Source organism: Narcine bancroftii, chromosome 8 (assembly GCF_036971445.1).
Source record: "Narcine bancroftii isolate sNarBan1 chromosome 8, sNarBan1.hap1, whole genome shotgun sequence".
Taxonomy (NCBI): domain Eukaryota; kingdom Metazoa; phylum Chordata; class Chondrichthyes; order Torpediniformes; family Narcinidae; genus Narcine; species Narcine bancroftii.
The window spans coordinates 177,476,942-177,549,030 of record NC_091476.1 but is presented as its reverse complement, the minus strand read 5'-3'; the positions used below and the strand labels follow the sequence as shown (position 1 = coordinate 177,549,030).

At 42.0% G+C, this 72,089-nt stretch overlaps 2 long non-coding RNA genes and 1 pseudogene across 2 annotated transcripts in view; all 3 read right to left on the bottom strand.

The window, feature by feature from the left end:
• The window catches only part of LOC138741958 (uncharacterized), an 8,178-nt gene extending 4,798 nt beyond the window's left edge, over positions 1-3,380 (bottom strand). Inside the window, exon 1 of the long non-coding RNA XR_011343924.1 lies at positions 3,248-3,380. This is a non-coding gene — a long non-coding RNA (uncharacterized lncRNA). The remainder of the gene's footprint in view (positions 1-3,247) is intronic.
• A 9,632-nt stretch (positions 3,381-13,012) lies between these two features.
• On the bottom strand, positions 13,013-51,855 carry LOC138741957 (uncharacterized). Its single transcript, XR_011343923.1, has 3 exons — positions 51,679-51,855; positions 30,277-30,358; positions 13,013-13,141 (listed from the first exon to the last, which is right to left on the bottom strand). It is a non-coding gene; the product is annotated as an uncharacterized lncRNA (long non-coding RNA).
• Positions 51,856-63,039: 11,184 nt separating this feature from the next.
• LOC138742145 (uncharacterized) lies at positions 63,040-67,989 on the bottom strand (annotated as a pseudogene).
• Between the last annotated feature and the right edge of the window lie 4,100 nt (positions 67,990-72,089).

Below are 72,089 nucleotides of genomic sequence, written 5' to 3'. Positions count from 1 at the left end.
TCTAGACAACTCTGCTTGGGGAACAAGATCTGACTATCTATGCCACTCATAATGTGAGCCCACATCCTCCCAGGTTCCCGTGAGAACAGGCACAATCTATTCAGTCTCTCCTTTTAACCGCTGCCCTCCAACCCGCAGCATCCTGATGAATCTCATCTTCACGCCCTCTGTTGCTTCCATGTCCTTCTTGGAGTGTGGTGGTTGAATCCACACCATTGCAGTTAGGTATTTGCATACCTGAATGACTGCAGCAAGCAAGATTTTGCATGCCTCGATACATTGAACTTGTGCTGTGTCAATGATGTTAATGAATGGAAGCAGTTCAAGGAAAGTTTATTTGATATGAAACAGGGATGACACCTGATGAAGGGGTTTGGCCTGAAATGTTGACTGTCTATTCCCTTCCATAGATGCTGCCTGACCCTTTGAGTTCCTCTTACACTTTATTTGTGGCTCCAGTTTTTCAGCATCTGGGGTTTCCTTTTTGCCTCCTTTTCTTCTAAGGTCTGGTTCTCAGCCTTAATTTAAATGCTCAGTGTTGGAGGTTATAGCAATGGCTTGCATCTTCCCACGTAGATGTGACAGTGAAGCAGCTTTCAAAGTTTAAGGAAGCCACATCATGTACCAAACATGTATCTGTGACCAGGCTGATCCAGGAGAGTATGCCAGGGCCGACAGATAGCAGTCTTGTTGACTTGCACCATTGGTCTGCGGCTGGTCCATGGTGCTGGGACTGCATGTGAAGTTTCCAATCTACACTCCTCCTCCACAGCCAATTTTGCAGTTGATTTTACCATTGCTGCAGAATTCCACACCCTCCTCTGCTAATAGGCCTCGTGTGAACCTTGGCTCAAACTCACCAGTGGCTTGGACCACTGCTCATCCCTCTCTCTCCAAGTGGTCATCTTCCATCTTGTACACAGGTGTCAATTATTCTTTGCCACATGAATGTTGGGATACTTAGTATCTTTGCTTCTAATAATCAGGACGCAGAATAGAACAGTGCAGACAGAAATAGCCCCTTCAGCCCATTGTGTCTATGCCAACCATGATACCCAATTAAACTCCTCCTGCATGAACCATATCCTGCCATTCCCCGTTTCTTCGTGTGTTTATCTAAATAAATATTACTCACATCTGCTTCCACCTGGCAACAGGCTCCAGATGTGTGCGTGAGAGAGAGAGACTGTGTGCCTGTGTGTGTGCGACTGCGTGTTCATGAGAAGGAGCGATTGGGAGTGTCTACATTATAGGGATGGAAATATCCAGGTGTTGAGGTAAATATCAGTGTTGGGAATCCTCAGCCACTTGCTCTCCAGAGAAAATAATTTGAGTTTGTCCCACCTCTCCTTATAGCTACTGCTCTCCAGTCCAGTCTCATTCTGGGAATCTCTTCTTCCACTTGTCCAAAGTTTCCACATCTTTTCTATAATGTGGCCAAACTAAAGTTTTGTATAGCTCCAACATGACTTTCCGAATTTTATACTCAACACCCCATATATTGAAGGCAAGCACCTGATGTGTTCTTTACCAACTTAGTTGTATGGACTCTTTTGGAAAGCTATGAACTTGCCTGAGATCTTTTAGTACATTGTTGCCTTGAGTATATTTGCAGCAAACAATGAGGATGGAAATTATTAAGGTTGTTTCTTTGGCTCTATTGTCCACGTGTCACTGTCATATAACGTTGCGCTTCAAAATCAAGCTCTAACCCTGAGGGGGTTTGCTGTTCCTTCCTGTATGTTTTGTTAATTAGCCAAAAGGTGGCAGGTGACTTTTCTATGCATACATTGAATTCTTCTGTCTGACAAGTGGATCCACAATCACAACGGAAGGTAACACTATGCCAGGTAGCAGAGAGTTTATATGGAACAATCTCGAGTGGCCAATCAGACATACAAAGAGTCTTCCTGTTACTGGTGCTCCAAGCAGGGCTGATTTAGTTGAAGGAGAATTTGAATGCAATCACAAAGAAGGCTCGCCAGCAGGTGTCTGAGGAGATTTATTATCTCACCAAAGACTCTCATAAACTTCTACAGGTGTAGCGTGGAGAGCATCCTGGCTGATGGCATCACTGCCTGGTACAGAGGCACCAACTCTCAGGACAAGAATAAAACCCAAGGTTTGTTAACTCGGCCTGCGACATCACAGGGACCAGACTTCACACCATCAAGGAGATAGTGTCTTTAAAAAGCAGCCTCTATTCTCAAAGTCCCCCACCATCCAGGCCATGTCCTCTTCACTCTGCTACCATCGGGAAGGAGGTCCAGGAGCCTAAAGATGTGCGCTCAGCGGCATAAGGACAGCTTTTTCCCCGCTGCCATCAGATTCCTGAATAACCAATGAATCAGACAATGCCTTACTCTTTGTGCAAGATTATTGTTATTTTTTATAGTAATGTCGTAAGATGGTTAGAATATAAATGTTTGCCCTGTAACGCTGCTGCAAAACATCAAATTTCATGACTTGTTCATGACAATAAATCCTGATTCTGATTCTGAATTGTATCATGGTCCTTCCTCACTTGGGGATAAAAAAAAACTGAGTGATGATTAATGGAGATCTTTAAAGTTAAATTCTACAAAAACTAATTACCAAAGAACATACCAGTCTGAAAAGCAAGACAATTGTTAACAAAATACATTCAAAACCAAATACTCAAGGATGTTCCATAGTTTAGGATATTGTCCGTTGGATTCATTGGTTCATACAGTCTTCTGGGTCCACACTAATCTTCTCTAACCCCGTCAGGCCACAATAAGTCTGTATTCTTCCACCCATTGGCTTGCCAAATGTCTGCTGATGCAGCTTTTAAAAAATTTATATCGGATTCCACCACCTCCTCTGGCTGTGAGTTCCAGGTATCAATGTCTCTGAATAATAAATAAATTAAAACTTTCCTATGAATTTGCTATAAAACTCCTCCATCTTTGCTTAAAACTATCCCTCCTGAGGGAATGTTTCTGACAACCTACCCCTCTGTGCCTTTTACAACTTGATGCACCTTTACCTCAGCCTCTTTCACTCCAGTGAAAACAAGCCCAGCCTGTCTAACATCCAATCCAGGCAACATCTCGGTGAACCTCCTCTTCACTGTCTCCAGCACAGCTTCCACTTCCTTCCAAGAGTGTGATGACTAGCCCTTATATACAAAACAATGCACAAATGTGCTGGAGAAACAAGCAGTGTCAAATTACTTTCTTATTTAAGTACATAAAAAACTCATTTTGTCAAGTTGTAAGATCACCTGTCAACTCTTGTATTTGATGTCCCGACCTATGAAGGGAAGTATGCTGTTCACTTCTATCACTGCCCTATCAGCTGGTTGCCTCTTTTGAGGAATTCCATAATTGAACTCTTTGAACTCTCTCTTCATCAGTTTTCCTTTGTGCCACACCATTTACTGCATGTTCCGCACCTATATGACTTCACAAAAGGCATTACCTCACACATGTTGGGATTCAATTCCACATGCCTTCGCTCCACCAATTTTCTAACTGATCTATATCCTACTCTAGCCTTAGGCAATCTTTCTCAATATCTACATTACCAATTTTGGCACCAAAGAACATAGAATATAGAACACTACAGCACAGTAATGTAACTTCAGCCCTTGATGTTGGGCTGACCTATATATACCTACTATAAAAAAACGAAGCCCTTCTCACCTCATAACCCTCTATTTTTCTTTCATCCATGTGCCTGACTAAGAGTCTTTTAAATGTTCCTAATGTATCAGCCTCGACCACCACCCCCAGCAGTGCATTCCAGGCACCTACAATTCTGTGTAAAAAAGCTTAGCCCTGATGTCTCCCCTAAACTTCCCTCCCTTCGCTTTGTATAGATGTCCTCTGGTGTTTGCTGATCCTGCCCTAGCTGTCTACTTTAGCTATACCTTTCAGAGCATGGGTGCCACCATCTTGGGACGTGGGATCACAGGCCACCCCACATTCTAACTTGACTACACTGCCACTGGCAAGCACCTGAAGGTGCTATTTCTGCGGCCAGCAGAAGCACCCCAGGAAGCAATGACCAGTGAAGGACGTGGTCTGTTCTGGCTGCAGGAAGAAGGGACACTATGTGAAGGTACGCAAATCCAAGCAACCCTCTAACCCAAGCAGTGCCACGTGTGGGCAGTGGGTGCTGGATGATTTCACTTTCGATGAACAACAACAGCACCATATGTGCACCATGGGGGCTGCCATCTTGGACACCACCATCTTACTGACCACGAGCCAGTACAGTGGGTCAGACAGTGAGGCAACTCTGGCTTCAGTCACGCTTGACCAAAGCAGCTATCATCAGTTCGCCAGGTGGATGAATCACATGGAGGTAAATGAGCGCAAGATGAGCTGCCTGTTAGATAGCGGGAGCTCGGAGAGCTTCATCCATCCAACATGGTGCAGCGTTACTCCCTGTCAGTGAAGCCAGTGAGTTATGGAGTATCCATGGCCTCTAAGTCCCACTCAGCAGAGATCCGCAACAGCTGCGTGGTGACACTGACTGTGAGTGGCGCAGAGTAAAAAATTTTAAACTGCTTGTGATGCTACAGCTCTGTGTGCCCGACCTACTGGGGTTGGACTTTCAGTGCCACCTTAAGACTGCCACCATAGAATGTGACAGGCCCCATCCCTCCCTCACTTTCTGCAACCAACAGTTTTTAAACTACCCACCCTACCCTCTGAATGTGTCCAACCAGCAACCTGTGATCCGCCCACCACGCGCTACCTACGGGCTCTCCACACTCTGGGTTCACCCACCACCTCTGTTCACCAACCTCACCCCCGAATGTGAGCCCATCGCTACCAAGAGCCAGCGATATAGCTCTGGGGACAGGGCCTTTATCAAATCAGAGGTGAGACGGCTCCTGATCAAGGGGAACACCAAACCCAGTACCACCTCTGGAGAACTCAGATCATGGTGGTTAAGCTGGTGGGAAAATCACCAAATGGTTATCAACTACAGTCAGACCATTAACAGGTTTACATAACTGGACCTGTACCCCCACCCACATAACCGACATGGTAAACCAAATTGCCCAATATCAGGTATTTTCCACCATTGACCAAGTCGGCATACCACCAGCTACCTAACTGCCTGGGGGTCCTCCAGTACACTGCATTTGAGGAAGATGGCTGAGGGTCCCCTTCAGAGACACCAATGGAGTCTCCATCTTCCATAGGGAGATGGACCGAATGGTGGACGAGCATGGGCTGCTGGCCACAGTCCCCTACCTCAACAATGTCACTATCTGTAGCCATGACCTGCAAGTCCATGACGCCAACCTCCGGAAAGTCCTCCAGCAGCCAAAACCCTTAACCTCACCTACAACAAGGATAAATGTGTATTCCACACATCACACCTGGCTGTTCTAAGCTGCTTCGTGGAGAATGGAGTTAATGGCTCCAATCCTGACTGCATGCGCCCTCAGACCCCCACAGCCTCAAGGAATTGAAAAGGTGCCTGGGATTTTTCTCCTATTATGCCCACTGAGTCCCCAACTATGCGGATAAGTCCTCATAAAAGCCACCTCCTTTTCACCTGTTGGCAGAGGCCCGTGAGACCTTCAGCCACTTCAAAGGTGATATTGCCAAGGCCATGATGTATGCTGTGGATGAATCCACCCTGCTCTCATTGGAGAGTGATGCATTCGACTTTGTCCTTGCCGCTACACTTAATCAGGTGGGCAGACCCATAGCATTTTTCTCCGCATCTTCAAGGCCCTGAGATCCAGCACTCCTCCATCAAGAAGGAGGTCCAGGCCATCCTTGACCAGTACGGCACTGGAGGGACTATCTTGCCAGCAAATGATTTACCCTGCTGACTGACCAACATACTTTCATGTTCAATAACAAGCAGCGGGATAAGATCGAGAACGACAAGATTGTGAGGTGGAGAATTTAAATCTCCACCTACAACTATGATATCTTGTACCAGCCCAGAAAGCTCAATGAGCTTTCAGATGCCCCATCCCTAAGGACTTGAGTCAGTGCACAGAAAGACCATTTACAAGCTCTCCACAATTACCTCTGCCACCCCAGGGTCACCAGGTTCTTCCATTTTGTCAAAGCCCACAACCTCCCTGTGCTGAATGTCTGCCAAGCTGCCTGTCTCCCCTCTGGCGAGCCTTGCTGTACTAACATTGGCTGTGCATTATCTCTACTGTTAAGGACACTCCCCTTGGGTATAACTGTGTATGCATCTATTGTCTTTCATTATTGTACCATCAGTTTCTGCTAATAAAAGCCATGATTATTGTTCGACCACATCATCTTTGTCGACTTCATCAGTCCCACTTCACTCCCCTATTCAGTTGAGGACATCAGAACAATGACCACAAACTGTCAGGTCTGTGCTGAGTGCAAACCACACTTCTACCAGCCGGACAGTTCTCACTCGATTAAGGGCACCTGCCCCTTTGAGCGCCTGAGCATGGATTTCAAGGGGCCCCTGCCTCTTCGAACTGCAATGTGTACTTCCTCAAAATCATTTGATGAGTACTCACAGTTCCCGTTTGCCATTCCCTGCCTGGACATGACCACTGCCAATGTCATTAAAGCCTTGTGCAACCTCTTCACCCTATTTGGATACCCCTGCTATATTCATAGTGACCGCGGATCCTCTTTCATGAATGATGAACGATGTACCGGCAGCAGGACCACCAGCTACAACCCCCGAGGGAACGGCCAGGTGGAAAGGGAGAATGTCACGATCTGGAAGGCCATCCTTCTTGCCCTGAGATTGAAAGGATTGGCTGTTTCCCACTGGCAAGAGTTCCTCCCTGAAGCGCTTGATGCGATCAGATCCTTCCTGTGCACTGCCACCAATACCACTGCACGTGAAAGGTTGTTTCCCTTCACCAGGACGTCCATGTCGGGGACCACACTGCCATCCTGGTTGATGTCCCCAGGGCCAGTACTTCTCTGGAAGCATGTGAGTGCAACCCACTGGTTAAGAGGGTCCACCTCCTCCACATCAACCCCTACACGTGGTGTACCCGGATGGGTGCGAGGACACTGTGTCCATCTGGTACCTGTTGCGTGTGTAAGACTCCACTACATCCACTATATCCACCCCCCATGATCATCCACTTCATACCATGTCACTCTACCCCAGTCCCCGCCACAACTGTTTCAGTTCAGTCGCCAGACACCTCACCCATCGACAACAATCAGACCATCCAGGAGTCAACAGATGAGCCACAGCCGGTGTGATGACAGTCACAAGAGTGGACTAGACCACTGGACAGACAGAACCTGTGATGGACATTCACCCTCCTTACCCCGCCGGACTTCTTTTAAAAGAGGGGGTGAATGTGGGGGAACCACTGTTAATACTGTCTGCATGTGTATGGCTGGCTCGCCCCTTGCTAATTGCACCTGTGGCTCCTCCCCCTTGATTCTCCTAATAGAAGTGGTAATAACATAACCCCTCCCCAATAACAAGTTGGGATCTCAGTAACATGAGATGTGCCATCAGTTTATGATAATAAAAGCCTCTCAGACAGGTAACTTCTAGTCTTTGGAGTTATTGATAGCGCATCACCTATTAAATCTTGTTTCCAAGATATTGAACATCTTCAAGTTCATGAACCAAGATAAATGACCAGAGTGCTGCAGTAGTGTGTGTGCATGTGAATTTAAGATGTTAGTTGCTTTTCCAAGGCAGCAGGAGGTATAGATGGAGGTGATAGAGGGAAGGGAGTGTCTGTTATGGCTTGTACAATGCTCACAACTCTGCAGTTTATTTTGGACTTGGATGGAGTAGTTCTGATCCCTCGCAGTGACGTACTCTGACAGGATGCTTTCAATGGCACCCTGTAGAAGTTGTTAAGGGATGCTGGTGGAATGTCAAAGTTCAATTTTCTTATCATCTGACTGTACACATGCAACCTGAAGAAACAGTGTTTCTCCCGACCACAGTGCATACACACAATTCAATTCTCACACATCACATAGTCCAAGGGGGGCCAACCTTGCTTAATGTGAGAGGCACAGACAATAAACTTCAGATGTTTGAGAGCAGACACATTTGCCTACACATTTTTATGCTAATATGCACATTTTGTTACAAAATTTTCAGAACATGAAGAAATCCACGTTACTCAACTTCCTTTGAGCAAACATTCGCAATATTATTGTGTATCACTAACAAATCTAGAATGAGCAATGATTCATTTTGTTCTGTTACCACATGTCTCATTTCGAACCCTACTTGCATGTTAATTTGAAATAAAATGCTGCATTTTACATTTATTTGTCGATGGCCCCACCACTGTCAAATCGGTTTATTTTTATATAATTGCATATTACCGTCAACAGCCTTTTGCAAAAGGAAAAGTGGATTAAATAAACAATATTTTCGGAAGCAACCTTCTGAAATATTTGATCTGGTGTTGCCTCAGTTATGTGCAATTGAAAGTGCTTTGCATTATCCAATTCTGTACATTACCTCACTGCTGTCTACTTGCAAGCATGATTTATTTACAGCTGAAGAACCTTAAAATGGTGAATAAAATATGGGTCTAATCTCTAATTTTCTTTACCTTGATACCCAAACCGGGGAAGACAAGTAACAGGTTGAGTCTGTTTTACCCGGCATATAATATGGAATATTTGATGAGCGTCTCGACAATTGTGTGGAGTCAGTTCTCAGTACTTAATTTCAAGACAGAGTCTCCCATCTTGACTGCGAAGTGAACCCCTCCCCTTCTCTTAGGCTCCAGTAATCTGTTAATTAAGCCATGGACCAGCCCTGCTTGCAACAAGGCTAAGGTTGAGAAGTGAAGCCCCATCAATGTTTTGTTTTACTGGTCCTGCATGGCAAACCACTGGCAAACAGTCTTTCATTGAATCTTACATTAAAACTACGAGCGATTGAATGCCCACCACTGCCCCAGCTTGGTTTCTATTTGTTTTCTGGTCTGCTGGTCTGTTTCAGATTTTTTTTCACTCTCCGCTAGTTTGGTTTTCAATTGAGGAAACATGGATGAAATAAATGTTTATGCAATTAATGCTGCAGTTTATAACCAAGGTCATTTATTAAACTGAATAAACACATTTTTGTGTTTGAGCAGTAAATAATTTTGGAGAGCTGTAATAGCATGTGCCAAGCCATGTTTGGTTAGCAACGACACGTTTCACTGTACCATTGCAGTGGAAAGATGTAATTTTGCCTTGCACATTTTTAATGTTTACTCGTGTTATAAGGTAACAACACTTTTTAGAAAGTCACTGTATAAAAGTGGAGTAGTCCTGGCAGTTAATTTCAGTAGGCAGTTTACCAAAACTGAATTTAACATTGCGAAGCAAGACATTTTTTAAATACACATGGTAAATATCAGTAACAAAACTGCATTTAAAACTATCCTTGATTTGATTGAGAAGGTTGTGGTGAACAAACTTATTGAGCTACTGAAGTTCTTGAAATGATCACAAGCCACACTCTCTAAAACTACAATCTCGTACGAATCCTATCTCAGCCAACAGATTTCTGTGAGCCACACATTGTATGTCAAAGAACCGCACGTGGCTTGCGAGCCGCAGTTTGGCCAAACATGACATAATCGCATACATACATAACAAATATAAGATAAAAGAAATGTATATATATCTAATTTACTCATTTCATTCATAAGAGAATAAAGGTTGGAGGTAATCATTCATCAATTTCAAAGCCTGTGGGAAGAAGGTATTTCCCAGCCTGCAGTCCCTATTTTGATGCTCTGTACCTCCTTGCTAATGGTAGTCGGTCAAAGATACTGTGCTGGATGGAAAGGGTCCTGTGAGACCTATTTAAGCAACACTCCTGGTAAATACTTTCAACAAAGGAAAGGGAGACCCGAGTGATCTTTTCAGCCATTCTGATGACTTTCAGTCTGACAGTTTGCATCTACCATGCCAAACAATGCTGAAGCCAGAGAGGACAGTCTCAGTTGTCCAGATGGAGGGCCAGTAGCCTTGCCCTCCTAGACAACCACAGGAAGTTTGGCACTGCTGCCTCTTCCTGACTAATGAAGAGGTGTGTAAGTGGAAGTCCTGGTGTGCTTTCTTGCCATTGCATCAACATGGGTGGACCAGAAGAAGGAACTTAAAGCTGTCTGGAGGTAGACAAGAGGTTTATAGACACTGGGATGAGTACAAAGTGATGAAGAAACTCAGCAGGTCACGGAGTATCCATAGGAAGTAAAAGGTGGTCAACATTTCAGGCCTGAACCCTTCATAAGAAGTGTTGAAAATAAGGCAGATGTCTGAATAAAAAAGTTTGGGAAGGAAGGGATTGAGCATTGGCTGGAAGGTGATTGGTGGAGACAGCTGTGGGGGGAAGGGGGAAGAAGAGGAAGGAGTTGAAAGGTGATGAGGGAAGAGATCAAGAGCTGAGAAAGATGTTCTCAGAATCAGAATAAATTTCAGGTTCATTGTCATGAACGTGGGTCACAAAATTTGTTGTTTTGCAGCTGCAGTATGGTGCTGAACAGGTGTGAAAATTGCTATAACTTACATTGAGTTAAATACACTATTTTAAAATAAATAATTAATGCAAATTATGAGAAAAAAGTGAGGTCGTGTCTGTGGTTCATTGTCCTTTCAGAAATCTGGTGGCGGAGGGAAAGAAGTTAGTTTTGTATCGTTGGGTGTTCATCTTCAGACTCCTGTACCTCCTTCCCAATGGTAGCAGTGAAGAGGGCATGGCCTAGGTGGTTAGGGTCCTTGATGACAGAGGCTGCTTTCTTAAGACACTGCTTCTTAAAGGTGTCCTTAATGGAGCCCATGATGGCACTGGACAATTTTAAAACCCTCTGTAGTATTTTCCTGACATGTGCATTGGCACCTCTATACCAGAGATTGATACAACCAGTCAGAATGTTCTCCATGGTTCACCTGTAGAAACTTGCAATAGTCTTTGGTGACGTACCAACTCTTCTCAAACTCCTCACAAAATACAGCCACTGTTGAGCCTTCTTCATGATTGCATCGACATGATGGTCCCAGGATAGATCTTCAGAGATGTTGAGACCCAAGAATTTGAAGGTTTTTTTTACCCTCTCCCCTCCTGGCCCTTCGATGAGGGCTGGTTTGTGATCTCCTGGTTTTCCTGTCCTGATGTGCATAATCAGTTCTTTAATTTTCTAACATTTAATTCAAGGATGTCATTGTGACATGACTCAACTAGGTAATCTATCTCACTCAACTAGGTAATCTATCTCACTCATGGCATTTGAATTGTGCCTAACCACACAGTCATGAGTGCAGAGCAGGGGTCACCAAACCACAGCCCCCAGGCCAACTGTGACCGGTTGCTCATTTTTAAGTGGCCCATGGTGAATTTTACAAAAAAGATGGAAAATGGCCCATTAGAACATAGTCTTTAACAATAAATTGCACTGTCTGTACATTGCACTTTTTAGTTTCAACACTAAATGTCACTGCCATTATACTGGACCGACCATTGAAATGTTACTCATCGATGAAAACATTTACCTCAGTTGATAAAACCTGGCAGAAATGAAAAGACAGAAAATAGAAAGGTGTTCTGAAAATTTCAGACAAGGTGAGAAAATGAATATTTTTCCACAGAAGTCACGGAGAAGAGTGTTTGTTTGATTTTCAAGGAATCTGTTAACTTTAATAGCCTATCTACAGGTTTACACATTGCATCATAATCATTAAGGTGGACACTTGAGCCATGAACTGGAGGAATGTTGGAGACTGCCTTGTCCCTTTCTTGATCTTTTCTCCTGTTCTCATTTTGCACCCAGCTTTTTATTTTCCACTGCTTTTTGAATGAAGGTTTGAAAGAGTTTTATTGTATTCATTTAAGTGAAATGTACAAGCAGCAGATACAGAAATGTCAACGATAATATGTGAACACATCAATAAACTGCTGTAATATCAACAGTTAAACTGATCTATTGTGTCCTATAGTTATTTATATAGAAAATTAATTTTAACGACATAGGTTTCCTGAACTAATAACACTGTAACTGGTTGAAAACTGCCTGGCTAAAGATTTTTCTGTATGTGGCCCACAACTAAAAAAGCTTGGCCACCGCTGGTTTAGAGAGAAGAACAGTGGACTAAGCACTCATCCTTGAGGTGCCCTTTGTTGATTGTCAGTGAGGAGGAGATGTTGTTATCGATTCTCATTGACTGTGGTCTTCCAATGAGGATGTCAAAGATCCAGTTGCAGAGGGAGGTGTAGAGGCCTAGGTTTTGGAGCTTGCTGACCAGTACTGAGGGGATGATGGTTTTGAAAGCTGAGCTGTAATTGATGAAAAGAAACCTGATGTACGTGTTGCTGTGTTCAAGTGATCTAGGGCTTAGTGGAAAGCCAGTGAGATTACATCTGCTGTGGAATGAATGTGGTGGTAGGCAAATTGCAGTGGATCGAGGTCTTGGAGAAGGAAGGGAGGGAGTGGGGAGCTGGAGGAAGGGAAACAGAAGGGTAGGGATGAGGCCATTGACAAATGTGTCAGTATGGAAATGGTGTGTGGAATTAATACATCTGATCCCTGGGAGATCTTTGCTGTTGCAGTGGACAAAGCCAAGATTCTCAACAAAAGCATCTTCCAGTCGGCATCCAGTCTCCCAAATGTCAAGGAGGCCAGAAAGGAAGCATAGGATACCGTAAATGACCATTGCAAATTCACAGGTGAAGTGCTGCTTCCTTTTTCAAGGTTTGTTTTTATCGCCATGTAATAATATATAAAATTGTTATACTTCAACTTCATCTTTTGTTGGCTGTAAGGCAAACAAAGATTTGCCATGAGCATTGCCCAGCACCTCTGACAATAAAAGAAAGAGAAGCAAAAGAGTGCCCTTCATAGACACTGAGTGTCCTTGGATTTGCCTCCAGCCCTCCCACAGCTTCTGTGGCCACCCAGAACTTTGTTCAATCCACCGGCAACCTGACCTGGAGGTCCAAACCTCTGATACTATCAAGAAGCCTTCAGTGCCCAAGGCCCTTTGGGAGCCCTTCTTGGACTCAGCACCCTCTGTTCTAATACCTGGTTTCCAGCAGCCAGCATGAGTCCTTCGAGTGCAACTCGCCAACCGCCCGCAGCCTGTGTGGTTTCTCCAGCAGTTGAGCCCTTCGCTGGCCCACTTCTGTTGTCACCTTCACCTTCTCTTGCTCAAGGCACCTTTATGTGTGTTATGAGTAAAGAAAAACAATTTGCTTACTTTGAAGCCCAGAGGATTCAGTCAATAACATGATGGTAACATATCATTGATAGAGATTGTGAAGTGGAGGTTTATATTCAGGGGACATAGAGAAAATGTATTCAAACTAGCATTATAAAGAGCAGACATTTTACATTCCAAAAGTTAATTTATGCATTTAATGTAAAATAAACCTGTTTATATTGCTTCATTGCACTCGAATGTTTGGTGCTCATCTTCCAAAACAAAATGCATCTGTGAGGCCAAGTTGTGATCAAAATATTGCACATAATAGATTCAATTGCTACACTAGGTCACTGTAGTGTATGATTAGAGACTGGACAGTCAATCCATTTTCCTGCTAAAAGGGGAGATGTGTGCTGTTCAACAGAGGTGGCTGGAAATGCTGATGGAAGCAAAATATCCTGGCGTAGACACTACAATTTGCAATGATTGAAATGATTTATAGTTGCTGGTACAGAACTGACACTAGCAATGTTACTGCACATTGCAACCAGAGGAATTTCTATCTCTTGGGTGGCACTCTGAGAACTTGGAATATAATGGAGTGGAAAGTATCCTCCAATTGCACAGTGCTTTGGTTAGAATGAATCAGAGAGAACACATTCCGATTTCTCACAAAAAAAATATAAAGCTGCAAGGAAATACATTGATTCGCTGGAGTGATACCAGAGTTTAAGGTTAGGTGAAGGCAGATTGAAAAAGAAAGTGAGCTTGTATTCCACTGAATATACACGATTGATGAGCCATCTAATTGAGGAATTTAAAATGATCAAACCTTGAATCAAATCGGTAGGGTTAAGATATTTCCTCTCATAGTGAGTGAGAATAAAAGGATATAATTTTGAAAAAATATGGACAGTTCTTTCAGTTGTAAGATCAGATTCTGCAAAAAGAAATGCAGTGAAAATTGAAAAGCTTTACTGTGAAGATTGGGTCACTAGACATTTTCAAAACTGGTTTTGGTTACGTTGGGTGATCAAGTGTGATGGATCAGCGCTGGGTGAGTGCATTTAGAAACAGATCCATCTGACTGAACTAGATGGAGTCAGAGTCACAAGCCCTTCTGCTTCTTGATGGGCTAATGCAGGCGAGCTTCGGAAAATTGTTCAGCATATCGATGAGAGGTCAGAAGTTTGATACATAAATATGCTGGAGAAGCTCAACTATTCCACACACCATGCATACATTTCAGGCCTGAGCCCTTCCTCAGGAACAAGAAAGAAGCAGGCAGACATTTAAATAAAAAAGTGAGAGGAGGGAGGAAGGAAAGGGAAGGAAGAGAAGCACAGGTTATCAGGTAAGAGGCAATAGATGGATACAGGTGGGAGGGTAGAGAAATGAAATGAGGTGATGGAGGGAGAACAGAGAACTAAAAAGGAGCAGTTCTATGATAGATGAAGGAAGGGAGTGATGACCTGGAGGATAGGAGACAGAGGGGTAGGGAAAAAGAGAAATATGAGGAATCACTGGGAAGTTAATATTGATGCCATCTGCTTTGAGGCTGCCAGTCAGAATAAGAAGGTGTTGTTCCTTCAATATGTGGGAAGCCTCAGTTTGGTCGTGGACAGAAATATCAGGGTGGTAAGTGTGTGGAATTACAATGGTTGGATACTGGGAGGCCCTTTCTGTTGCAGCAGAGAGAGTAAAAGTGCTCAATGAAACATTCCCCCAATCTGCATCCCATGTCCAATATATAAAAGGCTGCTTTGGGAGCATCATATGTGCTAAATAATCCCTACAGATTCAGAAGTGAAGTAATGCTTCACTGGGAAGGACTGTTTGGGGCAAAAGGTAGTCAGAATGCCAACATATTGTTTAAAACAGTGCAGTGAAAGGGTTATGTGGGTGGAAAGAAAAAGTTTGAAAACCTCTCTTTTAATCATACCCAATTGACTCGTAACTTCCAAAGGAAATGGGCCAGTGACAATTTTTTTCAAGAAAAATATTTCAGTAACAAATGGGTCTAGAGCAGTGATTCTAAACCTTCCCTTCCCACTTGCATATCACCTTCAGCAATCCCTTACTAATCACAGAGCACCAATGGCATAGGGATTACTTAAAGTGGTACGTGAGTGGAAAGGAAAAAGGTTGAGAATTACTGGTGTAAACCTTCTTCAGTTCTATATTTATCACATTTAGAAGAAAGATTAGAATAGAATTTAGCCAATTGGGCTTTGGGATAGTGGGCCCAGTGAATAACCTTAAACTGTGTTAATGAGTGTTGATAACAAAGAAGATGAATACAGTCATTTCAGAATAGAATTCCATGTAGTATCAGAAATTAACTGTTGAAAATACTGTTCCCAACATTTTTTAAATTCTGACCATGAAACTGTCCCTAGAATTTAAGGCCAGATACCATCCCTTTGTAATTAGGTTGGAAATTATAAATTATCCCTATTATATTAGGTTCCAGGTCTTCAGAGAGCTTGAAAATTAGAGAATTCAAAAAGCTCCTAATCTGTAAATAACGAAAGAAGCGGAGTCTAGGTACTGTAAATTTGGTGGATAATTGTTCAAAAGAGGAAAGATTTTGGTCATTAAAAATATCTAAAAAGGATTAGATACCTAAATTTGATCAATGTTGGAAACCGATATCTAGAACCGATGGTTTAAAAAAAAGGAATTGCCTAAAATAGGACTAATTAATAAAAATCTATGGGACCCAAAATGTTTTCAAAATTGAAATCATATTCTCAATCTATGTCAAACAACAAAATTATCAGTTAATTTGGAGGCCAAAAAAGGTAAAGGTGCTCCAAGTATCGAGAGAAGAGAATTCTTTTTGGTAGATGTAATTTCTAAATTAATCCATCTTGAAGCTCCTAAATTTTCCTTGTGATGAATCCAAGAAATAATAAAACCTGAAGTTAGGTAATGCCAAGCCTCATTCTTTTTAGCATTTTGAAGGAAAACCTTTTTTAATACAAGGGCATTTGTTTTTCCATGTAAAAGAAGATATGATAGAATCCAAAGAATCAAAAAAAGATTTGGTTACAAAAACTGGATCAGCTTTAAAAATCTATAAGAATGTAGGAAGAATATTCATCTTGACAATATTGACATGTCCAATTAATGTTATCCAAAGAGGGGACCACTGTGTCAAGGACTTTTTTCTGAAAATTTTCTTTATAGTTTTACAGACTGTTAAAAGGGAACAATCCTCCCCTTTTTCAGGTCATTGTTTGCCATGTCCTCCCTTTTTCCTTCCCCACCACACCCCTTCACCACCTTCCCCCTCACTCCCACTTCAACCCAAGTAAAAGCATAAAAAGCCATATTTAAAAATAACAAATATAATTAAAAATGGTGGGGGGGGGGGTAGGCATCAGGACTTCCAAATTGTCTCCTCATTCTCAGTATTTCAGGACTTGTGTAATCCTGTTATTCCTATTGAGAAAGGCCCTGGGAAGGCTAATCACACCTGTGTTTTGACGTGTTACAGGTATGGCTGCCACACCTCAATGAATGCGTCATGTCTCCCTCTTAAGTTGTTAAGTAATTTTCTCCAGGGGAACACAGCCAAATTAAATAATAATAGACTTAAAGGATAACTCTGTCTGGTATCATGATAGAACTTAAAACATTTAGATTTAATTGAGTGAGTTAAGATTGAAGCTGTAGGAGATAAATAAAACAGCTTAATCCAATTTATGAATTGAGGACCAAAGTTAAATTTCTCTAGTTCATTGAATAAATATTCCCATTCTACTCTATCAAAAGGTTTCTTACCATCTAAGGAAGTAACACATTTAGAGGACAAAACTGTGGGAGAGTAAAGATGTTTAACTAGTGATGGACATGAAATTGTAAGTAATGTCCCTTAATAATCCCAGTTTGATCCTCAGAAAGGATTAAAGATATGATATTTTCTAATCTATGTGCTAAAATCTTAGACAGTAACTTGGTATTGATATTTAAAAGGGAAAGTAGTCAGTAGGTAGAACAGTCTAATAGGTCCTTATGCTTTTCAGGAATAAGAAAAATTAAGGCTTCATTAACTTCCCAGCAACTAAGGATTGAGTAAAAACAGAATGTAAATGGGGTATCAATAAATGGGGAAATAATTTATGAAACTCCATTGAGAAGCTGTCAGGACCAGGGACCTTACCAGACTGCAAAGAGTTAATAGCACTACCATCTCCTGGTCAGAGATAGACTGTTCCATCTTTAATATATTCTCTGAAGAAACTGAAGGAATAGTCAAACTATCCAAGAATTGTTGTAGAGTTTCGATCTTTAATCAAACCAGAAGTGTATAACTAATTTACTAATTAAGGTTGCTTAATTAAGATGAGAGCCTATGGCATTTCAGGTAGGATAATAGCATGGCTAGAGCATTAGCCAGTCAGCAAGAAACAGAAAATAGGAAAAAAGGGATCCTAATCTGGTTGGCTACCTGTTACCAGCGATGTCCCACAGGGGTCAGTGATGGTGCCGGTTCCTTTTACATTGTATATAAATTATTTGGAATGGAATAGATGGTTTTGTGTCTAAATTTGCAATGATACCAAAATAGGTGGTTGGGGAGGTGGTGCTGAGGATAACGAAAGGCTGCAGAGAGACTTGGATAGATTAGGAGAATGAGGAGATGAAATACAATGCTGGAAAGTGCTTGGTCATGAACTTTGGTAGAAGAAATAGACAGGGAAGGGGGTGCAAGTGATGCAATAGAGGGGGTTGTCGGGTTCCTCAGAGTTCTAGCATGAATCAGGGCAAAAGCGTAGAAAACAACTGGTAAAATAGTGGGAAGGTGGGGGGGAAAGTGCCTCATAGAAGAATTAGCTTCAGAAAAATGGGCAAGAAGGAGAATAAAAGTGATTTTGAAAGGTGACCCAAACGTCCAATGAATGCCAAGAGAGCTGACCTTGTGGTGAGGGAAATGACGGGAGGCAAGGGGGGAGAACCAATGGCCTACCTGGAGGACCTGTGGGGTCAGGAAGCAGCGGGACCTGATCAATGGTGGGTCCAGGCATCGATACAGATATCATGGAGGTGAAGTCAGTGCCAGTGCATCAGGTCGAAGCCTGAGGTCTGCAAAAGGAATAGGTGGAGAGTGGGAATGAAGAGAAGGCTGTACACACAACCTCTGGAGACAGCAAGGCAGTGGTGACAGCAGAGAGGGGAGCTGCATCGGCAGTGAGAGTGCCAATGGCAGAGGGGAGGTTAGCAATGACAGTGGTGGAGGCAGTGAAAGTGTGCCCTGTAAGCGGAGGCAGACACAAGTCAGGGCCTAAGGGGTTCGGGAGACCAAAGAGGAGGCAGAAGCTTTTGACCCCAGCCCTGCACTGTGAGGCGGGGGTGGGGGATCAGGCAGCACTGTGCTTTCAACTTATGGAAGGCTGTGAGGAGGTAGGGGCAACGAGGATACCAATGGTGATATGGTATCCAGTGACAATAGCAGAGGGGAAGGCATTAGAGGCAGCGGTAGAATGTTAGGAAAGAATGCACCACCATGGACAGGAGAAAAACAGAGGGAGGGGAGGATAGTAGGAGGGGACTGGGATCTCTCTCATGGACTATCAGGACAATGATGGAGGCTGAGGTGAAAGCCTCTGAGCAGAGCTGAAAAATGCTTTGGAAATTTAATTTTAAAACGTTTAGACATACAACACAGCAACGGGCCATTTCAGCCCACGAGTCTGTGCCACCCTATTTACACCCCATTAACCTACACCCCTGGTATGTTTTTGAAGGGTGGGAGGAAATCAGAGCCCCCGGGGAAAACCCATGCAGACACAGGGAGAATGTAGAAACTCCTTACATCAAACCCCGGTCCGGTCCCAATCGCTGGCGCTGTAAAGGCGTTGTGCCAATTGCTACGCAAACCGTGCTGCCCTAATGAAGGATTTGTCAGTAGAGATGGGGGAGCTTAGGAAAGCAATGGGGGAGATATCCTGAAGAGTACATGAGGTAAAGGAGAGAGTTGATAAGGTTGAGGAAATTATAGGACAGATTGGAGTGGGACTTCCTGTTCAAGTTACTGGAGAAACTTGGACTAGGATAAACATATATAAATTTGGTGAGGACACTGTATCATCAACTTCAGGCCAAAATTATTACAAATGGGCAGATGTCTCCAGTGTTCCCATTGAGTAGATCCAGTGGACAGGGCTGCCCACTGTCCCCAGCACTGTTCATACTGGCTATTGAGCTGCTGGTGGAAGCCATTAGGTGGGATCCAGACATAAAGGGGTTTAAGGTGGGCCACTTGGAACAAAAAAATCAATCTATTTGCTGATGATGTATTTGATGGACCCTGGGCGGGAGCGTCGTTGGCTGGACTGAGGTCCACACTGGAGGATTATGAGAGGACTCAGGGTATAAAATAAATTTGGACAAAAGCAAGATCATGCTTTTGATGAAAGGGGATTATAGACCATATCAGAGGGAAGCCAATTTAAGTGGCAGTTGGATGGCATTAAATAGCTGGGGATAAAAGAGGACAAAGACTTACACAATGTCTTCTTTGGCTTGGCTTCGCGGACGAAGATTTATGGAGGGGGTAAAAAGTCCACGTCAGCTGCAGGCTCGTTTGTGGCTGACCAGTCCGATGCGGGACAGGCAGACACGATTGCAGCGGTTGCAAGGGAAAATTTGTTGGTTGGGGTTGGGTGTTGGGTTTTTCCTCCTTTGCCTTTTGTCAGTGAGGTGGGCTCTGCGGTCTTCTTCAAAGGAGGCTGCTGCCCGCCAAACTGTGAGGCGCCAAGATGCACGGTTTGAGGTGTTATCAGCCCACTGGCGGTGGTCAATGTGGCAGGCACCAAGAGATTTCTTTAGGCAGTCCTTGTACCTTTTCTTTGGTGCACCTCTGTCACGGTGGCCAGTGGAGAGCTCGCCATATAATACGATCTTGGGAAGGCGATGGTCCTCCATTCTGGAGACGTGACCCATCCAGCGCAGCTGGATCTTCAGCAGCGTGGACTCGATGCTGTCGACCTCTGCCATCTCGAGTACCTCGACGTTAGGGGTGTGAGCGCTCCAATGGATGTTGAGGATGGAGCGGAGACAACGCTGGTGGAAGCGTTCTAGGAGCCGTAGGTGGTGCCGGTAGAGGACCCATGATTCGGAGCCGAACAGGAGTGTGGGTATGACAACGGCTCTGTATACGCTTATCTTTGTGAGGTTTTTCAGTTGGTTGTTTTTCCAGACTCTTTTGTGTAGTCTTCCAAAGGCGCTATTTGCCTTGGCGAGTCTGTTGTCTATCTCATTGTCGATCCTTGCATCTGATGAAATGGTGCAGCCGAGATAGGTAAACTGGTTGACCGTTTTGAGTTTTGTGTGCCCGATGGAGATGTGGGGGGGCTGGTAGTCATGGTGGGGAGCTGGCTGATGGAGGACCTCAGTTTTCTTCAGGCTGACTTCCAGGCCAAACATTTTGGCAGTTTCTGCAAAGCAGGACGTCAAGCGCTGAAGAGCTGGCTCTGAATGGGCAACTAAAGCGGCATCATCTGCAAAGAGTAGTTCACGGACAAGTTTCTCTTGTGTCTTGGTGTGAGCTTGCAGGCGCCTCAGATTGAAGAGACTGCCATCCGTGCGGTACCGGATGTAAACAGCGTCTTCATTGTTGGGGTCTTTCATGGCTTGGTTCAGCATCATGCTGAAGAAGATTGAAAAGAGGGTTGGTGCGAGAACACAGCCTTGCTTCACGCCATTGTTAATGGAGAAGGGTTCAGAGAGATCATTGCTGTATCTGACCCGACCTTGTTGGTTTTCGTGCAGTTGGATAATCATGTTGAGGAACTTTGGGGGACATCCGATGCGCTCTAGTATTTGCCAAAGCCCTTTCCTGCTCACGGTGTCGAAGGCTTTGGTGAGGTCAACAAAGGTGATGTAGAGTCCTTTGTTTTGTTCTCTGCACTTTTCTTGGAGCTGTCTGAGGGCAAAGACCATGTCAGTGGTTCCTCTGTTTGCGCGAAAGCCGCACTGTGATTCTGGGAGAATATTCTCAGCGACACTAGGTATTATTCTATTTAGTAGAATCCTAGCGAAGATTTTGCCTGCAATGGAGAGCAACGTGATTCCCCTGTAGTTTGAGCAGTCTGATTTCTCGCCTTTGTTTTTGTACAGGGTACACAATGTATAGAAGATAAATTATCTCCCTTTGCTCTGGAAGATTAAGGAAGAATTGTTAGATGGAGAACTCTGCCCAAAACATTAGTGGGCAGAGTGAACTGCAAAAGAATGAAGGTGATGCCAAGGATACAATTTCTTTTTCAAACGTTGCCCATCCTGTTGCCCCAGTGCTTCTTTAAGAGGCTCAAGAGTGTGTCAAAAACTTTTTGTGGAATGACAAAATGGCTAGGATCTCCATGGAAAAGTTGACATGGGAATACAAATTAGGGGGCCCAAAACTGCCAGATTTTAAGAAATATTATTGGGCACCTGAGGCTAGGTTTATCACCCCACTTTTTGTGGGGGGGGGGGGTTTCCTGGGTACAAATTGGAATACACGCAATAGAGGAAAAGATAGCAGGAGGAAAATGGGACACTAAATTAATATCCAAAAAACAAACAAACCCTTACTAAAATATGCATGCCAGACATGGCATAAATACATCAATGTAGTGGATTGAATGGGGGGTGGTCACCCAATACACCCTTGACTCAGAACAATTTAATACCCATGACTTTGGGCAATAAGATCCTGGATACTTGGTGCCAGAAAGGGATCAGTTGTATCAAGAATTGTTTTTATTAGCTTTGTATTGCACGATGGAGTGTGGAAATGCAAGGTTGCATTCCCCTGGTGAAGATTCCGTATAACTTAAGGAGGAAGTATGGCACATTCGTTGAAGTGTGGCAGCCATATCTGAAGCACATAGATGAATGATCCATGGCCACCCCCTCCCCACCTTTTTGAGCCTCGAGCTTTGAGTAATGAGGGGGGGAAACCCTGTCCTACTAGGTACATAAAGGAGAGAGTGAAGTGGGAGGAGCGGTACAGACAACATGTTTTAGTTTTAATTTTAATACTCATTTTTATTGTTTATCCCTCACCTTTTATTGTTTGTTTAATACTTGGGGTCCAGTAGCAGGTTGTTTTCTTATGTAGTTGGCTTTGGGGAGTATTGTGTGGGACATGATTTTTTCAGGAAAGGATGTAAATGAAAAATGGAGAATATTCAAAGAAGAAATTTTGAGAGTACAGAGTAGATATGTCCCAGTGAGGATCAAAGGAAAGGCTGGTAGTCATAGGGAGCCTTGGTTTTCGAGGAATATTAGAAATTTGGTTATGAGAAAGAGGGAGGTGTACAAGAGGTATAAAGAGTAGGGATCTGACAATTTGAAGGAGGACTACAAGGAGTGTAGAAAAAAATCTAAAGAAAGAAATTAGAAAGGCCAAAAGAGACTTTGGCAGACATAGTAAGAATAAATCCAAAGGGTTTCTATTGGTACATTAAAAGTAAAAGATTAGTGAGGGATAAAATTGGACCCCTTGTAGATAGTGAGGGTAGGCTGAGTGAGAAGTCAGAGGAGATGGGGGAAATTTTAAATGATTTATTTTCCTCGGTATTCACTAGGGAAAAAAAAATTGAACCAGTTGAGGTAAAGAAAAATAGTGGGGAGGTCATGAATCATATAAGGATAACCGAGGAGGTAGTGATGGCAATATTAAAAAAGGTAAAGGTGGATAAATCTCCGGGTTCGGACAATGTATTCCCAAGGACACTCAGGGAGACTAGTGTACAGATAGTGGGGCCATTAACAGAGATATTTAGGATGTCACTGGTCACAGGGGTAGTGCCAGAGGATTAGAAGGTGGCTCATATTGTTCCGCTGTTTAAGAAAGGGTCCAAATGTAAGCCAGGAAATTATAGACCTGTGAGTCTGACGTCTGTGGTGGGTAAGTTGATGGAAAGTGTCCTGAGGGATGGCATTTACAAATATTTGGAAGTACAGGGATTGATAGGAAGTAGTCAGCATGGTTTTATCAGGGGTAGATCATGCTTAACAAACCTTATAGAGTTTTTCGAGGGGGTTACAAAAAAGATTGATGAAGGGAAGGCTGTGGATGTTGTCCATTTAGACTTTAGTAAAGCTTTTGACAAAGTTCCCCACAGGAGGTTAGGAAAAAAGGTGGCGGTATTAGGTATAAATAAGGAGGTAGTGAAATGGATTCAGCAATGGTTGGATGGGAGGTGTCAGATTGTACTGGTAGAAAATTGTTTGTCAAATTGGAGGCCGGTGACTAGTGGAGTTCCTCAGGGATCGGTCCTGGGTGCACTATTGTTTGTTATATATATTAATGATCTGGAAGAAGGGGTGGTGAATTGGATAAGTAAGTTTGCAGATGATACAAAGATTGGTGGTATTGTGGACAGAGAGGAAGATTACTGTAGCTTAAAAAGAGATATAGGAAAGCTAGAGGAGTGGGCTGAGAAATGGCTGGTGGAATTTAATACGGATAAGTGTGAAGTGTTGCATTTTGGAAAGGCAAATCTAAATAGGTCATATGCATTAAATGGTAGGCTATTGAGATGTGTAGAGCAACAAAGGGATTTAGGAGTTATGGTAAATAGTACCCTCAAAGTTGATACTCAGGTAGATAGAGTGGTGAAGAAGGCATTTGGAATGTTGGCTTTCATAAATCGGAGTATTGAATTCAAGAGTTGGGATGTTATGATGAAATTGTACAAAGCATTGGTGAGGCCAAGTTTGGAGTACTGTGTGCAGTTTTGGTCACCGAATTATAGGAAGGATATAAACAAAATAGAGTGAGTGCAGAGAAGGTTCACGAGAATGTTGACAGGATGTCAGGGTTTGAGTTACAGAGAAAGGTTGAGCAGCCTGGGGCTTTTTTCTCTGGAGCATAGAAGATTGAGGGTGGATTTGATGGAGGTGTTAAAGATTTTAAAAGGGACAGAGAGAGTCAACGTGGATAGGCTTTTTCAATTAAGAGTGGGAGATATTCAAACCAAAGGCCATGGTTTGAGATTGCAGGGGGAAAATTATAAGGGGAACATGAGGGGAAATTTCTTCACGCAAAGGGTGGTTGGGATGTGGAATAAGCTTCCGGCAGAGGTGGTTGAAGCAAGGACGTTATTTACATTTAAGGAAAGACTGGATAATTACATGGAGGGGAGAGGATTGGAGGGGTATGGATCAGGTGCTGGTCAGTGGGACTAGGAGGGTGGGAATTTGTTCTGGTATGGACTAGTAGGGCAGTTCTGTGCTGTATATGGTTATATGGTTATATCTGTATAAGTTGTGGGAGGAGGAAGGGGAGGGAATAAGGGAAGAGAGAAGGGAAAATGCTGGACTCTGGGAAGTACATTCCGTGGAAGGAAAATGAACTATATTGTTTGCTCGGATTTGCATGAGTCTTGAAAATAAAATATTTTAAAAGAAATAGATGGGCAGACTATTATTTAGATGGGGAGAAAATTCAAAATTCCGAAGTGCAAAGGGACTTTGGAGTCCTCAGGCAGGATACCCTAAAGGTTAACCTCCAGGTTGAGTTGGTGGTGAAGAAGGCAAATCCAATGTAGGCATTCATTTCTAGAGGGATAGCATTCAAGAGCAGAGATGTAATGTTGAGACTCTATAAAGCTCTTGGAGAACTGTGTAGTTTTGGGCGCCATATTTGAGAAAAGGCATGCTGGTGTTGGAGAGGGTTCAGAAATGATTTACTGGAATGATACAAGAAATGAAAGGGTTAGTACATGAGGAAGGATTGTCAGCTCTTGGACTGGACTCTTTGGAGTACGGAAAGATGAAGGGGACCTCATAGAGGCATTTTAAATGCTGAAAGACTTGGACAGAGTAGATGTGTCAAGGATGTTTCTCATGGTAGGGTATTCAGGCACAAGGGGGGATAATTTCAGGATAAAAGGATGTCAATTTAATACAGAGATGTGGAAAAACATCTTTAGTTGGAGCATTGTGAGTCTATGGAACTTGTTGCCTCAGGAGGCTGTATTTAAGGCAGAAATTGACAGGTATTTAATTAGTCAGGGCATCAAGGTTATGGGGAGAAGGTCAGGGTGTGGGGCTGAATGGGTGGATGGATCAGCTCATGATTTGAATGACAGAGCCTACTTGTGCTCCTATATCTTGTGATCTTGTGTGATTGCAAGGAACCAGAATGCGAGGTGCAGTTGTGCATCTCTGCCCTGCTTTAAAAAGCTGTGCATGTTTTACCATCATTCCAGTTTTAGCATAAGGAAGAGGTCATGACAAGTTATGTGGAAGCTTTTCCCTCTCGCACTTTTCCCTCAATAGTGGAGATTGTAACAGTCGACTTGCAAAATGATTCAGCCACTTCCCCGGTAACTATGTACACTTTTCTGATTTCAATGAGATGCTGAAATAAAGTGCAATACAGACTTCATTCTCAAATACAGAACCTACCAAACAAATGGATATTCATGGTGAGCGGATTCTTCCATTGGCTGATCTAAAATTATATTGTTAAAAGACACGTATGCTTCATTATAGAAGATGGTCATACGTTGTAGAGAAACTACAAGTTCTGTTTAAAGGCTGTGCTGAATTAATTAATCTTGGTTATCCAAGAATGGAGGTCAAATTGACTCAATATCTCTGGTAAAAAAGGAAAACTATCCTGCCACTGGCTCAGGCTGAATCAGAGCATGGTTGGAATGGGCAAGAGTTCACAGGTTTGGGACTGGTTCATAATGAATGGACCCCAAGAAACTTGCCAAATAAAGTGATTTCATGGTGGAATTGAGGAGGCTGACTGAAATCCCAATCTCTTAGATCTCACTGAAATTTATGTTCAATTATTCTTCCCCTCCACTATCGTCAACTTGGTCCTCACATGCCTGCTCCATTACTTGCACATCTGCCCTGGCCCCATTCGTCCCCATGCACAAGGACAGGATTCCACTTGTCCTTATCTACCCACCCATCAGGTTTCTCATCCAACCTATCATCTTTCACCATTTATGTCACCTACTACGTGATCCCACCAACAGACACTTCCAACCCTGTCCTCTCCTCTGCCTTCTTCAGAGACTTCTATCTTTCTGATTCCCTCATTCACTCCTCCCTTCCCACCAACCTCTGTGCTGCACATGCAATGACACCTCCTCCCTCACCACCATTCGAGGCCCAAAACAGTCCTTCCAAGTGAAGTAACGCTTCACTTGTGAACCTGCAGGGGTCGCCTACTGCATCCGGTTCTCTCATTGTGGTCTCCTCTACATCGGAGAAACTGGACGCAGACTGGGAGATGGCTTCATTGAGCACTTCAGCTTTGTCTTCTGCAATAGCTTTATCTTCCAGTGGCCATCCATTTCAGTTCCCTGCCCCATTCCCATGCTGAAATGTCTGTCCATGGTCTCATGCACTGCCAGACTGAGACCACCCACAAACTGGAGGAACAACACCTCACGTTCCACCTGGGCATGAATCTCTCTCTGTCTTTTCCCTCTAGATCTATATTCAAAGAGCCAAAAACACAGCTCCCTCTCTATCAATTCTCATCTTTCCTCTCCTGACCTCTCCACGTCAAAATGACATTTTGTCTGTTGGTCTGCACTTCTTCACCTGCTCATTCTTTCCTTTTCCTCAGACTTTTAATTCTGATGCCTGCCTGCTTTTTACTCATTACTTGATAAAACGCAGGCCTCAAACATTGGTTACATTTGCCTCGATGGACGCTGCAGACCAGCTGAAGCTCCTCCCGCACTTCTGTGTGTTCACTACAATCACAGGGACTGCAGACTTTTGTATTTCATCACAATTATTCTTGGCAAAGGGTTTCTCAGCTGTTTTGTTTGAAAATATTTAACAATTACCAGTTTTATGTTTGTCAGTTAGCATAATGCTATTACAATGCCAGCAACCATCTGCATGGCTTTCCTCTGCATGCATGTTCTTGGTTCCTCCCACCTTCAAAGGGTTTGGGGTGGGTAAGTTAATTGGGTGGCACAGCTTTCATGGGCTGGAATCAACTTCCACTGTGTTGTATCATTAAAATTGAATTAAATTAAATCTCAGAGATTCCCTCAACACATTTGAGATACCATCAACACTCAGAAACATCATTAACTCTTTAATCTCTCATCTATCAGATCACCTTAGATGCTTTAGTTCAATTCAAGTTTATTATCACAAGAACCAAGGTGCAGTGAGAAAAGTTTGTTCTGTGAGCTGTCTATCTTGTCAACCCATGCAATAAAAAGTGTGCAGAGTTACACATAAAGATCAGTTAGTACAGAATGGATAATAATTGTACCTGCTTGAGGCTTGTACAAGGCCCTGGTGACAGTGGGAAAGAACCTGTCCTTGAATCGAGTGGTCTCACACCATGACTCTTCCAAATGGGAGGTGAGTGGGCCAGGGTGATGTTGCCTGCTTTAACAAGGTTGTGGGAAGCCTAGATGGAATGAGTGGATGCCATTAACTTTCTGGCTGTCATCTCCACTAATGCCATTCACATCTCCAAGAACCAGTGTCTGGAGATCAAGATGGCAGCCCAAACCCCAATGAGGGGAGGAGAGAGTGGGCCATGGGGATCTCATTAAAATTTTTTAAATGTTGTAAGGTGTGGACAGAGTAGATGAGGAAAGGTTGTTTCTCATAGTGGGAGAGTCTAGGACAAAAGAAGGTATAACTTCAGGATTGAAGGGCATCTGCCTAGAACAGAATTTTTTTTTTCATTTTTAATTTAGGCAAAAACACAGTAACAGTCCCTTCTGGCCCATGAGCTCTTCTGCCCAAATACTATGACACCAGTAAGTTTTGAAGGTGCAGAAATATTTATTTAGCCAGAGGGAGGTAAATCTGTGGAATTTGTTGTGGAGGCTAGGTCATTGGTGAATTTAAGGCAGAGGTTCTTAATTAGCCAGAGCATCAAAGATTATGGGGGAGAAGGCTAACCGCTATGCTGCCTGTTCTAAACTTGTGCCTGCACCTCTAACCTCACCAGAATTCAGTACCCCAAGGAGTCCTCCCAAGTAGGGTTCATCTACTGCATCTGGTGCTTCCATTATGGCCTACTCTACATGGTAGAGACCCCAGGCCATTCCTACACAGACATGATCTCATGCACTGGTCAACTGAGACCACCCACAAATTGGAGGAGCAGCTCCTCATCTTTCACCTGGGCACCCTCCACCCAGATGCCAATAATTGACTTCTCCAGTTTCCATTCATCCCCCCACCAGCTGCCTCACTTGTTTCAAATCTGTGTCACCTTTCCTCCATCTCCTCTCCCCTTGGGTTCCTGTTGCTCACTTCCCTATCCTCTGCTTTCTTTCCTCCATCTCTTCTCCCCTTGGTTTCCTCTCTCTCTCTTCCCTATCTCTCTGCTTTCTTTCCTCCATCTCCTCTCCCCTTGGGTTCCTCTCTCTCTCTTCCCTATCTCTCTGCTTTCTTTCCTCCATTTCCTCTCCCCTTGGGTTCCTCTCTTTCTCTCTTCACTATCTCTCTGCTTTCTTTCCTCCATCTCCTCTCCCCTTGGGTTCCTCTCTTTCTCTCTTCACTATCTCTCTGCTTTCTTTCCTCCATCTCCTCTCCCCTTGGGTTCCCCTCTCTCTCTTCCCTATCTCTCTGCTTTCTTTCCTCCATCTCCTCTCCCCTTGGGTTCCTCTCTCTCTCTTCCCTATCTCTCTGCTTTCTTTCCTCCATCTCCTCTCCCCTTGGGTTCCTCTCTCTCTCTCTTCCCTATCTCTCTGCTTTCTTTCCTCCATCTCTCCCCTTGGGTTCCTCTTTCTCTCTTCCATATCTCTCTGCTTTCTTTCCTCCATCTCCTTTCCCCTTGGGTTCCTCTCTCTCTCTCTCTCTTTCCTATCTCTTTGCTTTCTTTCCTCCATCTCCTCTCCCCTTGGGTTCCTCTCTCTCTCTCTTCCCTATCTCTCTGCTTTCTTTCCTCCAGCTCTGCATTTATAGAGCCACCCCCCGCCCCCCTGTACAATTCTCAGCCCTCTCCTGCCCTCCTATCCATATCCACCTCTGGACTCTTGCCTGTTGGCCTGTGTTCTTCTCCATGCCCTTTTTCTCTCTTTTGGGTCTGTTACACTGACAACTCTCTGCAGTTTTTTGTGGACTCGGGCGGAGCAGTTCCCACCCCACATAGTGATGCACCCTGACAAGATACTTTCTTTGGTGCATCTGTTTAAGTGGTTGAGGGACAAAGGGAAAATGCTGAATTTCCTCAGGTTACTGAGGAAGTAGAGGTGTTGGTGCACTTTGCCCATTCTGTCAACATGACTGTATCAGGACAAAATGTTGGAGACATTTATTTCAATGAACTTAAAGTTGTGTACACTTTTCACATCAGCACCATTGGTGTGTGCTAGGAGTGAATTCTGCCCTTCCTCTCAAATGACCAGATCCTTAGATCGGCTGACATTGAGGGAGAGGTTGTTGTCCTGACACCAAGTCACTAGACCTCTGTGACTCATCTACATTCTGACTCATCGCTATTAGAGATCTACCCTATGACAGTGGTGTCAGCACTGAGTTTACAGATGGAGTTGGAGCGGTGTTTGGCCACAGAGTCGTGGATGTACAGAGACTATTGTCAAGGACAGAGTGCACAGTCTGGTGGGGCTTAGTGTTGAGGATGATCATGGAGGAGGTGCCATCACTGATCCTCACTGAACGCAGCCTGTGAGACAGGATATATTGGATCTGTCAAGGCAGGATGAGTTTGAAAATACCACAATGTACTGTGGTTGCAGTTACCTGCCCTGCAAGAGAACAAGTTAGCTTTAGCTGGTGTTGAATTACTCTTGCTATGCGATAAGAGGATAACCAGTGTAGCTTCTTGTGACTGTGGAGGAGGCCTGTGAATGAGCAGCTCACACCACAACAGTGTGTCACCTGCCTTGGTGAAATGGGAAAAATTCAATCATCCTTGGGAGATGATCAGTTTAGTATTGTCTGTGGTCCTTGTCATTTGCTTCCATCCTCTACATACACCCAGACATGGATCATTTTCTGTGAACATTCTCCTGGCTTCATTCATTTCTGACTACCTATCCAATGCAGTTGTCAGTGATCCATTCTGTTTTATTGTCTCCAGACCATTGACTCATCTTTAATGTCCACAAAATGAAATCCTCACTCTTACACTTCATTGAAGTAATTTCTTACTCACACTTCCTTCTTCAATCACCTGTTAGTGCTGTCTGCTCCCTTCCACTGGACGACAGTCTTCGGTACTGATCTTGGAAACTTGCTCAGATGAAACCAGATATCTGCAACCACATTTGAAACACAATGAAAGAATTGAAGATTCCTTTATTTCTATGTAATATTCCAGGACATGTAATGGAATCAGAATCAGATTTATTGTCGTGACCATGTGTCACAAAATTTGTTGTTTTGCAGCAGCTGTATCATGCCTGACAGGTGCAAATTGCAAAGTTTTTGTAAATACTATATTTAAAAATCAATAATTAGTGCAAAAAGAGAAAAAGTGAGATTGCATCTATGGTTCATTATCTGTTCAGAAATCTAAGGGCGGAAGGGAAGAAGCTGTTTTTGTAACAGTGGGTGTGGGTCTTCAAGCTCCTGTACTTCCTTCCTGATTTTAGCAGTGGGAGAAGGGCACGGTCTGGGTGCTGAAGGTCCTTGAACATAATGGCTGCTTTCTTGAGTCACCTGCCTCTTATCGATATCCTTAATGGAGTGAAAACTGATGCTTATAATGACACTGGGGCCAAGTTCATAACCGTCTGTAGCCTTTTCCTGCTCTGTGTATTGTCACCTCCATATCAGACAGTCAGGATACTCCCACCTGTGGAAATTTCCAAGTCTTGTCAAACTCCTAATGAAATATAGCTGCTGGTGAGCCTTCTTCATGATTACATCAACATGATGGCCCCAGGATAGATCTTCAGAGATGTTGACACCCAGGAATTTGACTTCTTAACCCTTTCCACTGCTGACCTCTCAATGACAACTGCTTTGTGGTCTCCTGATTACCCCTGTCTGAGGTCCACCACCAGTTCCTTAGTTTTGCTAATGGTGAGTGCAAGGTTGTTGTTGTGACACCACTCAAGCAGCTGATCTATCTCCCTCCTGTATGCTTCCTCAGTTCCGACTGTGATTCTGTCGACAATCGTGGCGGCATTTGAATTATGCCTAGCCACACAGTCATGGGGATAGAGAGAGCAGTGGGCTAAGCATGCATCATTGAGGTGTTTTCTACCTGTCATCAGGCAGACAAAGGGTTGCGATCAGGGTCGCCTGGCTCAACACTGATCGCAATCCAAAACAAGGGTGTCATTTCAGAGTGGCTGAATGTCCATGAATTCACCACCAGTATTCCCTCAGCCTATGCAATCGCACAGACTCCTATTCAATTCATTGCCAACCCAAGCTCCAGATCCAAAGCCCCGATCAATTAGGAAGCCTTCAGCATTTGAAGTTCTTCAGGAGGCCCTTATACTCAGCACCCTCTCAAATCCAGCCTCTGGTACCTGGTTCCAATAAGCAAGTCGCTAGCAGCCTGCAGCCAGTGTGGGCCTCTCAGCCCCTGAGCCCTTTGCTGCTCTGCTGCTGGAGTGACTGTTCTATTCTGTTCTGCTGCTCCCCAGAGTCTGCAACCCCTGCCAAGCACTGGTTCCATCATCTTGAGCACAGACCTTTGCTGTTGCAGGATTTTACTTATAAACACCATCAACTCCTTCGACAGGCCATTTAAAGACTATATGGAGCCACCAGCATTAATACCAGGTGGTTGTCCCCTTCGGAACAGCACTATGCCTCTGCTTTCCACTCTCCCAGGTCTGCTTGAGTGGCAACACTGCCATTACTCCACCTAGCTGTATCTCTATCAGGGTTTTACAAAGACAAATGGAATCAAAGGTCAATTCCCCCAGAGGAGAGGAGAAAAGAAGCATTCAGCAGAGAACATGGTGTCAGCATCTCCCCACCATCCCAGGGCAGCAGGAGCCCCTCCTGAGCAGCAACCTCATTGGGTGGAGGGTCTGGCAACAAGAGCAAAGCCCAATAATGAAATTGCTGTAACATCTAACCGGTGACTAATTAAACAATCCCCCTTAACACCTGAACCTGCCAGATCAAATTAAATGTAAAATTTTAAAACATTTAAGTGAATTGAACTCACTAAAAATGTCCTGATACTTTCCCATGTTTATCACAACTATTTCTCTGCAAGGTCACTCTGTGTCAATGGTCTCCAACAGATGATGAGAAGGTTGGTGGAGGAGCAGTTAGTGTTGAGGAAACAGGGAGGCAGAGGTCTTATACACATAAGGAGAATGGGCAGAGAAGTGGCAAATGAAATATAATGTTGAAAAGTGTATCGTCATGCACTTTGGTAAAAAAACATAAATGGCCAGACTATTTTTTAATTGGGATGGGGAGAAAATGGAAAATACCCAGATGCCAAAGGACTTGGGAGTCCTGTGCAGGATCGCCTGACAGTTGAGATGGTGATGAAGACCCAGATGCCAAAGGACTTGGGAGTCCTGTGCAGGATCGCCTGACAGTTGAGATGGTGATGAAGACCCAGATGCCAAAGGACTTGGGAGTCCTGTGCAAGATCACCTGAAGGTTGAGACAGTGATGAAGAAGACAAATGCAATGCTGGAGTTCATTTCAAGAGAAATAGAAGAGACCTACTGTTCTTTCCCAAGACCCCACTTTGGCAAGCCTGATCATCTGGCTGTGATCATTCTGCCTCCATACAGACAGAGCCTAAAGAGAGAGTCTCCGGAGATCAGGACAGCTAGAAGGTGGTCACAGGAGGTTGAAGAATGGTTACAGGACTTCCTCGAGTCAGCAGATTGGGCGGAGTTCAAGGACTCTGCTGAGAATCTGAATGAGTACATTGAGGCTGTCACACACTTTATCAAAACAGCTGTGGATGAGTGTGTCCCCACCAAACCCTTCAGGGTTTTCCCCAACAAGAAACCCTTGATGAACAATGAAATGTGGAACCTGCTGAGATCCAGACTGCAGGCATTTAAATCTGGAGATCCAGATCAATACAGCAGGAGAAGATATGACCTGCGGAAAGCTATCTTCTGCGTGGGGAATGCCACAACCTGCTACAAAACCAAATCCAGTAAAGTAGCTGATGGCAAAACTTCTCTCCCAGAGGAACTCAATGCCTTCTATGCCCGATTTGACCACAGTAACAGTGAAGAACCATCCCTCCGCATCATCGCATCCCCTGATAATCCCATCCTGTCCGTATCTGAGGTTGACATGCATGCTGCCTTCAGGAGAGTGAATCCAAAGAAAATATCCAGCCCGGATGGAGTTTCTGGTCAAATATTAATGATCTGTGCTGACCACTCTAGTAATGTATTCACTGATATCTTCAATATCTCACTCTAGCAGGCGTGGTACTCACCTGTTTCAAACAGGCATCAATCAAGAAAAGTGAAGTAATTTGCCTTAATGACTATCGAGCAGTAGCACTTACATCTACAGTGATGAAGTGTTTGGAAAGGCTATCAACTCCTGTCTGAGTGGTGACATGGATCCAATCTAATTTGCCTATCATAGAAACAGGTCTATAGCAGATGCCATCTCACTTGCTCTAAACAAAGCCATGGAATACCTGGACAGCAAAGATGGATACATCGGGATGCTCTTTATCGACTACAGTTCAGCATTTAACATCATCATCCCCTCAAAACTGATCAGCAAACTCCAACACCTGGAAGTTGACACCCCACTGTGTAATTGGATCATTCATTTCATCACTCGTTGGTCAGAGCCTCTGATAGCTCAATAGTTGGAGCACTGGTTTTGCAAACCAAAGGTTGCAAGTGAGTGGCACTCGATAAAGTGTTGACTCTCTGTTTTTCTTACAGTAGACAAAGTTAAAGAATTTCATGATAAGCTATATTTTAAATATAGTATTACACAAAAATGATGGAACCTTTTGCCTTTACCACCTGACCACAATCAGTGAAGATTGTTAATAACTTCTCTTCCACAATCTCCATCAGTACCAGAGCACCACAGGGCTGCGTTCTTAGCCCCCATCTCGACTCACTTTACACCTACGACTGTGTAGCTCAGTACAACAGACTCCTCAATGAAAAACTCAATCAGGGGCTCTTTTAAGGACTCTTACTTGTGCACTTTATTGATTTTCCTTGTTCTCTCTGAACTGTTTATTTACATTAGTTATCTGTTTACAGTTCTTTGTTTGTTTTACACTCTGTACAGTTCATTTTTTGCACTACCTGTCATGGTAATGAATATGTATGAGATATACCGGAAGTCACGTGGTAGGAGAGAGAGATAAGAACACAAGCAGGAGAACAAAGGAAACGGGAAAATAAAGCCACTGATAAGTTTACCTAATAAAACTTGTGTTTGATGTTTTATTAACTTCACATTTCGGGCCACAAATGTGACATTGGCGACGAGGATGAAAGAAGCTTGAAGAAAATTAAAGACTAAACAAGATTACAGAGGATTACAGACAACTTCAAGGTGATAAGAATTTTCTCTGTGACTCAGTACTTTTGGGGCTGGAATATTTCCTCATGGCTGGTGCAGACGGTGACTTTCTAACACATAGTGGAATTGCTCATTTTGACCCAACGGGTGATGCAAGCACTGTAAGTATGAAGTGGAAGGCATGGCTGGAAGAATTTGAATCCTACGCCGACAGTCGTGGCCTACTTCTAGATACCGGTACAGTTGAACAAAAAGCGCAGAGAAGGGCGTTACTTCTTTTCACTGCTGGACCTGCAGTTCGGGAAACATTTAAAACACTTTTGAATACAGGTAGAAAGGATGAGTACCAGAAAGCAGTAGATGCATTAAATGCACACTATGTAGTGACACTGAATGCTACATTTCAACGCCATTTGTTTCGGAGAACGAGACAAGAAGATGGCCAGACAATTGCTCAGTACGTGACGAGACTACGCCAGGTAGCTGTTGGATGCAATTACATGCCAGCTGATTTGGACAACCAATTATTGGATCAAGTCGTACAGCACTGTAGATCAGATAAACTCAGAAGACGTCTACTGGAAAGAGGGAGTGAGTTGGAACTCACCGATGCTTTAACCATTGCTGCTGCATTAGAGGCTGTTGAAGGGCAATTTCATACCATGACCCTGAAAGACAACTCAAGCCAGCAAATTAAGAGGCTCTCACATCGCCATAACCAGCCAAGATATACGTTGACACAGGACGTGGAGTGTTATCGATGTGGAAACCGAGGTCATTTTGGAAAAGACCCATATTGCCCGACCAAAGGCAAAGTTTGCAGAAAGTGTGGAGGTAAGGACCATTTTGCAAAGAAGTGCAAAAGCAAATCCAATGCAGACCAGAAGAGGAAGAGTACAACTTCCAAATGCAAAGCCTGGGGGAAAGGAAAGTATCCTGGAAAGAAAGATACCATTCGCCAGATAGATGGTGACGATGATGATACCCAGGAGGAACAGAGTTGTTATCAATTTACGTTGAATGAAGTACATCATGAGAAGGTCCCAGTGATCATTGGTGGAGTGACAGTGCAGGTCATTGTAGACTCAGGCAGTGACAGTAATGTGATTGATCGACATTTATGGGAGAAGTTGAAAAGGAAAAAGATCATCTGTACCTCAAAGAAGTGTTCCAAGAAACTGTATCCATACACAGCAACAAAGTCATTGCAGACCATTGGATGTTTTACTGCAACTGTTGAAGCTGGAGATAAGTACACCGAAGCAGAGTTTATGGTCATAGAAGAGAGGGGAGAACCATTGTTGAGTAGAAGCAGAGCGCAAGACCTGGCAATACTTCATATTGGAGCTTGTGTCAATTCAATTCAGTCATACGAGGATATGAAGCAAGAATTCCCCGCAGTCTTACAAGGAGTAGGAAAGCTGAAAGGTCGACAATTGAAGCTAGCGGTAGATGAAACGGTCAAACCCAAGGCACAACCAATGCGCCGAACTCCGTTTGGACTTCGTGGGAAAGTCGAAGCCAAAATTAAAGAATTGATCGAACAAGACATTATTGAACCGGTGGAACATTCGACTCAATGGGTCAGTCCCGTAGTGATTGTGCCCAAACCAAAGGGTGACATAAGACTATGTGTTGACAATGGCCAATGAAGCTATAATTAGAGAACGATACCCTATACCAACAGTGAGGAAATACTTCAAGAACTAACTACCAGCAAGGTATTCTCAAAAATTGATCTGAAATGGGGCTATCATCAATTAGAGCTGGATCCAGGTTCCCGAGATGTGACAACATTTGTGACTCACTGTGGATTGTATCGTTACAAGAGACTATCATTTGGAATTAATGCAGCTTTGGAGATCTACCAGTATGAAATCCATCGAGTGATTCAAGGCATTCCTGGAGTTGCCAACATTTCTGACGACATCATAGTCCATGCACCAACGAAGGAAGAGCATGACAAACGGTTGGGGCGTGTACTATCTAGGCTACAGGAGGCAGGCCTTACCGTGAATGGTAAAAAGTGCCAGTTCGGTGTGTCAGAAATGGACTTCATGGGACACAGACTTACACAGGAAGGACTAAACCCTGCAGAGGCCAAGGTGAAAGCTATTGAAGAACGCAACAGAGGTGAGGAGTTTCCTGGGATTGGTCAATTTTTGTGCAAAGTTCATTCCTAATTTCGCTACAGTGGCAGAACCACTAAGGAAACTAACCAGGAAAGGAGTACCATTTCATTTTGGATCTGAGCAGAAGAAAGCGTTCACAGCGCTGAAGCAAAGCCTGACAGATGCAAAAGCTCTTGGATATTACGATCCGGCGGCATCAACCAAAGTCATAGCGGATGCCAGCCCGGTTGGTTTAGGAGCCGTGTTGGTCCAGATGCATGATGGAGGACCAAGAATCATTGCCTATGCCAGCAGATCATTATCAGATGTGGAAAGAAGATACTCTCAGACAGCGAAAGAAGCACTCGGACTTATATGGGTCTGTGAGAGGTTCCATGCATATTTATACGGCATTGAATTTGAACTCATCACAGATCATAAGCCATTAGAGGTGATCTATGCACCTAGATCCAAACCATGTGCCAGAATAGAGAGATGGATACTCAGACTACAACCCTACAAATATAAAGTAATCCACATTGCAGGGAAAGCAAACATTGCTGATCCGCTGTCCAGATTGGTGAAGGATGGTGGTCCACAATCCAAGTCAGAATTGGGAACAGAAACAGAGAGCTTTGTACGCTTCGTAGCTATTCAGGCGACACCGAAAGCTGTGACTACGAAGGAAGTCGAGAGAGAATCCGAACGTGATCCAGAACTCATGGAAGTAAGAGAATGCATACAGAGTGGGACAAGTGTACTCACAAGGCTTACATTCCCATTAGAGACAAACTTTGTTGCATCGGACAGTGTGTATTAAGAGGTTGCAGATTGGTGATACCACAAAGATTGAGACCGAAGATCATATCCTTAGCGCATGAAGGACACCTAGGTATTGTTGGTACCAAGCAAAACCTCAGGACCAAGGTATGGTGGCCAAGTTGTGATAAAGACGCAGAGAAATTTGTTAAAACTTGTCACGGATGTCAAATCACAAGTAGGAGTAATCCGCCAGAACCGATCCGGAGTACGCAACTCCCGACAGGACCATGGATCGACGTAGCTGTTGATTTTCTTGGACCTTTACCGACGGGTGAATCAATTATGGTAGTGATAGATTACTACAGCAGATACTATGAGTATGTGGTGTTGAAGTCCACAACCACTGAAAAAGCAATACAAGCATTAGCAGAGATGTTTGCAAGATATGGATTACCTGTTACATTATACTCTGACAATGGTCCACAATTCATTTCAGAGACATTTGCGGAATACATGAGGACCACAGGTATCCACCATCATAAAGTAACTCCGAAATGGCCGCAAGCCAATGGAGAAGTAGAGAGACAAAATCAATCCATTGAAAAACGATTGAGGATTGCACACGCAGAAGGACAAAATTGGCGAGAAGCATTGCTATCTTATGTGGCTGTCTATAGAGCAATGCCTCATACAACCACTGGAAAAAGTCCTGCAGAAGCATTTTTTGGGAGAAAAATCCACACAAAAATGCCAGAAATAAAGGAAATCCGAGACGACCAGGAGATGAGGGACCACGATGCTGAAAAGAAAGGTGCAGCAAAGCTGTACACAGATTCGAAACGTGGAGCCAAGTACTCAGACATCATGCCAGGAGATAATGTTCTAGTGAGGCATGAAACTGGTGGTAAGCTAGACACACCTTATTACCATCAACCCTATACTGTCGTATCCAGAAGTGGCAGTATGGTGACAGTCAAGTCTCCAACTGGAGTCCTGTATAAGAGAAATGTATCAGGTGTAAAAAGGTACCAGTCCAGAGATACATCGAGCGAAGAGATTGAAAGGCCAATACGAGATGCTGAAACTGAGAGACCTGATGATGTTCCAGAGGCAGTTACCAGCACTCCTGATGAAGTGACTAGAGCGCCAGAAACACCTGAAGCCGTGGTGAGCAGTATTTCCGACGCTGAGAGTGAACAACCAAGAAGCGACGACAATATCGCAGGCAGGCCGAAACGAAACCAGAAAGTGCCCAAACGATACGAAGACTTTGTGCCATAGTTTTAATAGGAACTTTGGGACAGTATTTTAATCTTATATCATAAAGTGCATGTATGAGTGCTGTAGGAAGTAAATTTTATGTAGTTGAGTTATAGTATTACCATTAGTTACGATGTTTGTAAGTTTCCGAGGGATATTGGTAAGTGAAGGTAAAGTTTATTTCTGATTAAAAGAGGGATGTCATGATAATGAATATGTATGAGATATACCGGAAGTCACGTGGTATGAGAGAGAGATAAGAACACAAGCAGGAGAACAAAGGAAACAGGAAAATAAAGCCACTGAGAAGTTTACCTAATAAAACTTGTGTTTGATGTTTTATTAACTTCACATTTCGGGCCACAAATGTGACACTACCAATTAGCGGTAATTCTGCTGCACCCATAGGAAAAAGAAATCTCAGGGTTGCATGTGATGTCATGTGCCTATTCTGACAATAAATTTGAAATCTGAAAATATAAGAGCAGGGATGTGATGTTGAGGCTTTATAAGGCACTGGTGAGGCCTCACTTGGAGAATTGTGAGCAGTTTTGGGATCCTCATTTAAGAAAGGATGTGCTGACATTGGAGAGGGTTCAGAGGAGGTTCACAAGGATGATTCCAGGAATGAAGGGGTTATCATATGAAGATTGTTGGAAAGCTCTTGCCCTGTACTTGTTGAAATTTAGGGGAATGAGGGGGATCTCATTGAAACATTTTGAATGTTGAAAGGCGAGGACAGAGTACATGTAGTTGTTTGCCATGGTCGGAGAGTCTAGGACAATTTCAGGATTGAAGGGCATCTGTTTAGAACAGAGACGTGTAGGCACTTCTTCAGCCAGAGGATGGTAAATCTGTGGAATTTGTTGCCATTAATCAAAAGATTTATAACAAATATGTATATTAAACTGCAAGAAAAGGAGAATGAGGAAACAAATGGTAAAACTAAACAAAAATGGGAACAAGATTTAAATATAAAGATAAAAAAGGAAACATGGTAGAAATTATGTTCTGGAACGATGAGAAATACAATAAATACGAGGCTACGTATGATACAATATAATTGGTTACACAGACTATACATTACACCGCAAAAGTTAAATAAATGGGACCCAACAGTATCTGATAGATGTTTTCGATGTAAAAAAGAAATGGGAACAACAATTCACGCAATCTGGACATGTGAGAGAGTAGAAAAATTTTGGGATGATCTCAATCAGATATTAAATAAAATTACAGAAAACAATATACCAAAGAATCCAGAGATCTTTCTCCTAAGTAACATAAAAAACAAAGAATTTGGAATTGATTTGGAGGATGCACAAAAAAGATTTGTTAAGATAGCCCTAGCTGTAGCAAAAAAATGTATTATGTCAACCTGGAAATTGGAAGATAATTTGAAAATACAACAATGGTATATAGAAATGAATAAATGTATTCCATTAGAAAAAATAACATATAGTTTAAGAAATAATATTGAAATATTCGAACAAGTATGGGAGCCTTACATTAAATACAATAGCGAAAACCTACCGGGGACAAACATTACCTAAGTTGATGGAAGGAGAAGGAAAGAAAAGAATGGACTCAGTAGAATTTCTGGTGTATTTTTGTTGAATGACAACATTGTCTGACTGGTTTAATGCAACCTAGATTGAATACCTAAAATGGGAGGAGGGAGGGGGGGAGAGAAAAAGTCACTGTATATGTGTGAAAAAGAAAAAGTGCATATCATGGCTAATGTGATTTATGGTGTGAAAAAAAAAAATTTAAAAAAAAAGAAGTTGTGGAGGCCAAGTCATTGGATGTATTTAAGCAGAGATTGATGGTTCTTGATTAGCCAGGGCATAAAAGGGCTGAGTGGAAAATTTTGTTTTGCACATTGTTAAATGGCGGGGAAGACTCGAAGGGCTGAATAGCCTTTTTCTATTCCTATGTCTTATAGTTTTATTAGACTCCTAATTTTTGAGCTGTCCAAAAAATCAGCAGTGAGCAACTTTTGGAGTTTAATGATTATTCAAGAATCCCGAATCTGTGGCACATCTCCAAACAATCGCTAGTGTTTCCCAACACATGTCCATTGGGGGCAGCTGAGGTTATTTGAAGAACTGGGCCTGTTTGGAAAGCTGAGGTGCAAGGGCATACTCCAGTTAACCTTTAAATAGCTCTTTAATTGGCTCCCAATGTTTGCACATTTAACAAAGGGAAAATGTGTTAGATTCTTATTGCCTACTTTGATTTCCCAAGTGAGCTGAACAAATAAAGCTTGGAAAAAGAAAATTACAAAAGGTCTCCCTGATCTGAAAGACAATTGGACAACAGCTCCTGTGCATCTTTAAAGTATTTTTCAATCCTGCTTGGCAGAATTTCACAGATGGCTCCCATGGGAGTAAGGTAACAAACGAAAAATATGGATTATTAGAAATCCTTCATTTAACCTTCATCTCATGCCATGAAATCACATTATAAGGGTGTTTCTTCTAGTCACTGCTCATGACTCAACAGGTATGCATGCTCAGGAATCAGCATTTAAGTCTCTCTTATTTATCAAAAGGATATGTGGTCCAGGAAAGAACTGGTTAAGGACACCTCAAGTTCAATTTACAATTTACTTCTTCATTTTTTGGAAGACCCAAATAATCTTTGATGACCTTCCCCAAACCTAAGGCTCTCTTGAAGGCAACTGCCAAAGCTGGAACTCAGTAATTAAAAATGCAATATTAAAATAACATGTTTTGCCAGGAACTAATTGTTTTGCAATGTAACTGTAATGATCAGTGAGATATAACCCATTACTTTGTAGATGACGCTGACTCTCAAACACATAGAACCATGCTGCACTTGGACAGGACCTTCAGTCCATGATGTCTGTAATAAACATGATGTCAATCCAACTGATTCATCTGCCTAAACATGGTCCATATCCTACAATACAATGCATATCATTTGTCCATCTAACTGCCTCTTAAACCTTGCTTTCTTCACCTCTCTGGGAAACCTGTTCCAGGCACCTCTGTTTTAAAAATCTGCCCTGCATATCACCTTTAAACTTTCCCTCTCACCTTAAAGATTGCCTCTGGTATTTGATATTTTCACTCTGGGGAAAAGGTTGACTACCAACACTACCTATGCCTTTCATAAATTTAAATCACCTTTCAAACTGCAGGTGTATGTACTGAGGGGCCCACTGAGGCTTGGTGCAGCCAACATGATGGCGCTGAAAGGAAGGACCACAGTCTAGAGTCCTTCTGTCATCAGGCACTGAGGGGCTGAGACTAAGAAGAAGCCTCTCAAACAACAGAGCCAGGAGTAATGACAAGGTGCCACAGTGGTGGCAATGGTGTAAACAGAAATGTAACAATGTACAGTAATGGAAATGCATGGATACAAAACTAAGGGTGGGAAAATACTTTGAATAGTTTTCCTTTTGTAAATCATTTATTGTGAATAAAGTCTATTTTGGGTGAAAAAAATTCTGGTGTCATGGAGCGGTAGAGCTCATAAACAGGCAGTTTAGTCCAACTTGTCCATGATTTCTGTATGTTGGTCCCTTGGATGGTAAGAAAATGAAATTGGTAAGGAAGAAATGGAAGCTTTAAATGACTATTTTGTGTTGATCTTCATGGTGGAGAACAATACCTTTCCAATGACAGAGGTCGTGTATGTGATGGGAAGTGAGGACCTGGATACCAAAGAAGGGGTGCTGAACAAACTTGTGGGCTGAAAGATAGATAAGGCCCTGGTCCTGATGGAAAACATCCTAGGATACTGAATGAAATGGCAGAAGTTGACGCTTTGGTGATAGTTTTCCAAAATTCACTGGATACTGAGCAGGTCCCAGCAGATTGCAAGTCAGCTACTGATCAAAAAAAGATGGAGGGAAAAGGCAGGGAACTATAGGCCAGTTAGTTTAACATCTGTGGTTGGGAAAATGCTTGAAACCATCATTAAAGAAGAAATAGGGAGGCATCTGGAATGAGATGGAACCATCAGGCAGATGCAGCATGGATTCAGCAGAGGTTGGTCCTATTTGAAAAAGTTACTGGAATTTTTTTAGGATATACAGAGCTTGAATTTCTCAAGTGACTATAAAACTATAAAGTGCCACATAATAGGTTTCTCCATAGACAAGGATGCATAGAGTTGATGTGATACATTAGCGTGGGTTGAGGATGAGTTAAGCAATAGAAAGCAGAAAATTGGGATATATGGGTGCTTTTCTAGTTGGGCAATCAGTGGTGTGACGTGGGGGTTGGTACTGGCCCCACAAGTGTTCATAATATACATGAATGATCTGGAAGAGGGGACTGTGTGTAGTGTATCTAAATTGAGTGGAAAAGCAAATTGTGCAGAGCATAGGGAGAGACTGCAGAGAGATATAGACAGGTTGAGTGAGTCGCCAACGGTCTGACAAATGGAGTATAATTTTGGTAAATGTGAGGTTATTCACTTTGGAAAGAAAAATGGAAGATCAGATTATTACTTAAAAGGCAAGCAATTACAGCATGCTGCGGTGCAGAAGGACTTGGGAATGCTGGTGAATGAATCACAAAAGGTTGGTTTGCAGGAATGGCAGGCTATCAGGAAGGCAAATGGAATGTTGGGCTTCATTGCTAGAGTGATTAAGTTTAGGAGCAAAAAGGTTATGCTGCAACTGTGCAGGATAATGGTGAAGCTACATTTGAGTCCAGTTCTAGTCTCCTTACTTGAACAAGGATGTACTGGCCTTGAAGGTGATGCAGAGGTTGTTCACCAGATTGATTCTAGAAATGAGGGAGTTAGCCGATGAGGAGAGGGTTGAATCGTCTGGGATTGTATTCACTGGAATATAAAAGAATAAGAGAGGATCTGATAGAAACACATAAAATTTTGAAAGGAGTAGATATGATATATGCCGTGGTATAGGCTGATCCTTGAAACAAAATTTTCACCTTTAAAACATCCTATACAAAGAGTCAAAAATTCTTACCCTGACGATGAAGTCACAACACTGCCACTATCTTCCCGCTGGCTCTGACACAATCTCGCGCATTTCCCATTAATTATTTGCAAAGTCTCAGCACTCCTCTGCGGGGTCCATCCAACCGGTCCGACTGCTGTTGGCTCTGTTCAGGCTTAAAGTGGCCTGTTACAGGAGCTGACAGTGGTTTATTTCAAAATATCCAAATAAAATTTAAACCTTTAAATGATAATTTGTTATTAAAATATTGTGACTCGCTTTTAACAGTATCTACTGGTCAGTGGTAAATGCCAAATTTTGAGGGGGTGGGGGTCATCTTATTCAAAGGGTATCATTCAAAACCAACATTTTAGGTGCAAATTATGGGGGGGGGGTCATCCTATGCAACGGCATATACAGTAAGTTTTTTTTACACTGGTAGGTAAGAGAGAATTTGGGGGTATAGCCTCAAGATTCGGGGTAGTAGATTTAGGACGAGGATGAGTTGGAACTGCTTTTCCAAGAGAGTGGTGAATCTATGGAATTCTTTGCCCATGTAGCAGTGGAGGCTACCTCAGTAAATGCCTGTATATGTAAGACAAGATTGGAAGCTTTGTGCATAGTAGGGGTATTATGGGATATGTGGAAAAGGCAGGTAGCTGGAGATGAGTCTATGATCAGGTTAGCCATGATCTTATTGAATGGTGGAGCAGACTCGATGGGCCAAGTGGCCTACTCATGCTCTTATTTCTTATATTCTTATGACAGAGTTGTCCACCTGACTTTCTGACTATTTGCCTTTTATTGACTCATACCCCTCTAAACCTTTCCTTTCCATACACCTTTCCAAATATCTTTTTGATGCTGTAATTGTGTCTGCATCTACTGCTTTCTCACATGCCCATCAGCTTCTGAGTGCAAAGGTTTCCCATCAGAATCCTTTTAAATCTTTCCACTCTTACCATAAACCCATGGCCTCTAATTTTAGACTCCTCTACCATTGAACTTATCAATGCCCTTGCGATTATATTTACCTGGATAACGTCACCCATCACCTGCTGAGGGAAAATAGTCTTGATTTATCCAGCCTTACTTTCCAACTCAGGTCCACTAGTCCCTGTAACATCTTCATGAATGTTTTCGGAACCTTTTTCAGCGTAATGAGATGTTTCCTACTACCAGGCACCCAGACCTGCACACAATATTTAAAGTGTGATGTCACCAATAGCCTGTACAGTTGTAACACGACATCCCTGCTCCTCTACTCATTGCCCTGACTGATGAAGAGTAGCTTCACCACCTTCATGGAACAGAGTACCTGGACTCCAAAATATCCTTGTTCTTTGTTTACAGCACTTGCTGAGCCCTTGCCATTTATTGTGTGAGTTCTGCCCTGCTTTAACTTGGCAAAATGCATCACTTCACACTTGCCTGATTAAATTCCATTTGCCATCTTTGGCCAACTTTCCCAGTTGATCTAGATCCTGTTGTTATTTTAGATAACCTTCTTCACTGTCCACTCCACCATCAACTTTGGTTTCATCTGCAAACTTATCAGCCTCGCTAACTATATCTCACCCAAGTTGTTCATGTAGATGACAAACAACAATGGACCCACTGTTCACAGGCTTAAAACAGCTCTCCACTACTGACTTTCATCAAGCTCATTTTGAATCCAATTGGCTAACGCACCCTGAATTGCATGTGATCTAATCTTCCACCCTAGCCAGCCACTGGGGACTATGTCAAAGGCCTTACTAAAGTCTATGAAGACAACCTCCACTGCCTGTCTCTATTGTCATAGCGGCGAAAAGCTCAATCAAACTTATGCGACTATCCAAAATCAGTCCTTGCCTAAACAAAATCCAGGTCGATCTTGTCCTTTGGAATCTCCTCCAGTCATCATCCCACCATTGGCTCACTGGCCTTTTGTTCCCTAAACTTCTATCAGCTTTTCCCTCAATCTTTGACACTCAGTCCAGGCAACATTCAGGTAAATTTCTTTTGTCTCCTCTCCAAAGCTCCACATCCTTCTTGTGCTGCCGTGTGGAGAGTTGTTTCTCATTTGTAGGCCTGCAGCTGAATTAAAGTTTGCCACAGCAGCTCTAAAAACAAGTTGAGGGCATGCTAGGAAATTGTTTTGGTTTAGTGTAACTTTTTAGAGGTTAAGATGTGAGTGACAGAAGTCGTTTAAATGTGGTTTTAATCAAGACAGGATGATGCCCATAATTCATAAAACCTAATTATAAAGTCGAGGGGAATGTAAAAATGTACATCAAGGAGAAGGGCAACAAAGCAGAAAGTCACCTGATGTCAGTTCATCAAGCTGAAACACTAATTTCATTTCTCTCCACAGTGATGTGGCTGCCCATTGAATCTTTTTGTTTTTAGTTACAAACCAGGTGTAACTGTTTCCATTTCCTTTCGTGCCCTCTCATGGCTTTTCTTCTCTGTCAGTGCTGTTTCTTCACTGGAATTATTACTCGTTTCATTCCACCTTCCCTCAGATCAAAAGATGTGATCAAATGCATTTCTGATTTTTTTCTTCCCTTATTATTTTAAATTAATTTGAGTGTCAAATCTTCGATCAATATCATAGCACCCTCTAACTTCTGTCAGAGTATCTGTCTTGATCTTACGGTTTAGGCAAGTTTCGAACAGTGATCATGAGCTAATTAAGCCATTGGTTTCAAACATTTTTTAAAGGCTCTGTGCAATCATTAAAAAGTATTCAATCCTCAGAATTAACTTTAAACTAAAACCTTGAAACAAATTTAAGTGTAGATGTCAGATGAAGTACCAACATCAAAAGGGACTGTCTTCAACCATGGTGATGTACAAGATCAATACAAGAAAACAGATGGCAGTTCAACAAAATAAGCAATCTATTGTGCAAATAGTGTCCAAAAAAATCTTTTTAAAAAAGCACTTTATCACGTTGGGAGTCTAACATTCTAAAGCAAGCTGCCAGTGGAATGAAGCCCTAGAGTGCCTCATTTACACGTGTCTGTTCACCATTGTTCTGGATGATATTTGAGCATTCTAATCAGGATTTCTATGACATCGAATGGAAAAGACCAGAAGAAAACAATCAACAAACCTTTCTATAAATCTTGGCTTTTTACATTTCATAGTTCCATATTAGTACATGCCTGCCACTATGTGAACATGAACCAGCTCAACCTTGCATCACTGGATTGTGAACAGAGTGAAGATAAGCAGAATGTAGCTTTGGTTTGATGAGCTGATGGTGTTTTTCCCCACGACTTTTGCTTCTGCCACTTTCTTTGCTGGATTCAAGGGTTCTCCTCCCCTTTTACTGCCCCTTTTTGCAGAGGAACCAATGGCCGATTGGTCTGACATCGGTGGTTGGGAAGATATTAGAGTCGATCCTCAAGGATGAGGTTACAAAATGCCTGGAGATGCATGACTGGATCGGTCCAAGTCAGCATGGCTTTTTAAAGGGTAGATCCTGTCTGACCAACCTATTAGAGTTTTTTGAAGAAATCTCAAGTAGGATAGACCAAGGGGAGGCCATATATTTGGATTTTCAAAAGGCTTTTGATAAGGTGCCCCATGTTAGGGTGCTCAATAGGATGAAGGCCCATGGAATTAGAGGGACCCTATTAGACTGGATAGAAAATTGGCTGATAGGCAGGAAGCAAAGGGTTGAAATTAAGAGATCCCATTCAGGATGGCTGCCTGTAACAAATGGTTTTCCTCAGGGGTCGGTCTTGGAGCCACTGCTGTTTACAATTTATATTAATCATTTGGATTATGGATTGAATGGTTTTGTGGCCAAATTTGCAGATGACACCAAGATAGATGGTGGAGCTGGAAGTGTCAAAGAAATCGTAAAGTTGAAGAAGGATAGAGACAGATTAGGACACTGGGCAAAAATATGGAAAATGAGATGCAACATTGAGAAACGTTAGGATCTACATTTTGGTAGTGAAAATAAACAGGCAGAATACTATTTGGATGGGGACAAAATTCAAACCTCGGATGTGCAAAGGGACTTGGGCGTCCTTGTGCAGGGATTGGTACTGAAGAAAGCGAATGCTATGTTGGCCTTCATTTCAAGAGGAATAGTGTATAAGAGCAAAGAGGTGTTGATGAGACTCCATGGGGCACTGGTAAGACCTCATTTGGAGTACTATGTGCAGTTTTTTGCCCTCTGACTTAAAAAGGATGTTATGTTGTTGGAGAGGGTGCAGAGGAGATTCACTAGGATGATTCCCGGAATGCAAGGGTAACATATGAGGAACATCTGGCAGCTCTTGGATTGTATTCATTGGAGTCTAGGAGAATGAGAGGGGATCTCATGGAGATATTTTGAATTTTGAAAGGTTTTGACAAAGTGGATGTAGATAAGATGCTTCCTTTTGTGGGTGAATCAAGGACAAGTCTTAAAATTAGAAGTTATCCTTTCAAAACAGAGGAGTATGAACTTCTTTAGTCAAAGGCCAGATCATTGGGAGAATTTAAACAGGAAATGGTTAAATATCTCATTAGTCATGGTATCAAGGGATATGGGGAAAAGGCTAGAAATTGAAACTAGGTGTGAGCTTAGTTCAGCTTAGTGTACAGTCACAGAACAGACTCAGTGGGCCTAGTGGCCTGTTTCTGTTCATTTATCTTGTGATCTCTTTACTCAAGTAAAAGATAAATCACAGACAGGAAGTATAAATAGGACTTTCACTGGTTACCCTGCCCCTCAAGAGTTGGTGCTGGGAGCTCAGTTAATTACATTATTTAGATAAGACTTAGACGAAAAACACCAAATTGTGATTGCAATGAAACATGAAAGTCTCCAGACACTGTGATTGTAGTAAAAACATAAAAATGCTGGAGAGATTGCAAATTGAGGTAGGGAAGTTGGTTGTAAAGTGAATTCAATGAGTCTTGAATGAGACATAGAGAGGTTAAGAGAGTGTAAAAGAATCTGAGCCAACTGGAATTATGGCCACATAGCATAGATCTGGGATTCTCTCTGTTCCTCTTTGACAGATTCCAATGTGTGTGAAACAGCAACATTACCTCCTCCTCACTGACACAAGGGCAACCCAAGGCTACATGCTTGGTCCCTGCCCTACTCACTGTACACTCATGACTGCGTGTACAACACAATTTATCAATTCACTGACGATGACACCATTTTTGACTGAATGACTAGAAATGATGAGTTAGATTACAGGATGGAGATTGATAACCTGACTGGGTGGCGTCACAACACTCTTGCTCTCAACATCACTAAGTCCAAGGAGTTTATTGTAGATTTTAGGAAGGAAAGGTCAAGGGTCTTTACACTTGTCTAAATTGATGGAAGGGAGGTGGAGAGGCCCAGCACCTTCAAAAGTCTTTGAGTTTATATTTCAGAAGACTCCTCCCGGAGCCAGCACATAGAGGCAACCATGAATAAGGCAGACCAACACATCTACTTTCAAAGGCATCTAAGAAGATTTGGCATGTCATCAAATAGTTAATGAAACCGATAAGTGCACTGTGGAAAGTATACTGATTGGTTGTATTACATCCTGGTTCCAGAACTTAACTGCTCAGGAACACAGAAGACTACAGAATGTAGCAAGCATAGCCATGTCCATCACAAGTTCTGACCTACCATCCATTGCGCACATCCATGTAAGGCGGCCAACATCATAATGAACCCCATCACCTGGTCACAATCTCTTTTCGTTGTTCCCTTTGTGTAGAAGGAACAGAAGTCTGAAGACAGTAATCATGGTTAAAATGAAGGAACTTAGCAGGACCCGCAGCATCCATAGGAAGTAAAGATATATACAGTAACTGATCTTTTGGGCCTGAGGCCTTCTTCAAGGTGTGAGTAAAAAGCAGGCAGGTGCCTGAATAAAAAGGCTGGGAGAAGGGAAGAATGGGCAGAGAAAGGAATGCAGACCTTTTGACAAAAGGTGTTAATTAGATATGGACTGGAGAACAGGAGAGAGGACTGCTGCTTCTACACCACAAAAGGACTGTCTACACCATTGACACCAAGACAGCTATAACTATTTATTATCTTTTTGTATGAAGTACCTGTTTGGGTGCAGCAAGTGAGAATTCAGTGTATTGTTCAATATATATGTCAATAAAGTAATTGTCACGTTTATACGGTTACAGTAATTCTCTTTGTCACCTCATCAAGGGGACTAACACATCACTTTCTGCATGAGATTATTAACTCTCTTTATCAAAGACTCAAATGATCCATAGCATCTCATTATCCATCTGAAATTTTGCAGAAAAGAATCAATAGCTTGAGGAGATTAAACCTATTCGATTAAACAACAAATGCAGTTTCATTTTAATTTGCTTGTTTCTGCACCTTTCTGAATAAGCCACATTTAATTATTAGGAAAGTTCAAATTAATTAGAACCTGAGCCAAACTTAATCTGTTATGGTTTCACAAAACATAAAGTTTCCTGAAAAGAAGAACACAAGCAAAGGATTGCTTTCTTAAGACACCACCTCATGTAGATGTCCTTGATGGAGTGAAGTCTGGTGCCTGTGATGACACAGGCTGAGTTAACTACCTTTTGGAGTTTATTCTTGTTCTGAGAGTTGGTTCCTCCATATCAGGCAGTGATGCAACCAGCAAGAATGCTCTCCACGGTCCACCTGAAGAAGTTTACAAGAGTCTTCAGTGACATACCGAATCTCCTCAGACACCTCACAAAGAATAGCCGCTAGTGAGCCTTCTTTGTGATTGCATCAACGTGGAGGTTCCAGGACAGATCCTTGGAAATGTTGACACCCAGGAATTTGAAGTTCTTGACCCTCTCCACTACTGAGCCCTGGGTCGTGTTCCCCTGACTTCCTCCTGAAGTCCACAATCATCTCCTTAGTTTTGCTGACATTGTGCAAGGTTTTTGTCATTACACCATTCAACGAGCTGATCCATCTCCGTCCTGTACGTTTCCTCATTGTCGTTTGTGATTATGTTGACAAGCGTGGTGTAAACTTGTAGATAGCATTGGAATTGTGCCTGGCCACACAATCAAGGGTGTATAATAAGTAGAGCAATAGGCTAAGCACACATCCTTGGGATGTGCCTGTGTTGATGATCAGTGGGGAGGAGACATTATTTACAATTTATACTGACTGTGGTCTTCCAGTGAGAAAGTCAAGGATCTAGTTGCAGAGTGTGTAGCTTCATGGCCAGCACTGAGGGAAAAATGGTTTTGAAGGCCGAGCTGTAGTTATTGAAGAGCAATTGTATGTATGAGCTGAGTCCCAGCACAGATCCCAGAGGCACACCACTTGTCACAGGCCTCCAGTCTGTGAAGCAATCATCCACCACTACTCTTTGATTTCTCCCGTTCACTACTTCACCATGAATGCCTAGCATCTGAACCTTCTTGACTAACCTCCACGTGGAACTTTGTCAAAGACCTGTCTAAATTCCATATAGATAACATTCACAGCCTTTCTTTCATCAACTTTCCTGATAAATGCCTCAAAAACTCTACAAGATTGGTTAAACACGACCTACAGTGCTCAAAGCCATGTTGACTATCCCTAATCAGTTTCTGGCTCTCCAGATATTTTTATATCCAATCTCTTAGAACACCTTCCAATAATTTACCTACTACTGACTTCAAGCTCACCAGCCTATAATTTTCTGGGGTCCTCCGGCAGCACACTCGTGGCTAAGAACATTTTAAATATTTGTGCCACATCTCATTAATATGGCCCTTCTTGTGATAAGGGATGAGAGGACAACTACATGGAATTTTGAAGCCATCAATATCAAACCTGTTGGCCCACTTATTCCAAAAAGATCAAGTAAAGGAATTAGAGTCAAATTAATATTAAGAACTAAAGACAAGGTATGAAATACCCCTTCCCGAAAATTGGAAAGAGGCCATAACCAGAACATATGATACAGTGAACCATCTTCAGTTCTACATTTATCACAAAGAAGAGAGATTAGAATAGAGTTTAACCAATTGGCCTTTGGGATAGTGGGCCCAGTGTCCGACCTTAAACTGTGTAAATGAGTGTTCGGCACAAAGAGAATTTGAATGTACTCACTTCAGAATAGAATTCCGTAGTTTCAGAAATTAACTGTTGAAAATCCTGTTCACATCGTTTTTTAATTCTGTTCAGGGAACTATACCTAGATCTTAAAAGTAGTTCTCAAAGGACTGATAACATCCGTTTATGACCAGGTTTGAAATTATAAATCTTCCCTGTCATATTAGTTACAGGTCTTGAGGAAGTATCGAAAATAAAGAATTCAAGAAGCTCCTAACCTGTAAATAACAAAAAAGTTACATTTAAATATTATAAATTTGTGGATAATTGTTCAAAAGAAGCAAAATTTGTGTCAATAAAGAAATCTAAATTTGACTATTCATCGTAACCAATATCTTGAACTGGAGATAAAAAGAGTGATACCTTACTGCAGCTGTACAGGGCCTTGGTGAGATCCCACCTGGAGTATTGTGTGCAGTTTTGGTCACCTTATCTGAGGAAGGATGTTCTTGCAATGGAGGGAGTGCAGAGGCGATTCACCAGGCTGATACCTGGAATGGCAGGAATGACTTAGGAGGAAAGATTGCGCAAATTGGAATTGTACTCCCTGGAGTTTAGAAGATTGATAGGGGATCTCATAGAGACATATAAAATTCTGGCAGGACTGGACAGAATGGAGGCGGAAGGGATGTTTCCAATGGTGGGGGAGTCCAGAACCCGGGGCCATGGTTCGAGGATAATAGGCAAACCATTTAGGACCGAGATGAGGAGGAATTTCTTTACCCAGAGGGTGGTGAATCTGTGGAATTCATTGCCACAGAGAGCAGTAGAGGCAGGTTCATTGAATATATTTAAGAGGGAATTAGATATATTTCTTCAGTATAAGGGAATTAGGGGTTACGGAGAGAAGGCGGGGACGGGGTACTGAACTTTAAGATCAGCCATGATCTCATTGAATGGCGGGGCAGGCTCAAAGGGCCGAATGACCTACTCCTGCTCCTTTCTTCTATGTTTCTATGTTTACCTAAATTAGGACTAATTAATAAGAATCTATGGTACCCAACATGTTTCTTAAATTTAAACCAATTTTTTCAGTGTATGTCTGACAACAAAATGATCAGTTAATTTGGAAGCTGAAGAAGGTAAAGGTGCTCCAAGTATCCCTTATCGCTAGAAGGGACATATTAATGAGATGGAAAAATGCTATCCCTCCCACTCACACTTAGTGGTTGTCAGATATGATGGAATGTCTGACTTTGTAAAAAGTTAGATGCTCCATGACTGAAATGAACTTAACTTTGTTTCTTTATAGGGTTCATTAATTGAATATTGTCAAAATCTGTAAGATTAGTTAACTTTTGGTTTTTAACTCCATTGATTACCTTCCTTTTTATTATCAGGTAGTGGACCGTTCACATTTAGCCAGTTGTCTCTGAAGGGTGGGGTTTGATAATTAGTATAGTGGGTTTTTTTTGGATTTTCTTTATTTCTTCTCAATGCAACATAGGTTTCAACAACATTATTAATAGATGTGATTTGTTAATACTTTATTGGCATGTACCTATGTAACATTTACTTGATAACACCAATAAAATATTGAAAAGAGAAATATGTCTGTCAGAGCCCCTGCAATTTCCAGACTAGCCTCCCTTAAGGTTCAAGAGAATATCTTGTCAGGCCCTGCGGATTTATCCACCCTCATTTGCTTTAGGATAGCAAGCATTTCCTCCTCTTTAATCTGTATTGATTCCATGATCCCAGTGCTTGCTTTCTTTACTTCCCATGTCTGTGCCTGTTTCCTGAGTTAATACTGATGGGAAAAAAAAACATTTACAATCTATCCCATTTCTTTTGGCTCCATGTAAAGCCGACCACTCTGATAGAAACACTTAGGATTTTCCTTCATGTTGTCTGCCAAAACAATCTCATGTCTTCTTTTAGCTTTCCTAATTTCTTTCTTGAAGTTTTTCTTGGATTTTTATGCACCTCAGATACCTCATTTGCTCTGAGTTGCCTATACCTGCTATATACCTCTCTTTTCTTCCGAACCAGATCCCCAATATCCATTGAAAACCAAGGTTCCCTATGCCTTCTACCTTTGCCTTTTATCCTTACAGGAGCATACAAACTCTGCATCTCAAAATTTTATATCCTCATACATTCTTGCCAAAAAACAACTTATCCCAATCCACACATTCTAGATCCTTTTTCATTTCCTCAAAATTGCTCTTTCTCCAATTTAGAATCTCAACCCAAGGCCCAGACCTATCCTTCTCCATAATTAACTTGAAACTAATGGCATTATGATCACTGGACACAAAATATTCCCCTACACATACTTTTGTCTCCTGTCCGAGGAGATCCAGTATTACACTCTCTCTAGTTGGTATCTCTATGTATTGATTTAGAAAACTTTCCTGAACACATTTGACAAACTCCAAGCCATCCAGCCCTTTTAGTGTGGGAGACTCAGTCAATATGTGGAAAATTAAATCTCCTACTATCACAACCTTATGTTTCCTGCAACCGTTATCTTTCCAAAGATTTGCTCCTCCAATTCTCATTGATTATTAGATGGTCTATAATAGATCCTATGAGTGTGGTCAGCCCTTTTCCATTCCTCAGTAGACGAGCCCTCTGGTCTATCCTGCCTGAGCACAGCTGTGATATTTTCCCTGATAAGGAATGCCACTCCTCCCCCTTTCATCCCTTCCCCTCTATCATGTCTGAAGCAATGGAAGCTTGGAACATTGAGCTGCCAGTCTTTCCCCTCCTGCAACCAAGTTTTGTTAATGGCAACAATGTCACAATGTCCAATCCACACTCTAAGCTCACTTGCCTTTCCTACAATACTCCCTGCATTGAAATAGATGCAGCTAAGAACATTTCCACCACGTACAACCTGTTAACTTCTGATTAAATTCCATGACCTGTTACAAAACCAAATCCGGTGAAGTAGTTGACAGCAAAGCTTCTCTCCCAGAGGAACTCAATGCCTTCTTTGCCCGATTTAATGATAGTACCCCCATGATCTGCACCCCCATGTCCCCTGATGATCCCACACTGTCGATATCTGAGGATGACGTGCGTGCTGGCTTCAGGACAGTGAATCCAAGGAAAGCCATCCAGCTTGAATAGTTAGTCTGTGCTGACTAACTTTCCAGTGTATTCATAGATATCTTCAATAACTCATTCCAGCAAGGCATGGACCCCCCCTGTTTCAAACAAGCATCAATCACACCGGTGCCCAAGAAAACTGCAGTAACCTACCTTAATGACTATCGAGCAGTAGCACTTACATTTACAGTGATGAAGTGTTTTGAAAGGCTGGTGTGGAAGTATATCAGCTCCTGTCTGAACAGTGACATGGATACATTCCAGTTCACCTATAGTACAAACAGGGTCTATGGCAGATGCCATCACACTGGTCCTACACAAAGCCCTGGAACATCTGCACTGAAAAGATGCGTTCATCAGGATGCTCTTTATCAACTGCAGTTCAGCATTTAACACCATTATCCCCATCAGCAAACTCCAAGACTTGGGACTTAACACCCCACTGTGTAATTGGATCATGGATGTCCTCACCTCCAGACTACAATCAGTAAGGATTGGTAAGAACTTCTCCTTCACAATCTCCATCAGTACTAGGGCACCACAGGGCTGTGTTCTTAGCCGCCTACTCTACTCACTTTACACCTACGACTGTGTTGGCTCGGTACGACAATAATACCATCTACAAATTTGTTGACGATACCACGGTAGTGGGTTGTATAAAGGAAGGGGATGAGTCAGCGAACAGGATGGAGATTGAACACTTGGCTGAATGGTGATCTAACAACAGCCTTGCATTCAATGTCACCAAAACTCAGGAGCTGATTGTTGACCTCAGGAAGGGAAAGCCAGAGGTGTACAATCCAGTGATCAATGGGGGATCAGAGGTGTAGAGAGTGAGTACATTTAGGTTCTTGGGAGTCACTATCTCGTAGGATCATTTTTGAACCTTTCACTGCAATGAGCCTGAAGCCTGGTTCTGCTGCATCCCATCAAAACCAATGCTTCTTCTCTGTTCCTCTCACTCTCCATCAACTCTTTCAACCTGCCCCATTTTGTCTTCCGACATCTATTTTTCTCCATTCTCTTTCTCGTTGATGCTTTTATTTTTCTAGTTTTTACATTTTGAATTGTTTTTTAAAAATTTGCCTGAATACATAGTCTTTGTTTCTTTAAAATTTCTGTCACTGTTAACTTTTCCCTGCTTTGCATTCTTTATTCACGAATCTACTTCCTAAACAATTCCCCCCACCAGCTCCTTTCACCTGACAGTCAAGAGGTTAGCAGAACACCTTTACAGTGCCAGTTAATGGGACCAGGGTTCGAATCCCATGCTGTCTGTAAGGAGTTTGTATATTCATATCATGTCTGCATGAGTTTCCTCTGGGAGTTACAGTTTCATCTCACCATTCAAAACATATGGCGGGTGTAGGTTAATGGGGTGTAATTTGGGCGGCATTGACTCATGGGTCCAAATGGCCTGTTACCGTGCTGTCTGTCTAAATTTAAAAATTCATCAACAGAGCTGCTGATTTCCTGTCCTTCTAAGGCTTTGGCTGGGATCAATCTTTGAATGATTTATGGCTCCTCGTTAAGTCTAAATAGTTAAACACAGGTGCAAATCCATTTTGAAAAGTCAAATGCAAATAATCTTAAATTCTCCAATGTCAGTGTGTTTGCATAATTGTTCATAACGGCAGCATTAGATGGATCAAGGGACCCACTAATGGTGGAGAGAAAAATTACATCTCCATCAAATTGAGAGCTTTGCTAAGTTCCATCTTAAACTTTAAACCAAATCCCACAATGGGTCGCAAAATACTGTAGGTGCAGAAAAGCCTCAATTATTTCAAAGCACCACATCTTTTCCAAAGAGGATATGTTTCAGAGGCTGTTGGAGCACTGCAGGCAAATCCACGGACACCTTCCTAAAATCAGCTAGAACAACAATCAGGTTCCTTGGTCTTGGTGATATTGAGAGGAAGATTGTTGTTGTTCTGGCACCACCCAACCAGATAATCGACCTCCATCCTATATTCTGACTCATCAATTCTGGTGTATGTCATGCTTGCCTCCATGAATCAGGATATAGAAGATAGAAGTTGGGAACAGGGATGAAAAAAAAGGAAATTGCCCGAAAGATTGTTAAGCACTATGTAGGAAAGTGGGCATTTGAAGAAATTGCATTGGAACAGTTTCCAAAGGAGAACACTTCAGAGGAAGTAAAATTGGCTTTGAGAAAACTAGAGATAGAGGAAAAAAGAGAGGCAGAAAGGAAAGCCGAACGGGAAGCAGTAAGGCAGGCAGAAATGGAGGAGAGAGAGGAAGAATGGAAGCATGTGCTAGAACTAGCTAACTTAAAGCTGACACTAACCCAAGGAGAGGGAGAAGCCCAAAACCCACGTGCTGGTCAGGAGGAGAGGTTTCTGGTCAGTAGAGAAGTGAGGTTAGTTCCTCCATTTGAGGAAGCTGAAATAGACTTGCAATTCCAGCATTTTGAGAAAGTAGCTGTAAATTTAAAATGGCCACCAGAGCAGTGGTCACTCCTGCTACAAAGTGTTCTTAAAGGGAAAGCCCAACAGGTGTATTCGTGTCTCACGGTACAACAAGCAGCTGATTACAAATTTGTAAAGCAGGCTATACTCCGATCTTATGAACTAGTCCTAGAAGCTTATAAACAAAAGTTTAGAAATTTAATAAGGGCAGCAACTCAATCTTACCTGGATTTTGCTTATAGGAAGGTTGTGTGTTTTGATCGGTGGTGTGCCGCAATGAAAATACAAAATAATTTTGATTTATTGAGGGAAATCATTCTGATTGAGGAGATTAAAAATTGTGTTCCTGACGATATTCAAGTGTACTTGGCAGAAAAAAATATAAAAACTTGGCAAGAATTGGCTTTAACCCACAAGTCTAAGTGGACACCAGGGAAAACCTTTCAAAGGAATATTGCTGATAATCCAAGTAGAGTAGAAAGAAAATCTCAAAGTGAGGTTAAAGGAAGAGAGGAAGAGAAATGGGTGAAGGAAAATTTTTTGATTGTTATTTGCCACTATTGTAAGAAGCCAGGGCACATAATAGCAAATTGTCCTGGACTAAAAAGGAAGCAAGAGAAAGGGGTGGTACCAACTGCCTGTGTTCAGAGTGAGAAAGTTAGGGATATTTGAAAACATTCATGACTGAAGGTTTCATTTCAGTTAAAGAAGGATCCAATCAAGTGCCAGTTAAAATCCTGCAGGATACTGGAGCAGCCCAATCGCTTGTATTAAGCAACATTTTGAATTTTGGTGAGGAGACCGATACTGGAGATGTGAAGTTAATTAAAGGCATTGGTGGTGAAACAGAGCCTTTACCTTCACATAGAATAGTGATGAAATCAGACTTAGTTAATGGCCCAGTTACGATAGGGGTAAAATCAAGTCTGCCGGTGCATGGAGTTTCTCTTTTGTTAGGAAATGATTTAGCAGAGAGTAAAGTCATACCTGCGGTGCAACTCACAAGTAAGCCATTGGTTTATGTCCGAAAAGGATTTGGAAATCTACCCTGCGTGTGCCATTACTAGAGCCATGTCTAGAAAAAAGGTACAGGTAGAGAAAGTTTGCGATGATCCTGTAGTGGAGACAAGCACTGAGGACAAACCTAAGGATCCAGCTTTGCTGTTGTCAAGAGAAGAATTAATAGCCAGACAAAAGCATGATCCTGATCTTGCTGGGATAAGAGATAAGATTCAGTCTAACCCGGAAATTGAAACCATGTCAGTAGGTTACTTTGTTCAAGATGGAATATTGATGAGAAAATGGAGACCACAAGTGATACCTGCCAATGAAAACTGGGCGGTAGTAAGGCAAGTTGTAATTCCCAAAACTTACAGGAATGAAATATTAAAGTTGGCTCATAGTACACCTTTGGGAGGTCATCTTCGAATGCAGAAATGGTAGAAAAGATAAAGAACTAGTTTTATTGGCCAAAATTAAGAAAGGACATTGTGAACTTTTGTAGAACCTGTCACACTTGTCAACTGGTGGGCATGCCTAATCAAGGACCACCAGTGGCACCTTTACAATCCATCCCTGCTTTCGGGGAGCCCTTCTCAAAAGTGATAGTGGATTGTGTTGGCACATTGCCAAAAACCAAAGCAGGAAATGAATATTTGTTAACACTCATGTGCACAGCTTCAAGGTTTCCAGAGGCTATTTCCCTGAGAAACATTAAAGCAAAGATGATTGTGAAGGCTATGCTAATTTTTTTCACACTGTTTGGCCTACCAAGGGAAATTCAATCGGACCAAGGGAGTAATTTTATGTCTGGGATATTTCAACAGGTGGTGTATGAATTGGGAGCCCATCAAATTGTGTCATCTGCCTAACATCCTGAAAGTCAAGGGGCCTTGGAAAGGTTCCATTTAACTGTGAAAATATGATGAAGCCTTACTGCGTGGAAAATAAAAAGGATTGGGATGAAGGAGACCATTTGTTTTTGTTTGCTGTTAGAGAGGAGGCAACTCAGGAGTCTCTTGGCTTTAGTCCATTTGAGTTGGTGTTTGGTCATGAAGTCAGGGGTCCATTACTATTGTTGAAGGAACAGTGGATACATAATAATATACAATCAAATCTGTTGGATTATGTTTTCAAATTCAAATTTAAATTCAGGCTTGCGAGATGGCAAGGAAAAATTTAAAAACTGCTCAAGGAAAAATGAAAATTTGTTATGATCAAAAAGCAAAAATTAGGGACATTAAACCTAGCGACAAAGTATTGGTTTTGTTTTCAATGTAGTTAAACCCTTTGAGAGCTCAGTTTTCAGGACCATATAAAGTGAAATCAAAAATTAACCAGGTCACCTATGTCATTCGCCTGATCGTCGAAGAGAGACACAGGTCTGTTATGTGAACATGCTTAAACCTTACTTTGAGAAAATGACTGAGGAGGAGACTAGGATTCCAACCAAGGTGCTAGTTATAGAGGAAAGTAAGGAGGAGATAAGTTTCGTGGAAGGTCATGGAGCACAGAAAGTGATAAGCCCCAGGCTGGAAAATTCTATAGGTTTGAAAAACTTAGACACCAAGTTAACGCATTTGACTAAATCAGAAAGGGAAGAAATGAAGATATTACTTATGAAATTTAAAGATATATTCCCAGATGTTCCAAGAAGAAATACTCTGGCTTGTCATGATGTGGAGGCCGGTGATGCTAAGACCATTAAGCAGCAACCTTACCGAGTTAATCAGGAAAAGAGCAGATTGTTGGATCAAGTGGTGGATTATATGCTCAAAAATGACATCATCTGAAAATCAAGTTCAAATTGGAGTTCACCCTGTGTTTTGGTGCCTAAGCCAGATGGATCAATTAGGTTTTGTACATATTATCGAAAGGTAAACATGGTGACAAAGACTGATGCATTCCCTATTTCCAGAATAGATGACTGTATAGATAAGGTGGGGAAGGCTAAGTTTCTTACAAAGATTGATCTTTTAAAAGGATACTGGTCTGTTCCTTTGACAGAGAAAGGCAGAGAGATTTCTGCATTTGTTACACGTTCGGGATTCTATGAGTATAATGTTCTGCCTTTCGGGATAGAAAATGCACCTAGCACATTTCAGAGAATGATTAATGCATTAATTCAGGGTTTAGAGCACACAGGAACCTATATCGATGATTTAGTAATTAGTACAGATATATGGGAAGAACACATGCTGAATTAGAGCAGTTATTTCACAGACTGGTGAAGCACATCTCACAGTGAATTTGCACAAGAGTGAGTTTGGACATGCCACTGTAACTTATCTGGGTTATGTGGTAGGACAGGGACGGGTAGCACCGGTTGGAGCAAAAGTATTGGCTATTACTGTGTTCCCTATCCTTGGTAATGAGAAAGCTCTATGGAGATTTCTAGGTATAATTGGCTACTATTGTAGATTTTGTAAAAACTTTGCAGAAATTGCACTCCCATAAGCAAAACTACTTGGAAAGAAAGAAAAAATTATCTGGTCAGATGCATGTCAGGAAGCATTTCTGAAGTTAAAGGCCATTTTATGCCATTTAGCCCCCTAACTTTGAAAAGCCATTCTTTTTAGCCATGGATGCCAGTGACAAAGCGGTTGGTGCTCTACTGTTACAGAAGAAGGATGGTGGAACATCCTATTTCATACTTCTCAAAAACGTTTAACAACCATCAATTAAATTACTCGACAATTGAGAAGGAGTTATTAGCGCTTGTTTTAGTGTTGCAACATTTTGATGTGTATATTTGTACTGCTCAAAAATCATTAATAATATATACTGATCATAATCCATTAGTTTTTCTGTCTAAAATGAAAAATAAGAACAGACGGTTATTGAACTGGAACTTAATGTTACAAGAGTATGATTTAATTATTACACACATAAAGGGGACAGATAACGTAATAGCAGATTGTTTGTCAAGATGTTAATCTGTGTAGATATGAATCTAATCACATATTGTAAAAAAATTGAGTGTTTATTTTATTTTATTTATGTAATACTTCCATTAATTGTTAAAAAATTGTTCTTGTGGACCAATTTTTTTTAGCAGGGGAGGTGTTACAGAGTTCTGTGTTGTGTATTGGCCTATGTGTTGTGTGGTTTTATGTTAAAAAGTGACAAGAGGCTTTAGCTGGTTATTGTGTTTCTCCTGAAATAGAGGAAAAAGATGAACTCTTTGGTAACCTGGAAGAAGAGGTTATCTTTTGGAAAAACCCACGAGGGGACAAGTTTCTTCGACAAGATATTGAAGTGGCTGATTGAAGGAGATCAGTTTGTGTGTGTCCAACAAACAATGAACATCTCTCTCTGAAACCAAGATATACCTTCCTTAGCATTAACATTTTAAGTTAAAGCACCAGTGACTGGTGAAGATATTAAATGTTAAATTCTGTGCACAGTAGGAAAATTGCCTGATACCAGTAAACTTGGAAAAATGAAAAGTGAATGATTGGACAGTGAAACAAAGAACTTTCCTGAACACATACACATACACATTACATAGACATGTGCTTAGAATTAGAAGGGGGGGTTAAGTTAATAGTAATAGGTAAAATATTGATCTTATTATGTAGGAAGAATATTAAAAATATTTTTGTTTAAGTAACCATTGTCTTGGTGAATTTCTGTTGCTGCTAGTTTTTGGGGTCTCTGGGCTCGTAACAGGACCTACACAGTAAATGGTCGGGCACTGAGGAATATGGAGGAACATAGGGATCTGGGAATACAGATACATAATTCTCTGGAAGTGGCATCACAGGTAGACAGGGCTGTAAAGAAAGCTTTTGGCATATCGGCCTTCAGAAATCAAAGTATCGAGTACAAGACTTGGGATGTTATGGTGAGGTTGCATTTGACATTGGTGAGGCCAAACTTGGAATATTTTGTGCAGTTCTGGTCACCTAACTACAGGAAGGATATCAATAAGATTGAGAGAGTGCAGGGAAGATTTACTCGGATGTTGCTGGGTCTTTAGGAGTTGAGTTACATTGAAAGATTAAACAGGTTAAGACTTTATTCCTTGGAGTGTAGAAGAATGAGAAGAGATTTGATAGAGGTTTACAAAATTATGAGGGGTATAGACAGAGTAAATGCAAGTAGGCTCTTTCCACTTAGATTAGGAGAGAAGTATGAAGGTCAGTAAACACACATATATCTACATTATATATATATATGTGTGTGTGTGTGTGTGTGTGTGTGTGTGTGTGTGTGTGTATCATATTGTTCCTGTTTATATGCTGCGTTGCGGAGTCTGAAGTCATACCGACTGCCCCAATGTGAACTCTTTCATTGCAAGGTTTTGAACTAGATATGATTAATTTCTGCTCATTGAATTTTCATAATGATGACACTAACTTCCACAGGAATTGACAGGCAGGTGGTTTGATCTTAAATTACCAGTAGTGGGTATTAGAATGCCATCTGTGCAGCTAATCAGCCTTATTTCAGCCACATGTATATTATATTCTGTGCAGAGCAGAGACTAATCACTGTCTATCAAACTCAGGGATTGTCAGACTTTTTAAACCATCAACCTCTTCATGGAATCCTTGATCTCTCATCGACCCCAAGCATGTAAAACAAACAAACAAATAAATAAATAAATATTTCCAATGATTAATTTCTCTATTTAAAGGTAATAATTTCTTCACCTTTTTCCATCATTATTTATTCTCGATAAGATTCATTTCATCTTTGCATTTGGTTATCCCTTCTCAGTTTCTATTTCTGGACATATTTATGTGAATAATAATAATATTTAATAGTATTAATAGTAAGAAGAAAAATGTCATAATTACATTAGGTGATATCAAACACACTAAAAATAAATTAACTTGATTTTTTGTTGAATTGCTTGGCATTGCTAATGGGAAGGATGTGTTTGATGAATAGTAGCAAGGGCATAGATATTTGGTTGGAGATTGGTGAGTTTTTGCTGTAAGTTACCACACTTTACCAGGTTAATTCTGTTCCTCTTGTGACAGACAAACATGAACACTTCACAACAAAGATCTCATTTAAAATGCCAGTGCTCTGATCACGCCAGACAGTCCAGGAAACCAATGCCTTTGTAAAGACAATGGAAAACTGCTTTGCTGAAGGACTACACAAGTAGATATTAATTAGACATGTGTAGTAATGGATTATTGTTTTGAAAGCAACAGATGAACAGGCTCAGAAGATTGGGTCCAGTGCCACAATCTGTCTGAATGCAGTTTGCTGTTCTAAGAAGGTCATGTGATTTTGCACGCAGAGAGGAGAGAGAGAGAGAGAGAGAGAGAGAGAGAGAGAGAGAGAGAGAGAGAGAGAGAGAGAGAGAGTGTTGGTTTGGTTTACTGCAGTGGCTTTGAAAGCTTGTCTGAAACCCTATTTTGAAGACCGGTTGTGAGTTCTGAGTTCAGCCTGTTCAAAGCCTTTGTGGTCCATCCAAGAGGAGATGACTGGCTGTATAATGTTTCACCTGAGATAAGAGAAACAGAAAAGGAATTCTGTGAGGACCTGAAAGAAAGAGGTTATCATCTGGAAAACCCTGATGGGGAAAGTTTCTTTGGCAAGACACTGAAATGGCTGATCGGAAGGAATCAGTTTGTGTGTGTCCAACAAGCGAAATTCTCTCTCTGAAAACCAACAAGAACCCTCCTGAGCAGTAACCATTTACCTTTCATACACCAAAGTCTAGTGAAGATTCATAAATATTAAATTCTGTGCACGGTATAAGAATTGCCTGATACTGGTGAACTTGGAGGAGTGAGAAGTGAGATTGGACTGTGAATTAATGAACTTTTCTGAATTTATATCCACCAATATGTGCACTTAGAATTAGAAGGGGGTTGTTAATAGTAATAAGTTAAAATTTGATCTTGTTTTTATGTTTAATGAAAATTAAAATTAACTTTTGTTTAAGTGACCATTTGTCTTGGTGAATTTCTATTGTTGCTGGGTTTTGAAGTTCTCTGGGCCTTTAACACTCTGCTTTATTAGAATTGCATTTGCATGGCTAAAACCAACTTCAACCATGTATTAACTTGGGAATGCAAGTAAAAATGGCTCACCTGCTGCACTAAGCTTGGGGTATTTAGTATTAGTATTTACATTGCTCCAGTAGTCACTGAGCTTTTACTTTAACAATGATCTAGCTTCGAGACCCACACACACATCAACGAGGTCATCTTGTAAGTGAAATATAATGTTTCCATTTCCTATTTCCAATCAAATGGTGTAACAATCCAGTCAGGTATGTGCATTTTCTCCAGGTCCTCAAAATGTACTTTCAATTCTTCCTTTAATTTTTCTAAGTGATTCATGTATATCTTTAGGTCACAGATTGAAATGTTTTCATCTTCTCCTTTTTCCAGTTTCCGTAAGTTTGAAAAATACCTATAATCTCTACATGTCAATGAAGATTTAAATAGGCCTATTTTAGCTTGGAAACCTATTAGAATTGTTCGGGCTTGAAACATTGAAATATCTTTACCTTGCAGACATTTCTGCATTGCATTAAATTTTGAATAGAGGTCTCCCAAATTGAACAAATGATTTTACACTTTTTCAACTCGTCACATAATGATTGGTTCTCATCCGTAAGAAACTCTACAGTGAAGTCATACGAGTCAACAAGTCTTTGCAAGCAATCAGCTCTTGACAACTACCTTACCTCCGTGTGCAAAAGCAGTTGGTTAAAAGTTTCTTTTTTTTCCACAACATTGCAAACAGTGAAAAATTCAGAGGAATGCACTTTAATTTTTTTGACTGACCTGATACACACTTTTAAGGCAGCATGTAGTTCACCACTTAGATTTTTGGCTACAAGATCATGTCTGTGTAAAACACAGTAAACAGTACATTTATCGGGAACCTTTTCCTTGAATAAGGTGCAAATCCTCTGTAACGGCCAACCATTGCTGGTCAGTAGCCACTGCAGTAATATTCCCAAGAGGAACATTGAGTTTCTTCAAATAATCCTCTAAGCATTGCAAAATTGTCTCACATTTTGCATCACCTTTAAGGTAGTTGGCAAACAAAAACTCATCAACAATGCGCTTTAGGATTTGACTATAATTACCTCACATAGGCCATGAGAATACTTGAACAACCGAAAGTTAACTCATCGAGTTGGATGGAAAACTTGCTCAGACCCCAAAGTTTTCTCCACATCACTGGCCATCTCATCAATGTGTCGGCTTACTGTCCTTGCACTTAAAGGTATACATTTTAGAATAAGTTGAGAGACTTTTTCATAACAGTTCAATCACATCTTTAATAACTGATATTATGATCTCCTCATCAATGTATGTGATTTTCCTTTCTTTGCTACATTAAGGGAGATAGTGTATGATGCCTTCAGGCCTCCTTCATAATCAGCAATGCCAAGTGCTTTAAAAAATGTCTTTAAATTTGGTCAATTTATGATCTTTTCTTTTAGCAGCTTAAAAAAAATCTTTGTTTTTCTTATCAAAGTGAACCCTTTCAAGGTGGTCTTCCATCTTTGCAGGCTTCATTACTCTTTTTAAAATGGGATTAAAACTGAAAATTCCCAGATGCAAAGGGATCTGGGAGTCATTGTGCAGGATACCCTGAAGGTAAACTTGCAGGTTGAGTCGATGGTGAAGAAGGCATCATTTCAAGAGGAATAGAATATAAGAGGTGGGATGTGATGTTGAGGGCACTGCTGAGACCAACAAATACAGTCCAAGAGCCATCAAACACTTCTCATGAAACACTTTCATTCCCAAAATCATCCTAGTGAACCTTTTTTGAACCCTCTCCAAAGTCAGCACATCCTTTCTTAAATGAGGAGCCCAAAACTGCTCACAATCCTCCAAATGAGGTCTCAGCAGTGCCCTCAACGTCACATCCCACCTCTTATATTCTATTCCTCTTGAAATGATGCCTTCTTCACCATCGACTCAACCTGCAAGTTTACCTTCAGGGTATCCTGCACAATGACTCCCAGATCCCTTTGCATCTGGGAATTTTCAGTTTTAATCCCATTTTAAAAAGAGTAATGAAGCCTGCAAAGATGGAAGACCACCTTGAAAGGGTTCATTTTGATAAGAAAAACAAAGATTTTTTTTAAGCTGATCTCATTGAAACAATTTGAATGTTGAAATGCATGGAGAGTGTAGATGTGGAAAGGTTGTTTACCGTAGAAAGAAAATCTAGGACAAGAGGGAAAATGGATCAGTTCATGATTAAGTGACGGGGAAGACTCGATGGGCTAAATTTCTGCTCCAATGTCTTATGATCTTATGGGCTTTTGCAGTTTATGTATATTTATGTCCCAGAAGTGAATATAAAATATATGGTAAGTAAGTTTGCAGATTTGACAAGTCATGGCAGTGTTGTTGATATGAGGACAATTGTTAGCAACTTTAGGAGCAATGTTGAACTGCTGCTCAGATGAAAAGAGGAATTTGATGGGGGAGGTTAATTTTTTTATGATACAGCATGGTAGAATGCTTTTCCAGGCCTTGAAACCTGTGAAACCCAATTACACACAATTAACCTGCCAGCCCTGAACTTTTGGAGGATGGGAGGAAACCAGAGCACCAAGTGAAAACTCAAGTAGGTCATGTACAAACTCCTTACAGATAGTGCCACATTCACAACTAGGACGTTGGTGCTGTATTAGTGTTGTGCTAACCACTAGGCTAACCATTTCAATAGAGGGAAAAGAGGAGCTGGTGAGAGTGGATTGGGACCAAATAGATGTGAGTAAAACAATCCAATATTGATGGGAATCTATTAGAAGAGATCAATGAAGAGTTCAGGGCCAACATCCTCAGTAAAGATAAAAGAAAATAAAGATTCAGGAACTTTGAACAGCCAAGGATATTGAAAGATTTATCCAGGAAAAGGAGAAACCCAATACAGTATTTGATGGGCAAGAGAGTCTCTCGGGAAAAGATGAGACGTATCAGAGGTTATCTCTGTATGAAGTGAGGCAAAGTGGACAAGGTCCAAAATGAATACTTCTTCTGCATTCACTGAGGACAAGGAGATGGAAAATAAAGGGTTCAGGTTAGGACCCACTACCATTGGGAAGGAGATACAAGAGCATCTATATCAGCACCCACTAGGTTGGGAAATAGCTTATTCCCACAGACTGTGAGACTGACAAACAGTATCATTTAACTGAGTAAATAATTCTAAAATATTTATAGGTATTCATTTTAAATTCTACCTTTCCATAATTATGTATTGTGCATTGTGTGTGCACCATGGTCCAGAGAAACACTGTATCATCTGGTTATATATGAACAGTCAAATAATAATGAACTTGAACTTGTCAGGAGGAGGGACTGTAGGTCAAGAGACACAGAAGAGCTGATAAATCCTCAGGGCTACACGAGATCTATCTCAGGCTTCTTTGGGAAGCAAAGAAGAAAATTGGTGAGGCCCTGAGAGATGTTTTTGAATTTTTGTCAGCTGCAGCTAAGTATCAAAAGACTGGAGGATTATTCCTCTGTTTAAAAGAAACAGCAGGAAAAAGCCGGGAAAAAATTCCTCTTACCTCATGGTAGAAAATGTATTGGTGAAAATACAGAAGGAAAAGGTTTATGTACATTTGGAAAAGCTGAAGATGATCAGAAATAATCTGTATGGAAAATCTGTCTCATGACTATGACGAAGCATTTTAGAAGATAACTAAGGAGATTGATGAAGGTAGGACAGTAGACATTATCTATATGGATGTTAGTCAGACTCAGACATTGACAAAGACTGGTCCAGACGGTTAACGCATCTAGCCCTCACTCACCTGGAAAACAAAGACTATTATGTTCGAATGCTGTTCAGCATTCAACACAATCATACCTCAATTCCTGATAATGAAGTTGAGCGTCATGGGTCCAAACACCTCCCTCTGCAAGTAGATCCTTGACTTCCTGTCGGGGAAACCTAAGGCAGTCTGGATCGGTAACAGCATCTCCAAGACCATCACAGTGAGCCCCGCAGGGCTGTGTGCTGAGTCCACTGCTATTCATTCTGCTCACCCACGACTGTGCACCTAAAGACAGTTCGAACTACATCATCAAGTTCGCTGACGACATGATCGCGGTGGGCCTGATCAGTAAGAATGAGGTGTCAGTGTACAGAGATGAGGTGCAGTTGCTAACGGACTGGTGCACAGCCAACAAGCTGTATCTGAACAACAAAAAAACCAAAAAGAGATAGCTATTGACTTGGCCCGGGGGGAACCACGCTCCGCTGATCATTGACAGCTCTACCATTGAAGTTGTCAAGAGTATTAAGTTCCTTGAAGTCCACTTAGCAGACAACCTCACATGGTCCCTTAACTCAAGCTCCATAGGCAAGAAAGTCCAGCAGCACCTCTACTTCCTGTGAAGGGTGAGGAAGATTCATCTCCCACCTTCATCTTCACTACCTTCTACAGAGGATGTATTGAGAGCATCCTGTGCAACTGCATCACTGCCTAGTTTGGGAGCTGTACCACCTCAGACCACAAGACCTTGCAGAGAATAGTGAAAAAGATCATTAGGAGCTCTCTTCCTTCCATGAAGGACATCTACAACACTTGATGCAGGTGTAAGGCAATAAACATTATGAAGGATTCCGCACACCCCTCACGTAAACTCTTCTCTCTTCTGCCATCTAGTAGGAGGTTTTAGTGCACTCAGGGCCCTATGTCCAAAATGGGCATCAGCTTTTTCCCCCAAGCCTGAACTCCCATAACATTTGGGGATTGGGTACTGTGGGATGTTAGTGTATAAATCTTAATATTTTAAATGTGTTTAACTTCTATCTTATATTTATGTAAATATGCTCTGTGGTCCTGGGGAAATGCTATCTCATCTTTATCGTGCGAGTATGGTATGAACAATAAATAAAGGTGACTTGACAGGGGAGCCAAGGTGAGCTGATTTTTCAAAAGTTGGTGGGAAGACAGAAGGCAGAGTGCAGCTGAAGGATGGTTTTCCGATAAAAGGTCTGAGACCAGTGGTGTACCACTGAGATTGGTGCTTGGACATTTGCTGTTGTAACAACTTGGATGTGAATGTATAATCAGTATGTTTATAGGTGGCACAAAAAGTGGAGGTGTTATAGATAGCAAGGAATTTTGTGGCTGCAGCTGGATATTGTTCAAAATGAAAGAATGGAAGATGGAATTTAATCCCAACAAGTAGAAGGTGATGCATTTTGTGAAGTCAGATTATGGAAGCACATGCAGAAAATGGTTGGGACTTCAGGAAAGGTGATGAACAGGAAAACTTTGAGATTCAAGCCCATAAAAGTGACAACACAGATAGATGGAGAGGTATTGAATGCTTGTCTTCACAGGTTGGGGCATGGAATATGAAAGTTGGGATGTACTGTTGTAACTTTACAAGACACGGGTTAGATGGCATGTGTGTATTTCTGATTGTGTGACAGGTGTGTCAGAGAAATGGGCAGAGGATATAAATTTGGATAGGGGGAAAGTCAGCAAATAACAGCATTAACAATGATTGTTTAGATGCTCAGCAAGCAGTGAGGAACAAGGAGACATTTAAAATAAATGTACAAGGATTTCTGAAAATTACAGCATAAGCTGATAAACTGACTAAGGAAGCATACAGAATGAAAAAAATGATCACAACTCCCTCTCCTTTACGATAGCACTGGAATGGTGTAGGGGTAGACACTTGGGAAGACATTCAAGGGGAAAATATGATGCTATAAGGCAAGATCTTTGAAGTATAAATCAGAAACAGATGTAAACAGGGAATATTTGCATGGCAATCTGCACCAATATATTCATTGATGATGGTAAAGTGAAAAAAATCATGGTGTACAAGGGATTTAGATAATCTGGTTAAGAAAATAAAAGCTTACGAGAGGTTTAAGATGATAGGAACTGATAAAGCTCTAGAGAATTACAAGATTGGCCGGAAAGAGCTTACAGAAGAATTTAGGAGAGATAGAAGGGGCCAAGAAAAGGCCTTGGCAAGCAGGATGAAGAAATCCCCTAAGGCATTTTTCATATATAAGTTGTGTAAGGATAGGACGAATCTGGGGTGATGGTGGAAATGTGTGTATGTAGTTGAAGGAGGGAAAAGAGGTCCTTCAGGAATACAGTACTTGGCTTCAATATTCATCAGAACCTTGGTAATTCTGAGAATGTCTTAAAGCAGACTTACTTGAGCATATTGACATTAAGAAACAGGATGCGGTGAAGCTTTTGAAAAACATGAAATTAGATAAGTCACCAGGAACAGATAAGATTTACTTAAGGCTGTGGGAAATGAGGGAGGAGATTGCTGCGTCACTGGTAAAGATTTTCGCATTGTCATTGGGAACAGGAGAATTACTGTATGATTAGAGGGATGCAAATGTTCCCCTGTTCAAGAAAGACAGTGGAGATAACCCAGGAAATTATTGGGTCTTAGTTCAGCAGTGGGCAGAAGTAAAACACAAAAATCTGCAGACACCACAGTTGAAGTAAAAACACAATGCTGGAGAAACTCAGCAGATCAGTGTCCTTTATATACCAAAATTGCATAAGGGGAAGTGAGACAAGTTGTTTAGAGTGAGGACAAGTTCTGCCACATGGAAGCGGGTGGTGGTAAAGGGTGACTAACCCTCAGACCTCATCTCCTCCCCATCTCTCTGGTCACCCTTAACCCCCATCTCCCCACTCTGATCTCCTCCACTTCCCACCTCTCTCTCTCTCAACCTCCTTCTATGAACTCTCTAGCCCTCCCCTCTCCCCTTCAACCTTCCCATACCTCCACCTTCCCCCTCAACTCCCCCACCTTCCATCTCCACCCTCTGAACTCCCCAACCCTCCTAATACCCCCAACACACTCAACAACACCAATTTCCAATCTGACTCCTACTTGGTCCCCCCTGTCCTTCCCCTCTCTGAGACGGAGAGCTCGGTCCTCAGCAGAGGATTTACCTTCGTCCCCCTCCACCCACACCTTAATGATTTTGGTGCATGCCACGATGGCAAACTCTTCTTCCATTGCTTCTATCTCTGGGCCCACTTTCATAACTGTGACTCTCCACCCCCCTCCCCTCCCCCAACCAAGACCTTTTTTCCCGCTCTAAGCCTTCTTCCACCTCCTGGACACCTCATCTTGGCCAGCTGCCCACTCTGGATCCTTTTATTTCCAACTGTTGCCAAGACATCAACTATTTCAACTTCATCACCATTCCCCACCCCCCACATATTCCAACCTCATCTCCTCACAATGCTCTGCCTGCCACTCTCTCCGCGACAATCCCAACCTCTCTATCAAATCCACAGACAAGGGTGGTGACTTGTGGTCTGGTGGGTGCAATGACCTCTACCTTGTCTCAGACATCTCCTCCTACCTACCCCTCCCACAGACACCAGCAAGGCTCATCAAGCCACTGTCTCCAACTCCATCTCCAACCTCATCAACTATGGTCACTTCCTGCTCATGGCTGCCAACCTCATTGTCTCCCATCCCTGCACTGTTCGTTTCTACTTCCTACCCAACTTACATAAACCTGATCATCCATGTAGACCCATTGGTTCTGACTGCTTTTGCCCCACTGAACTAGTTTCATCTATCCTTGACTCTATCTTTTCTCCCCTGGTCCAATTCTTCCCCAACCATATCCGTGATACCTCACATGCCCTCCATCTCTTCAATGACTTCAGAAACCCTGAATTGGACCATCTCATCTTCACAATGGATGTCCAATCCCTTTATACCTCCGTACCCCATACAGAAGACCTGAAAGCACTTCACTTCTTCCTAGACCAAAGACCAAACCAGTCACTCTCTACCACCACCCTCCTCTGTCTGGCAGAACTTGTCCTCATCTTAAACAACTTCTCCTTTAACTTGTCTCACTTCCTCCAAATCAAAGGAGTAGCCGTGGGTACCTGCATGGGGCCCAGCTACGTCTGCCTGCTTGTGGGCTTTGTGGAGCTATCCA